Source organism: Gymnogyps californianus, chromosome Z (genome assembly GCF_018139145.2).
Source record: "Gymnogyps californianus isolate 813 chromosome Z, ASM1813914v2, whole genome shotgun sequence".
NCBI lineage: Eukaryota > Metazoa > Chordata > Aves > Accipitriformes > Cathartidae > Gymnogyps > Gymnogyps californianus.
In genome coordinates this window covers 54,072,725-54,143,619 of record NC_059500.1, presented here as the reverse complement: position 1 = coordinate 54,143,619, position 70,895 = coordinate 54,072,725, and the positions used below count along the sequence as shown (strand labels likewise).

General features: G+C 46.0%; 2 protein-coding genes across 2 annotated transcripts in view; one reads left to right on the top strand and one right to left on the bottom strand.

The window, feature by feature from the left end:
- LOC127027419 (sperm-associated antigen 4 protein-like) overlaps positions 1 to 8,697 on the bottom strand; it is a 19,013-nt gene extending 10,316 nt beyond the window's left edge. Inside the window, exons 1-2 of the mRNA XM_050913131.1 lie at positions 8,541 to 8,697; positions 7,975 to 8,056 (exon numbers count right to left, since the gene is read on the bottom strand). Of these exons, the coding sequence (XP_050769088.1) occupies positions 7,975 to 8,056; positions 8,541 to 8,664 (206 nt within the window). The 5' untranslated portion in view covers positions 8,665 to 8,697. The remainder of the gene's footprint in view (positions 1 to 7,974; positions 8,057 to 8,540) is intronic.
- Positions 8,698 to 20,524: 11,827 nt separating this feature from the next.
- RCL1 (RNA terminal phosphate cyclase like 1) lies at positions 20,525 to 49,849 on the top strand. The gene is made up of 9 exons (XM_050912990.1): positions 20,525 to 20,660; positions 23,333 to 23,404; positions 24,249 to 24,424; positions 30,281 to 30,355; positions 31,645 to 31,769; positions 34,305 to 34,430; positions 37,271 to 37,427; positions 43,233 to 43,336; positions 48,354 to 49,849. The coding sequence occupies exons 1-9, from the start codon at positions 20,525 to 20,527 to the stop codon at positions 48,502 to 48,504; spliced, it is 1,122 nt and encodes a 373-aa protein (XP_050768947.1). The 3' UTR covers positions 48,505 to 49,849.
- The last annotated feature ends 21,046 nt before the right edge of the window (positions 49,850 to 70,895 follow it).

Below are 70,895 nucleotides of genomic sequence, written 5' to 3'. Positions count from 1 at the left end.
GCTGCTGCCGGCTCTCCTCCTTGACAGGGCAGCGCCTTGCGCTCTTGGAGGAGCCTTTCTCCTCCTCATCTGGGGAGAAATGAAGCTCCCCTGCAAGCCTGTGTGTCCTCCTTCTGCCGCTTGAGTGTTGCCTGCCCAGGGGAGGCCACTCGGCGAGAGCCAAAAACCGATTGCCGGGAGGAGAATGCCTGCCACGGGCACACAGCCACCAGGGCACGGCAAGCTCCTTCCAGGCGGGAGGTTGTGGCCCACAGTGCCGTGGGCAGGGCGGCCAGCCTTGACTTCACAGAGGCCTGGCCCCGCACGGTGTGAGGTCATGGCTGTGACATCACAGATGGAGCTACCAGGGGGCGGGGGCAGGGAGAGACCCCGCCGCCCACTTGGCGCTGTGTTTTGCCTTTGTAACTAGACAGTGTTGAAAACACACCAGCGTTTGCGCTGGTGCGCAACGGCGCTTGCAGAGCGCCGAGGCTTCCTCTGTTTCTCTCTGCGTGTCCCCGAGTGAGCAGGCTGTGCGGGTGGGCAAGAGGTCGGGAGGGGACACAGCACCAAAGGGGACTCCATGCCACGTAACGTCACGCTCCGCAATAAAGCCTGGGCCTTTGGTCTTTCCAAAGGAGCCATTGCTTGGGGACTGGCTGGGCAGCGGTCTGCTGGGGTCAACCCACCACAGCCCGTTCAGAGAAGGGAGGCTGTTTGCTGTGTGCTTTGTAGGCTCCTGGGGGACCACGAAGGTCCCTGCAGGGGGGCACAGGGTGCCCCAAGGGCACTGGGCATCTGACATAGCAGCACAGGGTTAGGGAGGATCCTGAGCAGGGCCCCTGCCTTCCCGCTGCCTGGGCAGGGCCAACCCTGCTGGCCGGGGGGTCCCATGGGGCAAGGAGGGGGCGCTGGCTCTGGGTTGCACCGGGCTGGGGCTGGGGCTGCATGGGGCTTTGGCTTGCTCCGCCCCTCTGGCTCCACATCTGGCTGCGACGAGCCAGCTTGCAGGCCCTTGCCGGGTTGTGACGAGAGTCAGCACCTAGAGGAGGAAAAAGACAGAGTCCTGCTGCGCACTCTCTCCCCGCCATGCGAGCTCAGGCGGGCGGGAGCCCCCGACGTGGAGGCCCTGGCCAGAAGACAGACCTCGCAAAGCCTCTCGGCACATGTCCCCGCCACCGCTCCTCCACCGGCCGCAGTCCCTCTGCCTAGTCTTGCCGCCTCTCCTTGCCCAGGCACCCGCGCCGCTCCAGACGCCCTTGCCCGGTGTATTGGTGTATTGGGTGTCCCTGTCCAGGTGTTGGCAGTGGCGGGACTGCCGAGGGAGCCTCTGTGGGCAGAGGCCGGGCTGCCCCGTGCCAGACATGGCCAGTCCCAGCCAGCTCCAACGGGCCCATTGCAGGAGACAGCTGAGCACGTCCTACGCCTTCCTGGGGCGAGACGTATCCCAGGGCTCAGTAGTGGGTCCACTCCTGTTTAACATCTTCATTAATGATCTGGATGATGGGGCAGAGCGTGCCCTCAGCAAGTTTGCTGATGACACACAGCTGATGCACCAGAGGTCGTGCTGCCCTCCAGAGGGACCTCAACAGGCGGGAGAAATGGGCTGACAGAGGCCTCATGAAGTCCATCCAGGAGTGAAGGGCCAAGTCCTGCACCTGAGGGGGAACATGCTGGTGTTCTCGTTTATGTTCAACACCAAGCTGAACACGAGCCAGCAATGTGCCCTCGCGGCAAAGGCGGCGAATGGTATCCTGCACTGCGCTAGGAGGAGTGCTGCCAGCAGGTCGAGGGAGGTGATCCTTGCCCTCTCCTCAGCACTGGTGAGGCCACACCTGGAGTGCTGTGTCCAGTTCTGGGCTCCCCAGTACAAGAGACACATGCACATATGCCAGCGAAGGGCCAGTAAGACGGTGAAGGGACTGGAGCATCTCTCCTATGAGGAAAGGCTGAGAGAGCTGGGACGGTTCAGCCTAGGAAGGAGAAGGCACAGGGGAGACCTCATCCAGACATCTATAAATACCCAAAGGGAGGGTGCAACGAAGACAGAGCCAGGCTCTTCTCAGCGGTGCCCAGTGACAGGACCAGAGGCGATGGGCACAGACTGAAACACGGCAGGCGCCCTCTGAACATCAGGAAACACTTTGTTACCACGAGGGTGACTGAGCCCTGGTGCAGGCTGCCCAGAGAGGCTGTAGAGTCTCCTACCTTGGAGATAGTCAAAAGCCGTCTGGACACGGTCCTGGGCAACCGGCCGTAGGTGGCCCTGCTGGAGCAGGGCCGTTGGACAGATGACCTGCAGAGGTCTCTTCCAACCTCAGTCACTCTATGAGTCTAAGCTTACAGCCGTCCTCTTGCAGACCGTTGAGCAGAGGCTTTTCTTCCAAGCATTTCTGACAGCGACTTCCACGGGAAATGAAGCTTGCACCAATGTGGTCCCATTTCCCTGCCAACAGAGGACAGTGGCAGCGGAACTGTGGGCAGCAGCCCACCAACCTCCCCCACCCACTGACCTGTGAATTAGCTTGACGACAATGTAACTGTGCACCTGAACTTGCCTATTCCCCCATTCCCTTCAAAGGCAAATGAGGAAAGCAAGGTGGAAGGAGAGCAGAGGTGCCCAAGCTTTCCCCGCAAAGCTGCGCCCGCTGGAGTGAGAGGGACATTACACTGGCCTTCAGGCCTCCTAGTGCTATACTTAGCAGAGCAGCAGGGGTGACGGTGGAACCGTCAGCTTGAGGCTTCAGAGTTGACATCCACCTGAGATGAATGGGTGTAGGTGCATACCCTTGCGTACTGGCTGTTGAAGACGTAGAGCTGAACTGGGCAAATCTCCCCGTGACAAAGACAGATGTTTGTGTGTACAGCATTCAGCTGGGAGCTGGCTGTGCGTTGGAGTTTCAGGGCGGCAGAACGGTGGCTCTCTTGAAGAGAAGCAGAAGGCAGAAGGCAGAAGTGGAGGGCTGTGCCTGGGAGCGCACACGGGCACGGAGGAGCTGAGCCAGGATCCCCCCCCACCCCGGCGACAGGCTGCTCAGGCCTCCTCATCCATCTCAGACACCCCTCAAGGGTCGCAGACATGCCTGCACCCCATCTGGGCCCCCACCCCACCCAGTCCCCAGAGCCCAGGTGCCCCTAAATGGAATGGGCCAGTGCTTTGGGAACCATGACTCCCAAACGGGTTTTGTTTGCGTTTCTTTTCCTTCAATATGAGGAGCAGTAGTTAATAGGTTGCTCACGGGCAAGTCAGTTAGACGGGGAGAAATTCCCCGAATCAAGAAGTTGGTTTGGGTTTGTGACACACGCTGGTGGACAATATGGCCAAACCCTAGGCCCTACGTGGCCTGGGACTGGAGTAACCGCAGGGCCTGTGAAACTCTGGGAGGAGCCTCGGTGCTGGAGTTTCAGACCCCTCAAGGGTCCCAGCCATGGCTGCACCCCAGTCCCCAGAGCCAAGGTGCCCCCTGAATGGAATGGGCCAGTGCTTTGGGGATCATGACCCCCAAACGCTGCCAGGCTCCGACGACTCCTTCTTGGGGCGAGATGGGGGGGGCGGCCCTCGTGCCACAGGATTTCGTCAAGGACCTTAGGCACGGAAAGGCTACGGGAGCGTCGTCTCCTTTTGCTCCGTTAGGAAACATCCCCGTGCTGGAGAGAAAGCGGAGAGCCTGAGGAAGGCCTCAGCCTGCGAAAGGCAGAAGTTGGCAGCTTTGAGAGGGCCTCTGAAACAACATTGCTCTGCACCACACTAACAGCCGCATCCCTCCGGTCTCTTTCTCCATTCTCCTCTTTAATCGTTACTGAGGGAAGGTCTTCACATGCGTCTCGCCGACGGCATTCGTTCCCACAATCTTCCCATGCACCTGCACTCGATAAATGCAGGTGTATCCTGGTTTTCCCCAGTTGCTCCGTATGCCAAGTTTCAAAAACCGAAAGGCTCTGGGGATCCCATTCTGCAAAGAAACCACGGCAAAAAGCAGCGTCACTCCTGGGCTGTAAGGACTCAGAGCGGGCTCCGCGCATCTTCCTCCGCCAGCCCCGCCCCTGCTCCGGGACCAGCTCCCGCCCTGGCTGAGGCGGCAGCTTCTCCCTCCTTCCCTTCTCCCACCCCCGCGGCAAAGGACCCCTGGGCCCCTGCAGAGCAAACGCCCGGCCTCAGACAGTGTGGCCGGCAGCTCTGGAAACCTGAGGCTCGCTGCTGCCGGGGAAGCGGGGCCCAGGGAAAGTCCTGATGCCGGGGCAAGGTGCTGGGCGTCCTCCCTGCCACCGCCTGCCTGGCGGGTGCTGCCAGGCAGCTCCGGGGACCAGGACGGCTGTGGGGCCAGCGCGGCCTTTGTTCTGCTTTTGCCGCCCTGCCCGATGCCACTCTCCCTCCCGATCCCGCCAATGCTTCTCTCGGCCCGGGTCGGGCCCCTGCCCCGGCAGGGACCGTCCACGCGCCTTCTGCAGGCGACTTGCTGGCAAACCGGCGTCTCTGCCCTGGCCTCTTGCCTGCTCGCGCGCACTGTACCTGCAGAGGGAAGGTCTGGGTCAGCTCTTTCTGCACGGCGTAGGTGAACGTCCCCAGCAGAGTTTCCTCCTCGCCTTCCTCATCCAGCCCCTTGGAGATAAAGCACCGGGGAGCGGGTCAGGCTCGACTCGACCATGAGGAAACGCGCATGCCAGATCCGGGCCCGTGACCTGCGCCCCACTCCTGCGGCTCCAGTGCCGTCTGGCACAGGATGCGGTGGGGCTGAGTCCCCTCCTTGTGTGTTGCTCAGGGGCCCGGAGGTGCCGGGCCAAAACGCGCTGAGCAAGTCTTAGGAGGGGTGACAGCAGCCCGCGTGTCCCTTGAAATGTCCCCTCAGGGAACAGCAGTGCTTCGGAGCACACGAATCTCGGCAGATGCGCAGAGAGCAGCAAGTCCCCGTTACAGCTTTTCCCCGTGGCCAGGTCCCAGCCCCAGTGCCCGGCAGAGACTTACAGAGACAGTGAAATCTCGGGGGGCGCTACTGACAGTCCCCAGCGGTGAGGCTATCTTTGAGGCGTGCTGAATAATGACGGCCGTCGGTCGTGTTTGTGTGGGCAACCGGATTAGCACCTCGCTCCGAGACCCTTGGAAAGGCCAGCAGTATCCCGGGGAAGCATCCGGCTGAAAGCAGAGGGCAAGAGCAATGAACGCGAGGGCAGGATGGGGCCCGCTGCACTCCCCTGCAGCCAGAAGCACAGGCGGCACTGCGCCTGTGGGCTCTGCTTGTGCTCGAAATGCATGGCGTGTTGGGAAGCGGGCAGAAGCGCCCGGCCGTCTTCCCGGCCCAGGAAAGAGGAAAACAGCCAGCCAGTGGCAAACACCTGATACCCTGCACCGGAGTCAGGCCTTTCAAGAAACCTCTCTTCTTGGCCAGCAGCTCTGCAGCCTTCCCCCACCCTCCACTGCCCCATCGGCAGAGGGACAATCAGAGCTGTGGCAGGGAAACGGGCTCCCAAAGAAGAAGCCTCTTCACCCAGCAGTGACCAGCGATGGTGGGCAGGAAGCTCAGCTCAGCTCAGCTCAGCTCAGCTCAGCTCAGCTCAGCTCAGCCCCCTTCTGAGGGCAACTGCTCTTTTCGAGGGAGCCAAGCCCTGTGTGAGACCTCAGGTGTCAGGCACCAGACCGGACCAGTGCCGCGGCCTTCAGCAATACCACCGGCCTGAGGCGAGACGCCCCAGGGCTTGCCCCCAGCCTTCTGAGAGGCAAGAGAAGCAGCACTGATGGTTTCTGCTACTATACCTGCACAAAGGTATCCAGAACGGGTGGAGCACACAGGAACCAAAACACCCTGCAGAGCCGTGCCGAGCTGCTGAACGATCTCTGCAGGTCGATGGCAGCCCCTGAAGGGAGAAGAGAGCAGCTGACTGCAAGAGGCCCCAGGCGCGGAGGACCTGGTGGCTGCAGGCGACTTCTAAGGCTGCCTGCCAGCCCCGCACGCAGTACCGCACCCTCGGAAGTGCCCCAGGAAAGGAGGGGATCCCTGTGCCCGGTGGTGGCTTCTCTCCCGCAACCGCACAAAGAGAAGGTCTGCGGGCGCTGCGAGACAGCAAGCCCCCACGGGAAGGGCCGCAGACCCAAGCCAAGGCCCCGCTGCGTGGACAGCGGAGGATGACCTAGCCATACGCTTTCGTTCCCCAGGAAAGCTCAGCGGAGAGGGAGAGGGCAGAAATGCTGTCAGGGGCATGGCCGGGGCACCAGCGAGGCGTCTGACAGCAGGACTGGGGTGAGCCCAAGGGAGCCGCTCTGCCACAATCCTGCTCTTGGGCCCCGTGGTTTCGTCCCACCTCCCTCTGCCGCGGAGAGCAGAGTCTGCAGCGCAGCCTCCTTTTGGCAACCCCAAGCACGAGCCCAGTGCGACGAGCCCTGCCTGCCTGCACCTGAGGTCTCTCCGTACCTGCGCTTTTCAGAGCCCAGTCAGACATCCGCGTGGTTGCAGACATGGCCTCTCTCATTTGCTCAGCTTCCTGGGAAAGACACAAAGGAACAGGGGAAACGACCACGTCAGACCTGGCCAGGAGAAGGGGCTTTACAGCAGAGAAGCTCAACCAGCAGCCCCTGGCAAGGGACGGGTGTGTGGGCTGAGCAGGAAAAGCCCACCAACTGGCCCAGGAAGGGCCTTGGGCGGGGCCCTGCTCGCCCCAGCCCTCTTTCCCAAAGTGCAGCATCACCTTCTGCATAGCGCCGATCTCTGCAGCCAGGCGCGCCAGCTCATCCCTCAGCTGTTGCATTTCTTGGGATGGTTTCCCCCACACAGCCAGCGTGTTCCTGCAGACAGCGGGAAAGCAGATCTTGTCAGAGAGCTGCCCAGCCCCTCCCGCAGCCTCCAAGCTCGGGAGGAGCACAGACAGAGGTGCTCGAGCCCCCTTTTCTTTCCTTGGTTTGCAAGTGCTTCCCTCCCCCGCCAGGTTTAGCAAAAGGCCCAGGCAGGAGCGAAAGGCACGAGCCCTGGGCGCTGGGCAAGGGAGTGCAAATAGCATGGCCGCACCTGCCGCTCCCCCACCAAACCTGCTGCGGGTCTGGAGAGAGGAGAGGGCTCTTACCGCAGGGACTTCAGCTCGGCTGCAGGCTGCCCCAGCAGCACCTGAAAGAGAAAGGCTCTCCGTTTGAGTCCCAGAGCTGCCGGAGTTTTCTAGAGCCGGCGGCTCTAGGAAGGCACGGCAGAAGCTGCTGCCGCTTGTGTGGGTCGCTGCCTGGAACCGGAGGACAGGGCGATTTACCCACCCACCCACCGCCAGCAGTGCTCCTTTGCAGGACTTTCCTGTCCCACTGACCTGTGGCACATTCTTTGCCTGCAGCATCCACACGAGCAGCAAGGTCCCGCAGCAGGCACCAGCTGCAATTCACATCACCGAGAGAGAGTTACTTGACTAGAGTTTCTAACGATCCCTGTAGTCACGCGGTCTCCTCCCACACCAGGGTGGCAAGAGGTTGGCTGAGGACACGGGGAAGGGGTGCAGAGAGAGGTTGCAGCTCCAAGCAGGGACCCTCTCCCTGGGCCTCGGGGCTCTGCACAGCCCTGGTTCCCGGGCATGCTTTGCACCCCACAGCTACGCCCCATTTCCCCTGCATGCAGCCAGCATCTCGTCACCTCCCAGACCCGCAAAGGTGGGTGGCTGGAAGGGCCTCACGGGCGCTCCAGCGCCCCTCCCTCATGCTGAAGCTCGCACCCCACACCTCTGTGCCTCTGCTGACAGCGCGCGAATACTCACCGAGAGCAGCTAGGCTCATCAAGAAGAGGATCGTGAAGAACCTCTCCTTTTTCAGGCTGATGATCCCTTTCCTGAAAAAGAGTAAGTCCCGGTGTTAGCAGTGCCTAAGGGCAGAGCCCTGCACAGGGGGATTTTCTCTTACAAGCTGAGGAGCAGCAAGTTACAGGGGAGCCAGGGCATCTCCTGGTGGGGAGCACCTCCAGCCTCCCCCCTGCTCCCCCTTACCCACTGGCACCCCCCGTCTCCGTGTCCACACTGGACACGTGTTGTACTCACAGGGTGGAGACGCCTGTGCTGAGGCATCTCTGGAAGGAGAGCACGGACATTGCCAGGCTGTAAGCAATGCTGAAGACCAACCCTGGGCAAAGAAACCGGACAAAAGCCTGAGGACTCTTCTTGAGGACGCCCGTCAGGGCATGTGCCAGACCCCTGCGGGGAGGTGGGCGCTCGTCCTACGCACTCCCTCCCCGTGGGGCAGGGGCAGGGGCAGGGGCAGGGGCAGGGTTATGACCTGGAGAGGGGGGGTGCTGGTTGCACCCTGAGATCCGGGGTCAGAGGGCCAGGCAGGATCCCCTTGCAGGCAGGGCACTGACGGCGTGGCTGGGGAGGGAGGGTGCACGAGGCTTTGGCCTCTCGGCCTCTGCCGTCCTGGGGTACCCCGTGGTTACTTCAGTAGCCCACAAAGACATGGCCACGGTAGCCAGCTCCGTCATGGTCGCATAGGCGAGGTGGCCCCAGGCCTCCATCGGGGCAGGATGATGCTGGTTCTGCAGGGCCATCGGTCCCAGCTGAGCCAGGCAGGCTTGGTGCAAACACGGGGTGAAAGGCAGCGCTGAACTTACGCTCATTTTCTCCCGCACTGCAGCTGCAGCGCGCTGGCCCTCTCCAGCTGGTGCCCTCGTCCTCCTGAGAGGGGCTGCACCTATGGGAGGAAAAAGACGGAGCACTGTTTTGCACCATCTCCATGCCACCTGAGCCAAGGAGACAGGCTTTGGGAAGCCTCCCAGGAGACGTCCCCGCCGTGCTGAGACAGGGCAGAAGCAGCAGCAGAGCCGGGTGGCACAGCCGCTTCTTACCCCGACTGCCCCCCAGCCCCCACAGCACCAACCTGCCCCTGGGCAGGCATCCCGGAGGCCTGGCGGTCTATGGGGAGAGGGGAGCCGCTGCCCTCGTCCAAAGCCCCCACCTCTTCCCAAGGCCTCTGCAGCGCGAGGGCCAGAGTCCTCTCCGAAACACCCCCCAAGGCTTCTCTCCCTCAGCAGAGACCCACCAGGACCTTCCAGCCGCAGCAGCACGGCGCCAGGGAGGCCTGGCGGGGCAAGGGCTGAGCTCTCCCGCGGCTCTGCCAGAGCCTGCCCAGACACACCTGCACGGTGGTTGCAGCAGGTGCCCAGAAACGGCCTGTGCTGGAGAGCAGCAGGAACCTCCGAGTCTCCTGGTGGGACCCCGAGCAGCAGGCCCGGGGGGTTGGGCCCAGGGGGTCAGAGGGGCTTTCAGCTGAGCCTCTTCCCCACTCACGGCGGGTTTCCCAAGCCCTGGGACTGTTGCACCGCCCACAGCGCTCGCCGCCTTCTCTGCCGTGTCCCCCCAGGCCCTCTTTGGGCTCTGTGGGTCCTACCCGCCAGCTGATGTCCCCAGGAGGAACAAACCCTCGTACCTGTTCTTGAGGACCTGAGTGGGCCCAGCTGCACATCTGTCCATGCTGCTGCCGGCTCTCCTCCTTGACAGGGCAGCGCCTTGCGCTCTTGGAGGAGCCTTTCTCCTCCTCATCTGGGGGAGAAATGAAGCTCCCCTGCAAGCCTGTGTGTCCTCCTTCTGCCGCTTGAGTGTTGCCTGCCCAGGGGAGGCCACTCGGGCGAGAGCCAAAAACCGATTGCCGGGAGGAGAATGCCTGCCACGGGCACACAGCCACCAGGGCACGGCAAGCTCCTTCCAGGCGGGAGGTTGTGGCCCACAGTGCCGTGGGGCAGGGCGGCCAGCCTTGACTTCACAGAGGCCTGGCCCCGCACGGTGTGAGGTCATGGCTGTGACATCACAGATGGAGCTACCAGGGGGCGGGGGGCAGGGAGAGACCCCGCCGCCCACTTGGCGCTGTGTTTTGCCTTTGTAACTAGACAGTGTTGAAAACACACCAGCGTTTGCGCTGGTGCGCAACGGCGCTTGCAGAGCGCCGAGGCTTCCTCTGTTTCTCTCTGCGTGTCCCCGAGTGAGCAGGCTGTGCGGGTGGGCAAGAGGTCGGGAGGGGACACAGCACCAAAGGGGACTCCATGCCACGTAACGTCACGCTCCGCAATAAAGCCTGGGCCTTTGGTCTTTCCAAAGGAGCCATTGCTTGGGGACTGGCTGGGCAGCGGTCTGCTGGGGTCAACCCACCACAGCCCGTTCAGAGAAGGGAGGCTGTTTGCTGTGTGCTTTGTAGGCTCCTGGGGGACCACGAAGGTCCCTGCAGGGGGGCACAGGGTGCCCCAAGGGCACTGGGCATCTGACATAGCAGCACAGGGTTAGGGAGGATCCTGAGCAGGGCCCCCTGCCTTCCCGCTGCCTGGGCAGGGCCAACCCTGCTGGCCGGGGGGTCCCCATGGGGCAAGGAGGGGGCGCTGGCTCTGGGTTGCACCGGGCTGGGGCTGGGGCTGCATGGGGCTTTGGCTTGCTCCGCCCCTCTGGCTCCACATCTGGCTGCGACGAGCCAGCTTGCAGGCCCTTGCCGGGTTGTGACGAGAGTCAGCACCTAGAGGAGGAAAAAGACAGAGTCCTGCTGCGCACTCTCCCCGCCATGCGAGCTCAGGCGGGCGGGAGCCCCCGACGTGGAGGCCCTGGCCAGAAGACAGACCTCGCAAAGCCTCTCGGCACATGTCCCCGCCACCGCTCCTCCACCGGCCGCAGTCCCTCTGCCTAGTCTTGCCGCCTCTCCTTGCCCAGGCACCCGCGCCGCTCCAGACGCCCTTGCCCGGTGTATTGGTGTATTGGGTGTCCCTGTCCAGGTGTTGGCAGTGGCGGGACTGCCGAGGGAGCCTCTGTGGGCAGAGGCCGGGCTGCCCCGTGCCAGACATGGCCAGTCCCAGCCAGCTCCAACGGGCCCATTGCAGGAGACAGCTGAGCACGTCCTACACCTTCCTGGGGCGAGACGTACCCCAGGGCTCAGTAGTGGGTCCACTCCTGTTTAACATCTTCATTAATGATCTGGATGATGGGGCAGAGCGTGCCCTCAGCAAGTTTGCTGATGACACACAGCTGATGCACCAGAGGTCGTGCTGCCCTCCAGAGGGACCTCAACAGGCGGGAGAAATGGGCTGACAGAGGCCTCATGAAGTCCATCCAGGAGTGAAGGGCCAAGTCCTGCACCTGAGGGGGGGAACATGCTGGTGTTCTCGTTTATGTTCAACACCAAGCTGAACACGAGCCAGCAATGTGCCCTCGCGGCAAAGGCGGCGAATGGTATCCTGCACTGCGCTAGGAGGAGTGCTGCCAGCAGGTCGAGGGAGGTGATCCTTGCCCTCTCCTCAGCACTGGTGAGGCCACACCTGGAGTGCTGTGTCCAGTTCTGGGCTCCCCAGTACAAGAGACACATGCACATATGCCAGCGAAGGGCCAGTAAGACGGTGAAGGGACTGGAGCATCTCTCCTATGAGGAAAGGCTGAGAGAGCTGGGACGGTTCAGCCTAGGGAGGAGAAGGCACAGGGGAGACCTCATCCAGACATCTATAAATACCCAAAGGGAGGGTGCAACGAAGACAGAGCCAGGCTCTTCTCAGAGGTGCCCAGTGACACGACAAGAGGCCTCGGTGTCTCGGTCCTTTTGGATCTTTCAAATTTACAAGACCATGTACTCTGTAAAGTAAACCTTATATTATGAGCTGAATAGGAAATCAAACAAACACAACAAACAAGTGCTTATTCCCTTTGTACCGACTATTCTAGGATGTGAATTCACTACATCTTCACTGAAGTTATTGGGTTTCTAATTCACAAGTTCTCTAATTCATTACTCGCTACTCATAACTTGTAATTCATGCAGCTATGAGCAAAATAGTTACCTAGCCAATGGTGAGAGTGCTCATCCTTCCTCCTCCGTCATGGTGCGGTCATCCCCTGTATCACACCAGGAAGCACAAAAACCACAGCAGTCCAGCTGCTGTTGGGACTGCTTCAAAAACTTTTTGGGTAAACTGACGTATTAGTACCTTCCATCTTGGAAGTTTGGTCTATAACATTTCCATGAGTTAGCAGATCCTGAAGAAACTGTCAAATACGACAGGATTATGGCTGCAGGAGACAGCAAGTTGCAGATGATAATGGCTGCATAATGACCTTTAGCCCCTTCTGGCCACCGTGTCCTGCCTACATGTTGACCTCAATTTGACCTAATGGCGCGGCTCTCAGCATGCATCAGGCCTTAACATGAGCTGTATGTTAGCCAAAACCTGAGGTGGAGTTGAGTGAACAGTCGCACAATGAAACACAGGAGGTTCCTCCTGAACATCAGGCAAGACTTTTTTACTGTGAGGGTGACCAAGCCCAGGCACCAGTTGCCCAGCGAGGTTGTGAAGTCCCCCTTCTTGGTGATATTCAAAAGCTGTCTGGACATGGACCTGAGCAGCTGGCTCTGGGTGGCCCTGCTTGAGACAGGGGTTTGGACTAGATGACCTCCAGAGGTCCCTGCCAACTTCAACCATTCTGTGACTCTGTGATATACAGAGGGGATGGGGAAAAAAAAAGAAGAAAAAAAGGAAGGAAAAAAAGAAACAGGATAAAAAGAACACTGCACTAAAGTCATTCCAATCACTAGATTTGATTAATTCTCCTTCTTCCATGAGAAAAAAAGCAATGTTTACCCCTGAATAATATGGTGATATCAGGCTAACTAACCTCTATGTTTATATCATACATTCTCTAGCAACCAACCCGAATGCAGGCATATGACAGACAGCATGCTTAAAGAATGAGATATTTTATTAGAGTTTGGTTTATAGCATGGCTCCAAGTATTTAGAAAACCTCAAATGGCAGTCTTCCAAATGTTGCCCTGTCTGTTCTCAGTTGGTCCAAAAGATCACACCTGACAGTCTAGATTGCCTCTTAAGCTTACCAAAAGGAAGTGTATCACTTCGTATCTCCAGCCTGAAAAGACATTATTCATTGGGATAAGTATGCAATGCAAAACTAGACTCACATTTGAGCTGTAAGAATAGTTCTTTCTTCCTGTCAGTTGCTGTCATAGACTTCGCATCCCCATCCCCATATAATCTGTAATGCAGTCAGAAGGTGGTTTTGTTTTTTCCCCTTGGTGATACTAGAACAAGGAGCCTTGGCAAACAAACTTCGTGACTGTGAACACAACGTGTAAAACCTGGGACAGGTGTTTGGTCAAGTTGGCATTTATTATGCTGGTAGTTTGCAAAACATTTACCTTGAGGGTCAATACAGCAGTTAATGAAAGTAATTAACAGTGAAGAGAGGTATTTCAATTGTTCTAAACAGGAACTCATCAGAGATGAACTGCATTGCAGAGGAGGTAGGTGGTGTAGAGAGGATGTTGTCACTGAGAAGTCACATGTATAAAGACTCTTGAAGTGTCTTGAACTTACCAGATGGAACATTCCCATTTTTAAATGAAGTCACTATGTTTCCATTAGCCAGTTAAGCTGGCAAGACATTCTCCGTCAAGAACAGTTCTGTCAATTGTTTTCAGGCAGTTTTATGCGGTACATTTGAGGATTAACATTGCTTGAAGGCTAGATTTGCTTCCCTGTAAGTGTTCCTATTCCAAATCCATCATATTTATGTCTCAAACAAGCAACTGCTATAATACCCAGAAGACTGAACTCATAAATACCATATTGCTTGTTAACACTGTAGATAAGAAGTTCCCCGTCCAACCATGCCTGGGGTTATTACACTGGTTCTGCATTAGAGCACACTTGTTTCAGTAAATCCAAATGTCACCAAATGGCTCACCAATTACGTATGCATAGCATCATCCCGTTGTGGCAGGTGCACCTGCCCCATTAAAGGCCGAAACTTCTCAACCGCTGGAAGGAAAGAGTTAAACTAGAAGCCGCGGCTTGGGGGTCCAGCCAGCCAGCCGGCCAGCCGTGCAGCAACTGGAGTCACATACACAGAGTGCCCCAAGTCACTCACCCCAGCTACCCGAGCCTGCCAAAAACAGCTCAACCAGTGAAACCCCTCGGTTAAGAGAAGTTTCCAGACCACTGACCACATATGACCATGAGCCCTGATCTGACCTAGGGTATAAATGGAGCCCCGCCAGAGCGCACATTGAGCCAGTCCTCCTCAGAGCAGCGGGTCTGCAGTCGGGGGCTCTCCCCGGGGGTTGGGACACCGCCCACAGAAACTCCTCGCCTTATCGGTGAGTGAGTGCGCATTTTGAGTCATCATTCTAAGCTTAGATTTGGTTACAGTTTGTGTAGTACTAGCTCCCAACTGACATCCTGAACTTGTAAACAAGTGGTGTTCGTCGCAGTGTTATGACCTAACATTCCTGTTTAATCTGGCCATTATACCTCAATACAACATAACATTCCTGTTCAATTTGACCGTTACATTTTGCTATCATTAAAGAAAACTGACTTTCAAAATACATCGCTATCTGTCTAGTGTTTCTGCGACACCCGTGTCTGCACTGACAAGCAGCAGAGGTTTCCTCTAGGTTAGAGGCACACCAGGAAGGAGTCTTTCTGATGTTTTGACCAACGGCTACATCAGTCGCATCACTTCAGGTCTACTCATGCTCCCACAGATCTGAGACCTGGGAGTGTTACCAAAGACTTAGACAATTTGATGAAGGGCCCCTTTGTGTAAACTTTGTACAGACAGAGCAAGCAGGCTCGCATACCAGAGATGAGCAAGTCTGCATACCAAGGACAAGTAGGCCTACATACCAAAGTTTAGCAAGTAACAATATGTGATAAAAGGGCAAGATGTTCCTCAATATCGGTATTGTACCCCCTGGCTCTGCTGACTGAATTACAAAATAAGCCAAACCCAGAGAAGTCCTTCGTAACTAGGGGAAAGGTAAAAGCGACAGGGGGAAGCACGACCACTGACTCAATCCAAGACCGAAGAAACTCGCCCCCCCACACCCGTAAGGAGCATGCATGCTAATCTACATTGCAAGCAGAGTTAATTTAAATACGAGTGACCAGTAATGAATGAAATGTTTATCACTAGCCAATGAGTACAAACTTAGGTGTGTTTTTACTAATTGTTACTAATTAGATAACTGGATATAAACCCTGTAATTTTTGTATGTGGCATGCACGTTAGGTGGAGTGATCCCCCGTGCATCCAGCACTGTAATAAAGAGAATGCCTGCTTCTTAATGCTGCACTGGTGTAAGAGGTTTATTCCCGATTTTGGTGACAAGAGGAAATGAAAAGCCCTTTACCAGCTCCTCAAAGCATAGGTACAGTCATTCCCTTGCTTCCCAGCATTTACACCTCCAACAGCACTGTTAGCCTTTCACAACCTTGCGGACAGTGCACTGGGACAACACACCCTCTGAGGCTTCCATCTTTTGCCTCTTGCTTTTTGCCCAGCCAGCCTTTATTTACTGTGGGAACTTTCTGTTCTCCCTTCCTTGCTCCCAGCTAGGTAGTTACTCTTTCCTAAAGAAAACATAGAGTCTTTCCCTACATTGCTTAAACCCTGACCCAAATAGACAGCCAGGGACCTCTTAGGAACTTCACAAAGCCAGGCCACCAGCCCAGTTAAGGGAAAATGAACACATGACCCCTCTGCTGCTTTCCCCAATCCTCAGCCTGCCTCATCCTACTCTGGAAACACATCATGCCATTCCAAAACTGCTTTCCCAACTAATTCCTGGGAAGATCCACCTACCCTTCCCTCTGCTGCCTATTTCTTAATCTATCCCCATGCCACACACCCCACCCTCTTCTAAATAGATCCAGCTGGAGAATCAAGGACCTCACCTTGATCCTCCTTTGTTTGACTGGAAGGCCTGACAGCTGTAAGATTTGACCTGTAGCAGCTAAGCTACTGATGTTGGTTAAGTCTTTTCTCAAATTTCTTTCATCATGTCTCTCTGCTGGAATTCAAGGGAGAACACCTAGTCTCTCACTACGTGCATAGAGCACAGATCAAGATTAGATTTTATCTGAGGCCTTAAAAGTGCCAGTAATAGAAATAATAGCAGAAGACAAAAGACTCAACGCTCTGTAGTATTGTATTACTACCTTTGCTCAGCCAAGGAATTTCAGTTTGCTGCTTCCTTGCCTCAGCTAGCTAAAGAGGAAATGGAGCGGGATAGTGTGGGACAGCACTCCAGTTTATTTAAAACAAACAAACAAACAAAATGCAGCAACTTTCTTCACAGTCCTTGTGGAAATTAGTGTATTACAGGGGATATGAATAGCTTGTGAACGCCTCATGGGTTAGCACCAATTATCTGATGTGGACTCTCACTGCTAAAAAGCCTGCACAAATACAGTATTGATCTTATTTCAAAAAAGACCTTTGTGAAACAGGTAGACGTTCTCGCTGAGTGACTACTATGATGTCCTGGTGACTATCGCCTTGAAATGCTCCTTACTACAATAATAAATGTGTGACCAAGCAGGTGAAACGTGATTCAGGCTGCAGCCAACATAAAGGACAGAAGGAAACATTAACACCACAGAAATCTCATTTCAAACTTTTTCTGTGCTTTCATCTACCATAGCAGCTTACAGAAAGGCAAAACTGGCTTATTATGAGTCAGGTGTGATTCAAAGGCATATTTTTTGTGTAATCCAGAACAAAGCACAAAAAAATAAATGCAGATGTATGAAAAACATTTGTAAGTTTAAAAGTAGAATAAGGCATATAGCTGAATGTTAAAATACAGAAGTTATCCCTTTAAAATTACCACAGCATGTTCACTCAGGGACAAGTCCATGACTTGGGATACACGCTTACCACAAGATTCAGTAATAATCCAAGTCTAACTATATGAAATGGCCCATTTCACAACATGAAACTCTGCAGGAAGGTAACTGTCATGCAATTTCCATAGCTACAAATAAAGACAAAGTTTCTCTCTTGAGGACAATACTAGTCAAATTGTGACAGATATCACTACACTGAATTTGGCAAGAGATGCAAAGAAAAATAAGAATGGCTTTTACAGGTATATTGGCCAGAAAAGGAAGATTACAGAAAATGCACCCCCCATGGTAAATAAGAGCTGGTGACAAACGATATGGAGAAGACTGAGGTACTCAACAATTTTTTTGCCTCAGTTTTCAATGGTAATTTCTCTTCCCACATCTCTCAAGCCCCTGAACTTCAAGGCAGGGACTGGTGGAATGAAGTCCCTCCCACTGTAGGAGAAGATCAGGTTCAAGACCACCGGAGGAACCTGAACATACACACGTCCATGGGACCCAATGAGATGCACCCCAGGGTCCTGAGAGAATTGGCTGATGTAGTTGCCAAGCCACTCTCCATCACGTCTGAAAAGTCATGGCAGTCAAGGAAAGTCCCCAGTGACTGGAAAAAGGCAAACATCACGCCCATTTTTAAAAAGGGTAAAAAGGAGGATGCTGGGAACTACTGACCAGTCAGCTTCATGTCCGTGCCCGGTAAGATCATGGAGCAGATCCTCCTGGAAGACATGTTGAAACATATGGAAGACAGGGAGTTGACTGGAAACAGCCAACATGGCTTCACCAAGGGCAAACTGTGCCTCACTAATTTAGTGGCCTTCTATAATGGAGTAATTGCATCAGTGGACAAGGGAAGTGCTACAGATGTCATCTACCTGGACTTCTGTAAGGCCTTTGATACAGTCCCCCTTAACATTCTTGCCACTAAATTGGAGAGATATGGGTTTGTCAGATGGACAGTTAGATGGATAAGGAACTGGTTGGTTGGCCTTCTCCAACAAATTAAAGTAAATGGCTCAATGTCGAAGTGGAAGCCAGTAATGAGTGGTGTCCCACAAGGGTCTGTATTGGGACCGATAATATTTAATATCTTCATCAACAACATAGTGGGATTGAGTGCACCCTCAGCAAGTTTGCGGGTGACACCAAGCTGAGTGGTGCAGTTGATATGCTTGAGGGAAGGGATGCCATCCAGAGGGACCTTGACAGGCTTGAGAAGTGGGCCCATGTGAACCTCATGAAGTTCAACAAGGCCAAGTGCAAGGTCCTGCACCTGGGTCGGTGAAAGCCCCAGTATCAGTACAGACTGGAGGATGAAGGGATTGAGAGCCGCCCTGCAGAGAAGGACTTGGGGGTACTGGTGGATGAAAAATTGGATATGAGCTGGCAGTGTGCACTTGCATCCCAGAAAGCCAACTGTATCCTGGGCTGCACAAAAAGCGTGGCCAGCAGGTGGAGGGACATGATTATCCCCCTCTACTTCGCTCTTGTGAGACCCCACCTGGAGTAACACATCCAGCTCAGGCATCTCCAGCTCAAGAAAGACAAGGACCTGATAGAGCCAGTCCAGAGGAGGGCCACTAAAATGGTCAGAGGGCTTGAACACCTCTCCTGTGAAGAAAGGCTGGGGTTGTTCAGCCTGGAGAAGAGAAGACTCCGGGCAGACCTTATTGTGGCCTTTCAATATATAAAGGGGACTTATGAGAAAGATGCAGAGAGACTTTTTACCAGGTCCTGTAGTGACAGGACAAGGAGCAACAGTTTTAAACTGAAAGAGGATACGTTTAGATTGGCTATAAGGAAGAACTTTTTTACGATGACAGTGATGCAACACTGGAACAGATTGCCCAGAGAAGTTGTGGATGCCCCATCCCTGGAAGTGTACAACGTCAGGCTGGATGGGGCTTTGATCAACCTGATCTAGTGGAAGATGGCCCTGCCCATGGCACAGGGTTTGGACTAGATGATCTTTGAAGGTCCCTTCCAACCCAAACCATTCTATAATGCTATAATACCTAGCTTGCAGATTGGTTTATCAAAACAACAAATGATCCTTATGCACACGGATCAGAAAAGATGAGTCAGCAACCAGCTAACAAAAGGAGGTCTAGTTCCTGCAGAGTTCCTGTAAAGCATCCCTATCATGGATTTAAAAAAAAATGTTTTAGTCTCTGGAAAACAATTTATTGAGAAAAAAAGTGTTGCTATTATTTGTAAGGAAAATTATTTGACCTTTTCTGTTCGTGGCTGATGATACCAAACTGGGAGGTGCTGTTGACTCTCTTGAGGGATGGGAGGACTTGCAGAGGGACCTGGATTGGAGAACTGGACAATCATCAGTGACATCAAATTTGACAAGAACAAATGCCGGATTCTGCACCTGAGAAGTGCCAGGCACAAGTATAAATTGGGAGGGGAGTGGCTGGAGGGCAGCCCTGCAGAAAGGATCTGGGGGTGCTGGCTGACAGCAGGTTGACTCAGTATGAGTCAGCATCGTGCCCTGGCAGCCAAGAGGGCAAACCGCATCCTGGGGTGCATCAAACACAGCACAACCAGCTGGTCAAGAAAGGTGATTATCCCACTGTATTCAGCATTGGTGTGGCCTCACCTTGAGTGCTGTGTGCAGTTCTGGGCCCCGCAATTTAAGAAGGGTGTGAAGGTCCTTGAATGCATCCGGAGGAGGGCAACTAAGCTGGTGAAAGGGCTGGAAGGAATGCCCTATGAGGAGTGGCTAAGGACTTTGGGCTTGTCTAGTTTGGAGAAACGGAGGCTGAGGGGCGACCTCATTGCTCTCTGCAGCTTCCTGAGGAGGGGAAGTGGAGAGGGAGGTGCTGAGCTCTTCTCCCTGGTATCCAGTGATAGGACGCGTGGGAATGGTTCAAAGCTGTGGCAGGGGAGGTTCAGACTGGACATCAGGAAGCATTTCTTTACCGAGAGGGTGGTCAAACACTGGAACGGGCTTCCTAGAGAGGTGGTCGATGCCCCAAGTTTGTCAGTGTTTAAGAGGCGTTTGGATAACACCCTTAACAACATGCTTTAACTTTTAGTCAGCCCTGAAGTGGTCAGGCAGTTGGGCTAGATGATCGTTGTAGGTCCCTTCCAACTGAACTATTCTATTCTATAAGAAACTTCTTTCCCTGTACACATAAATGTAGCCTAGCAATTGACACTCTCACACCTCTACTGTAGTCCACGTTTCCCTTAAAATACAGACCGAAAGCTTCACTCAGTCTCTTTAGGGACAGCGGGGCTCTGCCACTATCAGTAAGCAAACAGGCTGGCCTGAAGACTGGAAATCAGACGCATTCCTCTGCGTAGTGTTCATTGAGACAGCCAGGGATAAATTACTGAAAAGGACGGTCTGAAGGAACGTGCGCCCAGAAACGAATCCGTTCCGACGCGGCGACAGCGCCCTGGGGCAGGCACCACGTTTCGTTCCGGGGTGCCCGCACTCACCCGCCACGGGAGGGGGGGAGAACGCGCACCTCCCGCAGGAGCGGGGCTGCTCCGAAGCGCCGCTGCCGGAACGCGCAGCCACGCAGCAGGCGGACCAGGCACCGAGCTGCGCTTAAAAAAAGTACACCGATGCTTTCGAACTTTTTAAGCTTAAATTAAGAACATGCAGGTGGGGAGAGCAGAGGCAGAAAGTACCGCTCACCTGTCACCCGACCCACGTCTCCGAGAACGGCCGGCCCCGCGCTCGCTGTCGCCACAAAGGCGGCCACCGGCAGCTCCGCCGCCCCGGCGGGGGCGAAGGACGGCGACGGGAGCGACCCCGCCCCCACCCGTGCCCGCCCCGCCCCGCCCAGCGCCCGCCCCCTCACGGCCGCCGCCGCGCCCGCCCCTTGCCCTTTGACCCCGCCGCTGTCCCAGCGCTTCCTGTTCCCAACCACGTGGGCGCGGCGGGCACGGCGGGGCGGCGGCATGGCGGGCGAGGCGCAGTGCCTCAGCTACGCGGGGTGCAACTTCCTGCGGCAGCGGCTGGTGCTGTCCACGCTCAGCGGGCGGCCGCTCAAAATCCGCAAGATCCGCGCCAAGGAGGAGGACCCCGGCCTCCGCGGTGAGCGGGGGCACCGGCACCGGCGGCCGCCGGGGGAAGGGGTCGGGGGGCAGGGGGCGGCGGAGCCCCGGCGCCGGCCGCGCCGGGGACTTGCTGCCGGGCAGGGGCGGCCCCGCACCGGGAGCTGGGGCAGCCCCGGCCCCTTCCCGGCGGGTCCCGCCGAGGGGGCGGGGGTGCCGAGGGTGGCGGCTGCCTGCCGGTGTCTCCCCGTGGAAGAGCTCTCCCCTGGGCGCCCCGCACACCCGGTGCGGGCGGCGGGTCGCCGGCGCCGTCTCGGATGGGGCTGGCACGCGGGGGTGGCGGGGCTTTGGGAGGGGGAGGCGTGGGAGCGAGGCGGGGCGGTGAAAGAGACCCAAGCGAGGAGGGTGCCGGCTGCCCGCCGCGTGTCGGTGGAAGCCGGTGTGCTGTGAGGAGACCTTGTGCCGGCGGCGGTGCGGCTTTCCGCGTGGCTCTGCCGCGGCGCCTTTCCGCGAGGTCACGCTTTTCCTCCGGCGTGGGCCCTCGTGGGCCGGTCCGAAACAGAGGGCACCGGGCGACGGGGCTTTGCGCCGCCCTGCCCGAGCCACCCCGGTGGGACGGGGCTGGCCCCGGCCCCCGCGCCGGGCAGCGCGGTGCGCTCTGCTGCTGGCGTGAGGCGTCGCGGGTGGGGGAGCGGGAGGAGATGCCAAGCGTGGATCTGACGCGCTCGCTCAGTTCTGCGCGAGCTTCGCTGACAGCCCCGGAGCTGGCTCGTGTCTCTGTAAGAGTGGGCTCTCCAGTCAAAAGCTGCAGGGTTTGCTGGCTCTCTGGCCGTCGTTTTCTGCTGTGTGCCCAGCATCATGTTCTCCGTCTCTTTGTGGGAGCCCAAGTTCCCACAGTTCTAATGGGTCCGGTTTTATGCTTTGATTTGGTTTTGCCCAAATAGTAGTAAAGGTGAAAGACATGAAATCTGTTTACTTCTCATTTCTGAAAGCTTCCGACACTGCGGACTGCTTTGAAGGAAACCTTGCTTAGGGAGTACCATTTTCATTCCTGTACAGGACCTTTGGCACCCCAAAGTAAATTTCCTCGTTGAACTGAAGTAAGAAGACAATCGGATAGAGACTGAGGAAGAAGCATTGTTGTGGTGTTCAGTTATTTTTTGGGCAGGGTGTGAACTTCAGAACAGGGGTAGGACCAGCATCAACGCTGCTCTGCCTCCTGAGGAGACTTCAGTTTATAGCTAGAAATTCTCCTCCGAAACTGTCAAAACATTCTTGTGTACTTAACATTCACCGTGATCCAAAGTATTTATTATTGCCATGGGATGTTTGGTGGTGGTGAAGTTTGTAGGTTTTGCCATGTTTTTCTTTTGAAAAGGTGTTTGAATTGCCTTTTTCAAGTATGGGTTAAAATGTAAACTGTGACTGTAACAGAAAAATAACAACAGCAAACCTTGATTTGTGTTGATGATTCAACGTGCAGTGTTCTCTGCTTTTCATGACTGGAACATTTGCAGTGAAAACTCTTCTGCAGATTTGTTCTCCAAGAGGGAAATGTGTATTCGCAAGGATGCACTCTTGCACTGGAAGAGGTCCTGGTGCTGTCATATAAACTTTGAATTTAGAAATTATCATAACAGAGAGCAGAACCAGCATTGTGTGACTGAGGCATCAACCGTATTATGCAAATATTAACGAACTGTAATTTCTGCAGGTAGTTTTTTGGTTTAAATGTTTATTGCATCCTAGAAGCTTATGTAGAAAGAAAAATCTGATTAGTGTTTAAGAAGTAACACAGCATTATTGCTAAGGAAGTTCTGCAACCTACCAACCGTCATGCAGGTGCTGTTGGTCCTTAAAACTACCTGGGTTTGAACTCTGCATATGTTCACATATTTTCCTTGATAATGAGTCTGTACTGGCTTGGGTTACTTAAATACTAGCATATTCTTCTTTTTGTTTGTTTGTTTGTTTAAATATGCTTGTCCTTTCCCGTGTCTCTGAGCGAGAGTCCACACAAACAGGAGAAGCTGAGGAATTAGTTCCACACGAACTGCTATAGCGTACACAGTAAGCAAGACAAGAGGCGATAGGGAGACTTGTGTTTCTCTAGCCTTTATTATGTCAATGACGGTTTTGGAAGTGGAAAATTGGAAAGTCTGCAGGTAGCCAGTTGTGTTTGTGGAAGAGCTGTGCAGCAGCAGCACTTCACATCTGAATGTCCCTTCTTTTAAACTAAGACTTTTACAGAGAATAATGGGAAGCTGTTATTAGCTTGTCGTGCTTAAATATAGGGGGCCCTCTTTGCTAGGATTTGTATGTTTTGCTTTGTACTGAGCAAAATGTAAGTTGTCAAAGGTTTTATCCTGGGCTTGAGTGATCCCTCAGGCCTCTGTGTTCAGAAGTGTCAGCTTGTATCCCTCGCCGTGTGCCGGGGAGAGGAGTGTGGCTAGTCCAGCGGTCACGTTTGGGGGCATCTCAATTGATTTGAGATGCCTATAAGCATGGAGACTCAAATTAACATCTCTGTTTTTGTAGTGAATTGCCTTTTCTAATGTGGTAGAATTATACCACAAGTTGAAGAGTGAGGGTAGCCTTACTGTCATGAAAGGCAGGAAAGGGAAAATGTACAAGTATGGTGTTGAAGTTTGTTATTTTTTCCAGGAATAAATTTAATAAACTTCAAAATTCTGTCTTTGTTCTACTCTTTAGATTTTGAAGCAAGTTTTATTCGCCTGATTGACAAAGTGACCAATGGCTCTCGGATTGAAATAAACCAAACAGGTGAGATTTGTTTTCTCCTCTTCCTCTGTTCTGGTGTTCTGGGCTCTATCAGTTGCTGCAGTGAAATCAAAGTTTTGGCTTGACAGAGGTAGGTGTTCAGATATCATTGACTGAGAAGATCAGAAATAACCAAGCTGAGAAATTTTGTAATAATTGATTGCATGCAAGAAGGCCAGCGCTCCACCATGATGCAGAGAGTTAAGGAAACTGTATTGCTCAAGAATTAAGATTAGTATTTTATTTGGTATGCAGGATTTTGTAGTGGGGGAGGGTCCCTCTGAAGCAGAACGGATTTTTGTAGAAGGCAAGGTTTGCCTTCTACAAAGGCAAACTTCTGAGCAAGACTGCTTGCCTAGTCATGCTCAGAAAAGGGGTTGGTTTGAGCAAGAAGCATCCCACATAAAAATTTCATCTGGTTCTCGTTCTTTTCTTTTTTTTTTTTTTTTTTTTTTTTAAACGGGTTATGGTTGGTCAGTAAAGCAGATGAACTACCACCAGATATGCCGAGACAGCGATGACCTGATGGTCTGGTGAAGATTTAGCTGCTGTGGAGGATAATAATCACTTGTGTCAGCATTTTGAGGATTGCTAAGAGATCCTTGATTTTTGGGGAGAAGGGGAAGGGAAGAGAAATGATATGCAAGACAAACAGACACTCGTGTGCGTTGGCCCGTTTATTAACTGCAGACATAGAAATAGCACTCTGGAAGTGCTACCATTTTTCATAAATTCTTCTGTCTCCAATTTGCTGGTATATATCATTGCAAAGTGTCTTTATGCTGTAGTAACGGCCGGTGTGCTGACAGCACTCTCATTTGGTTTGCTCCCCTGGCATCTTCCCCAGGTACTACCTTGTATTATCAGCCTGGTCTTCTGTACGGAGGCTCATTGGAACATGACTGCAGCCCTAGTCGTAGTATTGGCTACTATTTGGAAAGTCTGCTCTGCTTGGCCCCTTTCATGAAACATCCATTGAAGATTGTCCTGCGGGGAGTAACAAATGATCAAGTAGATCCTTCGGTAAGTAGTAAAATTTAAGTACCAGAGGAGGATTTCCCCCCCCCCCCCCCCCCAAAAAAGAAAAAGATTAGGAAGAAGTGTCTAAAATATGTTGCGTTTTTATCATCCCTCACATCCAGAAGTATCCAGTGTTACTGCATCTGCCAGCAAACTCTCTGAATCAAACAAGGATCTGCTAAACTGTTCTCTTTCTACATCACACTCCAAACTGCAGTTTGTAATCCACCTTCTGACTTTCAGTTCTGTACTGCTTCTGTCTTCTCCCCTGGAAACTCCCTTTAAATGCGATGTGAGGCCCTGCCGCTGGTTTGCTTCTCCTGTTCTCTTAGAAATTAGATGGATTGTTTCTCCTACCCTACACATGTATTGACTGTAAAAAGAGGAAATTGTCTTTAAAATTTGAGTGTGACAAGGAAGGAATCTTTCTCGTCTATTGGGTGCTGGACATAGTTATACCAGTGCTGCTGTGAAGCCTTCTTTCTGTTGGAAACAGAAGTCACATGACAATTATGAAGTTACAGTAGCAAAAATATGTAGTAACTCGCTGATTGTTCAGAAAGACGCTAGAAAGTATGGTAGATCAAACAACTATGAAATGCTTGGCTTGGGTTCCATTACTGCTGATTTACAGTCCTTTGTTTTAACAGTGTTGTTACAAAAATGAGCTATGGATAACGTGGGATTAAAACACTGAAGTAATGGTTAGTGGTTATGCTATTCCCCACCCCCCCACCCCAAATAAAAACCAAACATAATGACTTTTGGAGAACAGCACTGCTGTTTACCTTTTGAATGGTGACTGGAGACTGCCTGTTTTCCTCTGAGTAGATTAAGGAAACATTGTCATCTGAAAACTTAACCAGTTGAAATAAATACAAATACTATGAAGTATAATTGCAGATATTAGACGACCCTCTGAGTCCTGCTGGTATTCATGGCTTTTCAACTGTGCTTCTCTTGTCATTTAAAAAACTTGTTCTCTCACCTGTGGCTCTGTGAGACACCCACATTGAGTCAAAGGATGATTGAAGTGGGTTATACAAAGCACTGTTGGAAAAAAAAAAAAAGTAAAATGGGAAGCATGTTTTGCTAACCTTTCAGTCACCATGATTAAAAGTACTTAATAGAAATGTAAGTAGTAAGAATCGAAGTCTCTCTTGGTTGACTGTGTCTTTTTAATCACAACGGAGAGGTTCTTGAAGAATTTGGAGATGAAGAGCAATCTTAATGTTGCTTTGAGGTAAGTTTGGACACTCATCTAAGCAACTGAGTCTTGATTCTGGAAATTATCCCTTTTCAGGCATCAGCCACATGGGCCAATAGAGATCAAACAGTTTTAGTTGAAATGGATGTGAGAATTTGAGCCAGTTAGTTTGTGCTTGAAGGGGGCTTGCACTGGCCAAAGTTCAGACACAGACGGGTGTTGGCATACATCAGCTGAATCACAGTACCTGACACTAAATAAAATGCAGATGTGCATGCTGAGGAGTTATATCTTAAGTTCATTGTGCTGTAGAAGCACAACTGTAGTTACTGTGACTTATCTCATGTGTAGTAACTTTTAAAGTGGCGATAACTGAGTACCAGTTCCTAAAACTGGTTTAAACCTGGTTTATGTCTGTTTAACTTGCCTGAGTAAACATTAAACCTGGTGCACACCAATAAACTACTTCAAGGAGTTTTACAAGATGTTTTGTATAGCATATGGCTCTGCAGATTGCTGAGACTAAAAGCACAAGTTTAAGTGCTACCCTAAGTGATTTAAGTGCTTAAATAAATGGAAACTTCGTTTTAAATTGATGTGGACTTTTATTTTTCAGTAGGCGGAAGGTGTTTAGAAACTGGGTGAACGTTTATTACCTATGCTTGCCCAAAAAGGGATGCTTAAATTTGTCTATCCGTCTACACTTTCTGGCTTTCCGAGGAGAAGGGGGAAAGGTAAACCAATGTAAATACATTGTGGGTAGTTTAAAATGGGCAAGGAGTTTCTCCTGCTGCTATTCATGTAAGAACTTCTCCATCTCAACTTAGTAGGTACAGTAGGCCAGGCACCTGCTCATCTGCTTTGGAGAATTTTTAGTGGGTTTTTTTTGTTTTGGTTTGGTTTGGGTTTTTTTCCCCAAAAGGGATATCATGTTTTGTAAACATGTGTCTTTATTTTGGAGCTGGATGAATTCTGCCGGATGTATCCTTGCATGAGTATATTCAGCATCTGTCATTTGCAGATCAATGTACAAATTCACATATGTGCGTGTGAAAATATACATGTACATACACATATACACACGTATGATCCTATAGTACCCCCTTTGTGCTTAAAAGGAGAAAGTAGTCCTGCCCATCCTCCCTCCATATCTCCGGCTTCCAGCCACACAGTCCTGCAGACTCCAATACCCTGGATGCTTTTCAGAGCCTTCCCTAAGCCAGTTCAGCTAACTGGCAAAATGGCAGAGAGCTGTAGCCCTGCATTTTCTCATGGAGGCATCCATGAGGTAAGTAGCAGGAGTGTGTGTGCAGCCAGAGACGTGGGACCTTTCCCTCATGGTAGCAGTGAGCAAGTAGGCTGACCCACTGGGCTTTCTGAAATCTGCTCTCAGCACTGAGCTCTCAGCTTTTACACAGCCTCAAAAATACCTGTTGGATGTGATTGCTGTCTTGTGGGTTTGAGGTTGCTCTTTGCCAGAGACCCCTTGTCAGGAGGACAAAAGGGAGCATGGCAGATCTGCTGTGGGGAGAGCGGAAGTGGTCAAGGCGAGAGGAAGGGCGTTTCTAAAGGATGGCTTGTGGAAGGAAAGACTTCAGCCAAGTTCAGTGAGGCACAGGTCAGTCTGAGTTCCTGGAGTATAAATAGAGTGTGTGTTTATGTTAGCATTTGTTTATATACATTAATAGCCCTCCAGTGGGGTGCAGTGGAAAGCTCTTTGACAGCTGGCACCATTCCAAAAGAGTACTGTGGCCACTGAAATACAGGGTAATGTGCACTTGCCCCAAGTTGGCCCATGGTGATAATAGTGTGTGAGTAATACATCCTAAATGAGTGAGAGGGATACTACTTTGCTCCCTTTTGTCGGGAAGAGTCGTGTCTTTGGAATACCAGCCTGAACTGTTCAGTGGCAGCCTACATTTGTGTTATGGTTTTCTGCATGACCACTGATGAGACCTGGCCATTGATAGCTTCTGGGGCCAGCCATGTGGGACTGGTGTATAAAGTTGAGGTGGTTTCAAGTTTCTCTGTATATAGAGTATGTATGTGGGGGGTGTCTTTGTAAAGTGCCTTTTTGAAGGGAATGGATGTGGCATGCAAGTGATGGCTCTTATTTTTCTTTCGTTCTCTACGTGTTGTTATTCTGACAGATACGTAGTACTACAGTAACCTCATTTCAGAATAATAGTTCCTAATGTTTGGGTTTGCAAGTGTTGAAGTTCTTTTACAGCTATGCCATGGGACTTTCAACTGAAATTACTTTCATGCTGGCATGAGACTAGCATATGAAGTTTTGGCTTGGGAGCAATAATCTTCAGTGTTAATCAACGTTCAGCAGTTATCTGTAATCCCAAGAAAACAAGATGTTTTTCCTACTGACTTTTCTGTCTTTGGTGTTTTGGGTTTTTTTACTTGCTAAGCTCTGGTTTCGCTCTTCCCCCGCCCTGCCCTGGCGCTAGGTCCTTGTCCCCAAAACATGACACTGTATGTATGGCAGGGATAAATGTGCTTCTGTGCAGTGCTAATGGCTACGGAGGCCAGCTAATGCTTGCCCCTTTCCTAGGTAGCCACGTGCTGTAGGGTCTGTAGTTTTTTGCAGCTTTGCACTAGCTAAGGGATGCTGCAAACTACTAAAAGTTACTTTTCTTTTCTTTTTTTAATAGTTGTAGATTTCTTTAAAGGAAAAAGGATTGTATTTACACTAGTTTGTGAACAAGCAATGGCTATGGGACTTAGCAAGTTGTTGGCATTTGTGGTGAGGTATGCCCTTGGTTGTATGATGCATTTGCTTTTGTACAACTTGGTGTTGTGTTGTCTGCTCTGGAGATGGAATAATGGCCCTTCAGGGGGAGCTGAAGGATGGTTTTATGGCTGAGTATAGGCAAGAGACTCAAAAACACAGTTTTATGTCTCAGTTCTGCTACCGTCTTGTGATTTCCAGTGAAGTACTTAACCTCTCCTGCCTGAACTCCCACTCATCTGCTAAGCAGAACAGCCTTTTCCACTTCTTCAAATACTGCCAATTACCTTCTCTGTTTAGGCTGCAAATTTGGAACAGAGACAGTCTCTTATTATGTGACTGTCTGGTACCTGATAAGTATCATGCCTGGAGTTTGTCTGAGGACTTAAAACCATGAAAAGTCTTGAAATTTTTTGGAACAGACAAACCAGACTCAAAATTGATCCAGCTTCCTAATGCTGGCGTAACATGCTTTCTCCAGAGATACAGACTTCAGTCCAAAGAATTGCAAAAGTGGAAATGGAGGAGAGAAAGGGAGTACCTAACCTACACAGTGAAGCTTTTCTTTTTTTATTGGTATGTTTTCTTTCATAAGGAAGAGGGAGAAATACTGTGTAACTTTAATGTGAACCAGATCAGCTTTTGGAACTTCTGCCAGTAGTCACGTGTGTCTACGTGTGTGCACGTACATGTTAGTAAAAGTTTTTGCTCTAAAAGTCAAATTTGCGTGATTGATGAATACTACTGAGGGGCCAAATTAAGGTAGCCTGGCTGTAAAAAAAAAAAAAAAACAAAACAAAAAAAAACCAAAAAAACCAAGCCATAAATACAAAAAATTAATCATTGACTTAAGGGGTTTTTTTAATGAAGACATTCAAATATTGATACTACCATTAAAAATGACACCAAATGCCTCTCTGTAAGAAAGGAAGTATGTTGGCCAGCAGGATTTGAAGAATGAGAACTGCAGCGTACACTTGTAGGTACTCGGGTAGCTCTAACAGGTTGTTCACAGCTTTGTAGGTGAGGTATGTGCTACTACTTCATCAGTGGCTTGCGCTCTCTGCAACGCAGACAGAATGAAACTCAAGAATTGTGGATTCTGGCTGAAGGCATGGGAAGGAGGGTGCTTTTTTCCTGCCTTCTCAACTGCTGTCTACCACATACCTGTTTCCTTCACTTGAATTTAGTTCCTCTTTGGTCAAGCTGTCCTGGTCCTGTCTCTCCCAAGCTGCTTGCCTTGGGTAACTCCCTGTGCTGTTGCACTGTTAAATCATTTTTGTCACCTTCAGCAACGCTGCTGAAGTTTCAGCACAGGGAAGAAGACGACAGTCACTGTTGTCTTAGGTCAGCAATTAAGAGGAGCAATGGCAAGGAGTATCTTGCTCAGACCTGGATCCGGTGAGCATCTGGCTCAAAGGGAGTACATGGATGATATGTCATGCACTTCAGATTCTTCTACGTATTTCAACAGAAGTTACCTAGAAGCTTCTGTTTCTCAGAAATAGATGAAAAGAAGTTCCTGACAGAACGATGAGGTACTTCCTGCCAAATCAAGGGCCTGCTCCAAAATGCAAAGGTTCCTGATTTTTTCAATAACTGTGTTCAGAGAAACAAATGAGCTGTTTTAGCTGAACCATAACAGAAGTAAAAATCAGGCTGAGGAGGAAATCCAGAATGGGAAATTCCATCTCCCAGTAATTTGTTCTTACAAATTTTTTGAGTAATGAGATGCTGTGGTAGTCTAAGAGTAGCTGAAGCTCTCTGTGCTGTATTCCCATGTCTTCTCATAGACTACCTAGTATGGAGAAGCTTTGTTTTTGTTAGGCACCTCGTAATGCAATGATGTTTAAATTACTGACTTATGTAACTTCCAATAAAGAGTCTGCTTTTTCAATTCTCTGTTCTATAGGTTGATGTCCTTAAGGCAACAGCTCTACCCCTACTGAAGAAATTTGGAATTGATGGTGAAAGTCTGGAAATCAAGGTAAGACAATTTGTTCCCTTCTTTTCTAGCACACGTTGAAACGATACTTTTGCACTGCTTCACGGGGCCGTATGCTTGCTGCTGGTATCTGTCTCTAGCACATATCTAGTTGTAGCTGCACACATTTCTAAAATTGCCTCTTGTTCTTGGCATGTTTTAAATGGCATGTCAGCCACACAGTGATTGAAGATGTGGTAGAAGAGAGATGCAAAGGCTATGGGTAGAGAGGGTAAGGAGGAAATACTGACTTTCTTAGTCTCGGAGATCTCTGCAAGCTAAGAAACCTTTTTGCTTTCTTGTTCCTCTTCAGTTCATTTAATTTCTTTTTCCTTTCACTTGCTCTTCCTGCCCCGTTCTTAGGGCTAGGGAGTAATAGTAGAATCTTTTGCGTCCTTCACCAGTAGGAGAGCTGGATCGGTGATTGGGGTTTGCTTCCAGTTTGGAAAATACAGGAAAGAAACTTTTCTTTAAAGACTACACTCTTCACAGGCCCAATAAATCTGGATGTAGAACAGATTTTTTTTTTTTTTTTTTTTTTTTAGGTTGGAGAAATAAACTATAGCCTTTCAAAGTTAAGAATGCTCATTTAAAATGTGTGAAGGCCCTAGCTGCACTACTAGTCTTTGCTTGCTCTGCCAAGCCCCCCCAGGTGCCTCCCCCCTCCCTGCCCATGGCCCCATGTCATCACCCTGGGACTGTCAGCCCCTGCTCCAGCGACCCCGCAGCAGGGCCAGTCTCCAGCTCCCCACAGCCCTGCCCTGCCCAGCCATGGGCCCCCTGAGCCAGACCCACCCGCGGGCCCATGTCCCCTCCCCATCCTTCTGGACGTTGGCTGGGGCGGTGGGACAGGGTCAGGCTGGCCAGGCCTGTTTGTGGGAACGAGTTCATTCTGGTCCCCCATATACATACTAAGCATCAAACACTCTTAGACTTTCTTCAGCGGTGAGGTACAGATTTGCTATTAGAGACCAGTCTTAAGCCAAGGTTGCCTTCCTGGTAAAATGTTGGGGTTTTGTTTGGTTGGTTTTGTTTTGTTTTGTTTTCCACTGAGAAGCCATGCCCTACTGTACTCGAGAGAGAAGAGGAAAAAAAGCAATCAATTTTTGCTTATAGGTTTGGGGCAAAATCCATTTCCGCCTTCAGGATGTCTTTTTCTTGCCTGTGTTCACATAATGCCCCTACTGATAACATTTTATTATATGTGAAATAAAAGCTATCATTTTTGAGTGTGTAAGTACATTCTTTGTGCTCTTTACTAACCTGCTTTTTTCCTCCATTATTGTTTCTAGATCAACCGGAGAGGAATGCCTCCCAAAGGGGGTGGAGAGATACTGTTTGCTTGCCCAGTGAGAAAGGTCTTGCAGCCTATTCAGTTCACAGACCCTGGCAAAATCAAGCGCATCAGAGGAACTGCGTATCCTTTTTTGTTTGTTTATTTTTCTTCTTTTAAACGAGTCTGCCTTAAAAAAATAAGTCTCCTAACTTGAAGTCGCAGAGGTGCACCCATGTTGCTGAGTGTGTATCCAGATAAGAGCGTGACATTACACAGACAGATCACATAACTAGATTTCAGGACCATGTCTCAAAACTGCTGTGTTCAGAGCATTGCTGTTCAAAAAGCATCAGTAGACAAGTAAATAAATTTAAAACTGAACAGCACTATTTAAAATCTTTTCAATAGCAAGAAAAAGTTAAAATACTTTCCCATGTAGCAGCACTAAAAGGAATCTTACCTTGTCTGTAAATCCAGTAGTAACAAATGTGGTTTTGTTGTGTATTGAATAGGTAGCATCCTGGCTGTTAATGAGTCTAGCAGAATGTTAGATGGGAGCTTAAATCTTAGTTCAGTTTACACCTCACTGCACACATGTGAACTGAGCTTTTTGTTGTGTTATGAAAAGAAGTTTGTTAGCTCTTCACCTTCAGTAGTACCACTGGAGATGGAAGTGGAGGAGATTTTACTTCTGTGCAAAGATAAGGGCACAAAATATTGTTGTGGAGTACTCACTTTTGCAAACAGAACTGCACATCTAGTTAATGTTTTGGGGTTTTTTTCTTTATTTTTCTCTTGTGGTTTTTATATGGTATCTGTCATGAATCTGCTGTCACCATGGGAAGAAGGCAGAAATCCCTTACAGGCAAGGTACACTAAGGGTATTTCATAAGCTACCGCTCTCTCTTGAGCATTGGCCAACTCGTAGTTTAATTTGTGATTACGAGAGTCCCAAACATGATGTGGCTTTGATTACTCAAAAGGAAAGCAGGAATGGGGGCAGGTTTCTTGCCAGAGGTGCAGACTTGCAGCCTGTTCCTCCTTTTGCTTTATGGCATTCCATCATAATGGTGTGTGAGAACAGGATGCTTTGACCTCTGTTTCCAGCTGTGGCATTTGGATGAGTGCAGCACTGCCAAGTGAGAGCAATTTTACGGGGTGCATATGCTGTACAATAAAAAGGAGGCAGCTCATTATGCTTTTGGTGGTGTTTGTCATGGTCTTTCCATGAAGAAAGTAATTTCCTTCTGCCCCCGTCCACCTCTGTAGTAAGTAGTTCTATCCTGTTTCTGTGTGACAGAGGAAGCAATGATTATGACTTTAGTGCCATCTTTCTAAATTGATGTTAATACACAGCGCTATTCTGGGCCACTTTGACTGGATTTGGTCAATGTATGTGAACTACAGGTTTTTGAACTTCCACTTTCCTTTAGGTTTTCCTGGGCTTTTTCTCAGGAATAAAGGTTTGCCTTTAGTAAGCCTGGTGAGAGGCAGTCTCATTTTAGTTTAGCCATTAAGTGGTTCTTCAAGCCAGTAGAAAACAAAACATCAGGAAGAGTAGGTGCTTAGGTCTTTTATATGTGCATTTTTGTCCCTTCAAGATTCAACTGAGCAAATCTGCTTCCTCACAGCTGGGGAGCTTGTGTTGCAACAACCTTTTATAGTCATCCAAAATACTGAGTGCACCAACCACGCAGAACAATCAGTTTTCTGATTATTATTTACTGCTTTTGCCCTTAAGATCTTAAAGCTTTTGGTTTACCTACTTCACAAGAGAATGCAATAGAAATTTGTAGAAAAGGAAATTCCCTTGCTAGCTGGGAGATTTGGGAGTGTATTTCTGTGCATTGCGATGTGCATGTAGGTGCAGATGGGTGGTTAAATGCGCGGAGCATGTGTCTGCATTATAGTTGGGATGGAATTCGGAGCACAATGTGCTTTGTACATTTGAAGATCTGTTGGTCATATCACTGAAGCAGCGCCTGAATAAAAGGGCACAAAGGCAGTTCGTCTCTTGTGTACTGTGAGGAGGTGGGTTGGGGTGAGCAGGAAGGTGGTAATTTCTTCTTCCCTGGAACTGTTGCCTTCAGATGCTGCATGACTAGAGAACCAGTAAACTCGATAGCCTCACAGTACTGCAAAATAGTTGCAGAGAGCAAAGATTTTTTTTTTTAGACTTTTAAAATTAATTTTTTCTTTTGTTAAAACATTTGTCTTTAATTTCATCTACCCAATTTCTCCCTGATAGTAATAGAAAGACAGGATTTCTTGCTGCTAATTCAGAGAAACTTCACCCGTCACCATCTTTTAATAGTGTATGAAGAGCAGAGCATGCAGGACTTCCTCCATCATAAGAAAGCACAGGATGACAGAACAGCAATTTAAAATCATTGAAGGGCATTTTTAGGATAGATGTTTACCTAGTCATAATAAGCTGTTGTTCTGCACATGTTCTGTGTACCTCACTTCAAGGTATATTGGTGAAAAGACTGTAGAAAGCACTTACGCACATGCCCTTCTCTAAGTACCGGAAAATGGACCAGCGCTCATGAATGGATGTATAGGACAAAACCACATTTTATGAAATAATGCATTGGGACCTCTTGGCCACTTTTGTCAGTCTCTGGTTTAAATTTCTTTTGTGACCACAATGAATTCTTTAGCTCGGAAATGTAGATACTCTGTCAGAGTGTCGCCACAGATGGCAAACAGAATGGTGGAATCTGCAAGGAGCATCCTGAATAAATTCCTCCCGGACATTTATATCTACACGGATCATATGAAGGGGGTCAGCTCTGGAAAGTGAGTATCCAGTATTCACAGGGAACAGAAATGTAATTCTGCATTTGTTCATCTGCTAGGGTATTGATCTGTAATTTTATTGAGTTTTACACCATGATCTTCTGTTTTGCTGACTTAAAATAAATATCCGTCACAGAGAAGAAATGGAATGATTCACTAGATACGTTTGTTTTACCCGTGGTACCGGGACAGAAGTTGTGTGTTTTCTTAAACAAGGAATGTAATACATCATTACTGCTGCTAAAGGCAACTTGAGCTCTCTTCAGTTTTAAACCTGTTGCTTTGAAGTGAGATTAAGATCAGCGATGCCGTGGTATATTGTGAAAACCAACATTCAAACTTGACTGTACACCTTCTGATGGAAATGGTAGTGTTAAGGATGGGACCAAACTGTTTAAGAAAGTGTTTGAGCTGTATGGGTTGTCTTCTGCTTTACCAGTATATAAATGGCTGAAGGGAGTGTCCTTTGACCAGCAAGGACTGGAAAACTGAGACATTAATTTACTGTACTTCCACAGATTTTGTTTGCCAGCAGACCACAGAAGTGATGGATGTGATTCGGACAGTTTTACTGATATCTGTCAGCTTTGTTGCCCTCTTGTTACTTTTCGTTGAGGTTGAAGGAGTTCTGGATGACTAATTTGTCTTCTGTCTGTATGCTCAAATCCAAGCATGCACATTTTCTTTCACTGTTTCTGCTTTTTGAAATATTACCTTAAAGAAAACTTGTTAGGTTTGCAAGTTTACAAATCTAAAAATTGTTGACTCACTTTTAAGTATTTTTCCTCTTTTCCAATCCTTCATCATATTTAATATCCCAAGTTAGTAAGTCTTGTGGCTCCAGACTGTTAACAGTGATCAGAATTGCAAAAACTTTTCTGGGGGCTGTGTGGTTTTGGGGTCCTGTTTTGTTTTTATCTGTCTATAAAGTGAAAAAGTCAAATGAATCGGTGCAGAAGCATTACATTTACTACTTGCATGGCTAGCCCATGCAGAGGGGTAAATAATAGCATGGGAAGAGGAGCTGAATCCCTCTCCACCTTGCTGGTGCACGTGGCTTTCTGATACTGCTGTGCTGTCACATTCAGCATAAGTATGACGCCAGTACGATTGCAGTATACCTGATACTAACATTGTGCCACTTTGGCAAAGCTTTTTTTATTACCTGGTTCCCAGTTCTTGTGTGTGTGTCGTAGCAGGACATGGAAGGAAAGCGTTATGCCTTGTTGTTTCCAATGCTGCCTCTGGTGATGAGTAAGACCAGCAAGGACTAGTTCAGCCCATCAGTGCCCAGCCCAAACGAAACCCTGATTTCAGAATGTAAAGTGTTGAACTGTATCCCTTCCACAGTACCAAAAGCTTCAGGAAATACATTATTTGAGCATCTTCTGCCTGTAATGTATCTCTAAACAAAAACTTCCCGATTCTGTTTTGAGCGTTTGCAGCAAAAAGTTTGTCTGTGCAGATGCTTCCTAATACTGTCTGCACATACACGAGGCACTGGATTATTTTAATTTTTATTTAGGCGGATTGCCACATGCTGCTGAACACTAATAAAATCTGGCAGGCGGTATAGTTATTAAAGGATCCTTTAATATCCTTTATTATAGTCCAAAAAATAACATCTTTGATACTCTTCTTTTCTTGCTGTTTAGATTGCTTGCTCTCTTTCAGAGGAAGGAAAGGAGGAAAGAAACATCTTTAACATACCTTCTGTGTTGCTCAGCAAGTGCAGACAGTTAAATATGGGTGGGAACCACTGATATCTTTTTGTTCCCGCCCTACTGAAATGCCTCTGGAGGAACTGTTGTTTTTCTGGCACTGGGAGAGTTTGTGTGTGTTGGTGTTTGGGGTTTGTTTTTGTGGTTTGTTGATGTTGGTGACATTCCTTACAGTTTTGGGTCAGTGGGACTATTTTAATTAAAAAGTTTGGGTGGTGGAGGCAGCAGGAGTCCAGAACTGTGGGAAATCCTGTATGTGGAGTAAAGTTAAGTTAACCTTATTTTGAATGGCTAGTTCTTGGTGCTCTTCCAGAGCCTATAAATAAGAGGATCTTGTGACTTTTTTTTTTTCCTTCCTTAAAACTTTCTGATTTCTCAGCAAGCTGTACTCAGCCATGTGTGACTTTCTTGTAGCAAAAGTGTTTCTTAACTCTCACAACAGCATTTTGTAGGATCCTAAGCTCTAAGGAAAATAGGGGGGTTTGTTTCTTTCTTCAAATCATATGTTCAGAATTGTTACACGGTTGTAATGATTTGGATGGTATTGAACTGAAAGTGAAAAGAAGCGATTGGAAGTACAAGTAATGTGGATCAAACTTTTCTTTTAAATTCTCCTGCTTGATACCATGGCTATGGTCTAATCTTGCTAAATATTGACACTTTCAGGAAAAGAACTTGATCCCTAAAGAAAGTTAGTTTTGTTTTTGAATGTCTCAGAGAAGAAACTCCAGATACCTTTGAAATGTTCATCAAACATGAACTAAATAAATGCGAAAGGTACTATTTTTTTTTAATAGAGGAGGGTATTTCTGACATTTGGATGTTTTATTCTTTTTTTTTTTTTTTCCTTTCCTTTTTTCCTTTTTAAAGAGTTTGTACCAGGAATAGCCAGCACAGTGGGTTGGGGGCAAGTGGTACTGGGTTTAACTTTTAAATAATGTTTTTTCCAGGATGAATCAAATGTATAGAACAGGAAATTTGTCAACAAGTCCAGATTCCCAGTATTGTCCTATGAGAGGAGCTGTTTGTGACTTGAGGATGAGGTTGGCTGAGAGTAGTTCTTGGCTCATTACTCTATTTTTGTCCTTAAATCAAATGCACTTTTTCCCTTTCTTTCAGATCACCAGGTTTCGGCATGTGCCTTACTGCAGAAACCATCAATGGCACTATTCTCAGTGCTGAGCTAGCCTCAGACCCTCAGGGCCAGGGAGCAGCTGTGCTTCCCGAGGAACTTGGTCAGAATTGTGCTAAGCTGTTGCTTGAGGAGGTCTACAGGGTAAGTGGCCAATATATTTCGTGTGTATAGCTGTAGGGGAAGAAGGTGATGACATATTGGTAAAGGAAGAGGTGGTTTGGGGGCGCTCTCAGACAGGCTCAGATCCAAACAGAGAAATGATCTGATGCTGCCAGTGTCATCTTCACCCAGGTAAGGAGTGGGTTTGAATGGTTCCATTAACAGTGTAGTGACTTACTGGGCCATGTTATTTCCCATGTCCAGGAGATGTTACTATGAATCATAGTAGTGGCAAATTTTTCTTTTGTTGCTTTCTGTCTGCAACAGAATTCAGTTGGCTTCACATGGGCTGTTACTTTTTCTAATAATAAGTTGGAGGGGTAATAGAGTCAATCCTCTTAAAGTAGTGGTTGGAATTTAGCATTATGAGTGGGAGAACATATGAGGAAGAAGGGGGGAAAAAAAAAAAAAGCAGCTAGCCTTAATGCTGGCCACTTCATGGTGATGATGACGAAGTCAAATGTGCTGAGATCTATTGGTTGTATGAAGAATTGGCTGAATGGTTTTTTGGAAAGGAGCTAGGACAGTGTTTGCATAGGAATCCTAAGTGCATCATAGTCTTCTGCAGTGTAATTTTTTTTTTTTAATTAAAATGTTTTTCATTTGTGGTGAGACTTAGTGGATGAGCAGCTTTCAGTCTTACAAATGATTTGGCAATTGGCATCATAGTGAGTTTCTGGTATAATAAAGAACCTACCTGCTTTTGTTGTGTGTCTCCACAAACGTTAAAATAAGTCCCTGTTAGTATTGACAAAACGCATTTGGCCTTTAGGAGGCAGTCATCTACAAATTGTACTCACTGTTTTAAAAAAAGTAATTGCTCTGAACTGGAATAACCTCATAGGACTTTGCAAAGTGTTAAAAATGCCATTGATGAGATTCTGTATTAGGTAATGTAGTCAATTATAAAAACGCCCCTTAACCTCATAAATCACATCCGTGCCTGTAGTAGATTGTTCATCTGTGCCCATGTTATCTTTTCCTTTCCCTGCTGCAAACCCTTCATCTGTCTGAATTAGCAACTTGCCCACTTGTTCCAGTCTTCCATTAATATTTTGTAATATTTTGTCTTTGTTTATTCAGTACATGCACCACATTGCTAGAGGACCTTCCCTTTCTAGTCCAGGGTTCTTATCTCATAGAAACGCCACAAATAAATATTCTTCCTGGGTACAGTCCAGACCCCTTGCATTTGAAAGTCCAGCATGCGTGGAGAATGCAGTCACAACTAGTGACTGAAACATCTGTCTGTTTCTACAATTATGTAGTGACAGGTAGCTATTTTTCTTTGAGGGGTGAATTGTAAAATCTTTCAGCTTCCTCACCCCACCCACCCCCAAAAAAAAAACCCAACCTGAAATTTGGTACATTTGTTGCTTTGTGTAAACCTCTTGGAAAACATCTTCAGGTGGTCAGATGATTGGAAGCATCAAAAATCCAATTTCCACATACTTTTATCAGCAGCAATAGATATTTTTTTCCTTTGAAAACCATCCAGCACTTGACAGATTGAAACTAGTGAGGGAATTTGTCCAGATATTGTACGGTCTTCAGAGTCAGATGGCAGAGAACTTCTGAAATGAAGAGGGCTGGAAAGGCCTGAACCATGTAATTTTCTGCTTTAGTGTACTGCAGCCATTTGAATGTGAAGTCAAATTCTGGAAAGCACCAGGATAGTGACGATCTTGGGACAACAGAAAAAAAGCATTTGAGGAGGAAACAGGGGCAAGCAAGTCTTTGAATGATAAAGTGATAGGGCATGAGGTTTCAATGTCTTTGAAGATCAGATTCTGAGTGAGTGACGTTGTTAGCTGTGGCCTGCTATGGTACCGCTGGCACTCCTGGAAGGCTCTTTTATGTGTGGGCCGCTTCAGTCCAAGAGTGACTAAGAAGTGCTGAGCAGTGTACAGACTGCTTGTGGTCCTCCACTGCAGCAGCTCATGGTGGAAAAGTTCTTGTTTGTTAGCATTTTTGGCTGTTGTGCTGCTTATCCACTGGAGCGCTCAGTCCTTATTCACTGTTCATGAATTCCCTTCTCCCTCTGTCATAGGCAATATGGTGGGTTTTGTGCTGTAGTTTTCAGAATGCACACTTAAATTTATGTGTGACACACATGCTCACACAGTGCTAGCCAGGAATTTGGAAAGATGGGCTTTCTCATTGGTTTTTGTTTTGGTTTTTTTTTGAGCTTAGGTCAGTTTGATCTAGTGTTGACCCCAGAGAGGATATCAAAACATGTTGCAAAGCATGCAATGTTTGTTTAGTTTGAAGATACTATTTTTTTTTCTAAGTTTCTTTGCCTAGATAAGATGTCTAGTGAAACAGTAAAAATTTGGGAAAGCTGTGCATGGAGCAAGAATAGGTTGCTCTGAACAGGCACTCTTTGAGTCCCACTCTCCTTACACCAGCTACTCACTGAATACAGGGCTCAAGGGAGAATTTCTCTCCCTGTGTTTAGATCCTCTCTTTATGAGATTGTTTCTCCATCTGTGTCTTTGCCTGTAGGTACTGTACTGCAGGAGCCAGGGAGGGTTGACCAGAAAAGGGCATCCTGGGAGCATTGGAGATAATTCTGTGTAGAAGGGTTTTAGCTGTCGAGGTCACCCACAAATCTGCTTGAGTTCATTACTGTTTAAAGGGGCCCAGGGACATCTCTTAAAGTGCTTGCTTAATGCTTGCTATTATGTGAAGTTTACCACCTAGGAAATCTAAGGATTTGAGTCTTGCTATGTTAAGTGCTAAATGGTCCCTTTTACTAAGCCTTCAAAAAGAAGTGAAAGAGGTCGTATGATTCTTGGAATCAGTGGAGCTTTTTTATGTACATTTGTTGATGGAAAGATATCAGAGCTAATTGGCTAATAAGTAGCACAGTGCTAATTACAGTGGCCCTGAAAGAGGGGGCATGGAGTGACTGGCTAGCATTGTGTTTACAAATCTGTATGCAGTTCTTACCTAAGCTTAATTGTAGAAGGCCAATAAGGATTTTCCTCTTGTCTTCAAAAGGCATTGGTTATGGGACCTTTATATAGCAGGTGATTGGCAGAATGGAAAGGCCTGGAAGAACTGGAAAAGGATTGAATGTTTATATTCCTTGTGATCATGAAAAATAGGGGAGGATGCAATACCTATTTGAGGCTGAGTTCTTTAGTGAAGAAAGGCCAAGTTGTTAAGGGGGCTTGGAGGTGCAGGAGGGGTAAGGCTGTTTGTTTCATTCAACTAGAGCTAAAATAAGTGAAGCATTTCACTGAAGGCTTAATTTTCAAGATGGCCTTACTTCAGTGTGACAAGGCTCTGCTCCATTCTTCTGAAAAAAAAACCCAAACCCAAACCTCTGCACTTCACGTAACAAATTATTGAGGCGTGCAAGTATGTATCACACAGGTAAGGGAGGAAATTTTGTGTATGCCAAAATATAACCAAGACTAAATCAAAGCTGGGATCAAGCTCAGAAGAATAATCCTCTTTGAAACACTGTTGTCCAGTACCCAAAGTTGTGATATTTGTATGTGCCTGTCAACTGTGGTATTTGTATAACAACATTTCAAAATGGATGGGATTTTAAGTGATCTGTGTCTCTAATTGTCACATCCAGCTGGATCTGGCTCTGTTGTCAATGGAAACAATAATGGAGAAACTGCCATAACTGAATTAAGATGGACTAGAAGCTGCATCCTAGGTTGGTAAGGAGTGCCAGCTATTTTGGAACAAATGTCAGTACTTTGGCTCTGACTTTGCCCATCCCATTTCTCTTGGGAGGGTTGTTTTTGATTTTGGACTCTTGAGTAAGTGGCAGGTGGATTGAGAGAAAAAAGTTGTCCTCCTTAGAAGTGGTATTTCCTTCATTTGGCACAAGTTACTGTTCTGTCATTAGATTACAAGCAAATCACTTAATTTCCCTGTCTGGCAACTGCCTATGTGGGAATGGGCATAACAGTGCACTGCTAATGCACAACAATAGTGGGGATGACTGACTCACTGCAGCCAAGAGAGCTTATGTAAGCAGCTAGGATGTGATGAATGCATCATGTTTTGCTATATTGTTTAGGACATGGTTGCCTCCATGCTGACTGAAGCTTTTGTATAAATTTGGTCATAAAAATAGATGTTTTATAATGCTTTCAGCTTTAGAAAAACAAAAACAAGCTCAGAAAATGTGAAGTTTTCATCCAAGTGATAAAGAGCATTTTGAATTATTAACTGAACTACAGATACAGAAAGTCCTGCGTCAGGAATGCTCCTTACCAAACTCTCATCTGCTTCTTATACATATTTCAGATTGGCAAATACAACTGGTGAGAGCTGTGGCTCTAGATCGCACCAGCAAATTCTGCAGGTACCCTGTTCGCTCAAGATAAAGCACGATTTTTATCAGTCCTGTAGAGGGCATTAGGTTGAGTGCATGAACTTCACTTTGGTATGGCGGGTTCATGCAGTTAAAAGGGCAAGGGCTGCTCTAAGAGCATGTTGCTAGGAGTTAGGTGATGGTAGTGAACGTAATGAAGATGTTTCCCTCGTTGTGGTGTATCATTTGTTGCATGAAGTGCAGAGGCTCTTTTCAGAACAGAGCTGAGACTTGTCACACTGAAGCAACGCCACCTTGAAAATCAAACCTTCAGTAACCCTCCTTGGAAAGGTCCTCCTTTCTGCCCTCTCATTCAGTAAATGTGCTGAGGTTGTCACATCATTGTGTTTTCTTAATCTATGTAGTCCAAAGTTTATTTTGCTCCTCCCTTGCCTTTTTGGATGGTGTTGTCTCTTAAAATGATGACAGGTTACTCCTTGTCCACAAAGGTAACTGCCAGTTTACCTCATTAGATAATTTGGTTTTAAAAGGATGAATTTTTAATTTTGCTCTCTCCAGAGAGCCTATTCAGAGGGCTTAGCATTAGGCCTGATCCAGCAGGAAACTGTTCACAGATTTCATGTGGCTGTGGATCAGGATGAATATGAGGACAGTCTGAAATAATGTTATGCCAGATATTTTTTTCTATTTTCAATGTGTTTGCGTAGTAATAGTTGGTAAATTCTCTCTACAGCAGTCTTGACTGAAAGTATTCCTTTTAATTTACATTCAAGCTTTGGAAACAAAGAAAGCATTCCAATTCTAATTTACATATGCATCATAGTTAACAGCTTCCACATACAAAACAATTTACACATACAAAGTCATACATGCATGTATGACTTACTACAGTCAAATATGTACAAGAGTATGTGTAGTTCTACATAATTTTATGCATGGCTCTTTCACATAGCAATAAAAAAAAATCTTCCCATTTTAAATATGGGGGACAAAATGTTTTACAAGTGTAAAAACAAAAGATAACAGCAAGGGCTTAGGTGGATGTGTGTGAAACAACTTTTAACTTCCTGTTTTGCACCTGCTAATGCTGAACTATTTGTCTGAATGTAACTTTATAAAGTGCTGCAATTCATGGTATCTTCAAATGCACATGAACTGTAAGTAATACCTATTTTCAATTTACGGTGAAGAAATTCATCAGTGCTTACATTCTGTGATGTTAGAGGAGAACAGGTTGGGAGAGATGGGAGGGGTCTTTAATGTGACCTTGTTACTGGGTTTTCGTTTAGTTCTGTTTCTTTCCCAGCCTGCCATGTGAAATGAATTTGTCATTGTTACAAAATCTAGATTTTTATCTTTTTGGCCCTTGAAAATTGGGAGCGGTAATTCAGCCTTTTAAGTATATCTTTCTTGTTCATTACTCTCCTCCCATCCCAATTTCTGGTTTGTACAGAGTTTAATTATTAAAACACTTTGGTTTGCAGGGAGGCTGTGTAGATTCAACAAATCAGAGCCTTGCTCTGCTGCTCATGACCCTTGGACAACGGGATGTTTCCAAAGTCCTGTTAGGACCTCTGTCTCCATACACGTAAGTTGTTTGTTCAGTTTAATTACCCAGTCTTGTTTGATTCACTAGTTTTATTGCACAGCTATTTTTTGTATATGGAAGACTTTGCCTGGGGCTATGAATAGAAAAACTTGTACCCGTCATCAAATGAGACAGGTGGTGTAAGTTACCTAGTGTTTATTTCTACATGTTAGAAGATGATTCCCTTACTGTTCCATATTATTCCTGGTTCTGAGAATTACAGAGATGGGGTTTATTGTTGGTTCTTTGTCTTGGATTGTATGTGTACATCAGCTTGCTTTTTGTTACCTAGCGTACACTAACGTGTTTTCCTAGTGATCTCTCTGTAGCTGTGGCATTAAATGGCATGTTTCAAATGGCTAGCCAAATGCTAAAGCTGTGATTGTCCATAGGAAACAGCTTAAGAGTTCAATTCATGGAGCTATGTGCAACCCCAAAGATAGTCCTGTTGGGCAGCAGACTTCTATCTAGTTCTTCAGTCTCAATTTTTATTAAAGCTTTGTCTGTGGCTGGTAGTGGTTCAGAGGATAGAAAAAGACTAAATTTCTTACATTGCTAGTTGCAACACACAGGTTAGGGGAAGGGCATCCAGTATCAAAAATTTCATTTACTCTATCAGACTGACAAGTGATTGACTAGATCACAGTTATTCCTAGAGACTGAGCAGTTTTCCTTTAATCAAATGGAGGGAGGGTTGTTTATCTGACAATGGCATCAAATAATAAGACTATGAACTGTCCTTTTTCGGTTATCATGGTACCGGTGCTGTATACGTGAAAGGTACAGTACTGTGATAACTGAAGAATGGTGGTGCCATCACATGAGAGCTAGAAATTGCCTAACTGCTATTCTCAACCCCTGATATCTTGGAAACAATATTCATGAGATTTTGAGGGGAAGACAGGGAAGCCTTACATTGCTCTGGGGTAAAGTAATCCCCTGTAAAGTAAATATCCATATGAAAGGCTTACCAAGAGTAGATATCAATGTTTGAAGTGCGCAGTTAAGTATGTGAAATAAACCAATCACTTGTCATTGTCCAGTCTTTTTTTTTTTTTTTTTTGGATGCTATGAAAAATCACACAAGCGCACTCGTTTATTTTGTAAGCTGGCTGATTTCAAATGGGTGGGTTGTCACTTCTTCCAAGCTAGGAGTGTGTGGCAGGGATGAAGATCAGGAGCAGACATCCTGAAGCAGCATGTGTGACATGAGATCATAAAATCTGTGATTCTGTGAGAATCTGTGACTCATCAGTCCTATGACAATGTATTCAGAGATCACACAGCTCTGTAGAACCCCTGTGCCCTCACTAAGGCAGTTTATAAGGGGCTGGGAAATTTGGCTCCTGAGCAACTCATTGGATGCACAGGCTTTTGAAGTAAATTGCAGTACTGTCACGTTCCACGTCATTGTCCCTTCTTTTCTCTCTTGGGGCTGTGACATCTCTGCATTTAACACTTTCACCCTGTAGAATCTGGAGCTATTTATAAGCCGTGTTACGCTAGATTGGCCTCCCTGTCTAGTACAATGTGCAGGAATGTGACAGTTCAGCTGGCGGATGAGAGCACTGTGTGGGGACATGGTGCTTTGGGATACGTCCATCAGAATGAGGAAACGTCTCCCAGATTTGTGTATTTCCATGGGAGACATCCTTTGCCCCTGCTAATGGCAGGGGAGGGGGGGTGGCGGGCAGCACCATGAGTAGGGCTGTCCTGAGTGGCACTGGGGACACCAGTCCCAAAAAGACCACTTGGCCTGCGGCCATCTGCATTACCTCCTCTTGTCTTATGCTCCATATTTCACAGAAGTAAGTGCCTCTCTGTCAAGCTGAGCTTAAAATCAAATGCAGGGTGCTGGCTGTGTTGCCACCTCACAGAGATCAGTCTTGCAGGACAGGCTGGTCTGCATGCAGGTGAATTGGCATGAGGCAGGGGTATGTGAAGGAGAGCAACGGGAAAGCTTGAGTGCCCTGGCCCTTGGTTTCGCAAGGGTTTTAGGGGCTTCAAGCGGAGGGGATGGGGCCAGGCACAGCCCTTGAGGCGGGGCTGCCTCGGGCAGGGGCCTCTGCCCGGCTGGGCCGCCGCTTTCGCTTGTTCCCCGAGCCCTGCCCGGGGTCGGGGGTGTCCGTCCCCGCCCACACCCAGCCCCTCGGCCTGTCTCCCTCCTCCCCGCTGCCCGTCGGATCGGGGCCGGGGCCTCCCCGCAGCGCGGCGCCCCCTGGCGGCCTGCGCGTCCGGGCACCGGCCGCAGGCCGTGTCCAGCAGCTGCAGGTCAGGCCTGGCTCCCCTCGGTTCCCCCCCCGGGCAACGGCCGGGGAAGGCCCCCGGCGGGACGCTGGGGAGCGTTACCGGGGCCGCCGGCGCTGCCAGGCTGTGCCCTGCACTGTTCTCAGGGTAGGCGAACCAAGAAGGTGTTGCTGGTGCACAGGTCTTCTCTCGCACTGATTTGCAAGTTGGTCGCTTCGCCCTGACAGCGAGCTAAGACATGTGAAGTGGTTGTGTACCTTCTGGTGTTGCTTAGCAGGCTTCTGGGAAAAGGTAGCACTTCAGATAAACAGACTTTTTACTCATTGGGTTTTGGTTGGGTTTTTTTGGTAGTACTCTGGTTTTTTATTTGAAAGTGGCTGGCCCTGAGGAAAACCTCCAGTGGGGCTCACATAGGTCTCCCTGGGCCTAAGGAAAAGTGTTCAGCTCTGCCTCATTCTTGCCTGAACACACAGTCTAAATTTCCAGCAAAATAAAACTTCTCCATACCTTTCACCCCCTCCGTCAGTCCTCCAGTCTGTACGTGTATGTTCGGTGCAGCCTCCACTATTATTTGAGGTGCAAACCTTCCCACACGTGACCCATATCAGCCTCAGCTTTCTGCTGCACTTCTGTCAAATACCCCTGCCTTTCCCCCCTTTTTTTTTCCCTCCTGTTTCCAGGGCTCTTACCACTTGTGCTTCTACTGCTGCAAGACAGAGCTGGCCTGTTGCTGCTCCCAGATTCTCCCCTGACGTCCCCAGGCAGCCTCCCCTTTGCTCCCACTCCCATGAGCCTTTCCCATGTACCTGGGGGCTGTGGCAAAGCCCTCTTGCTTTTTCTCACTCTGCCTTTATTCAAAAGTGAGAAGAGGTAGAGAAGCACAGTAGTCCACATATGTGCAAAGAGAGGTATGGACTGAACTGATCCTGCCAACGTGTTGCAGAGTTTGCTGATCAGCTTTTAGGATTCTTCCCTGAGCCTCTGGCTCCACGCTGCCTCTGGCATTTGTACAGTTTATTCTGTGCCCTCCTTGCAGTTCAGCACGCTGCTCCTGCTGTTTTGGGCTTGACTGCTTTCTTGTCACACTGCCAGAGCTCTGGGAAAGGACCCAGCTAAGGAGGAGGCTGGTACAGAGCTTGTTGCCTGTCAGCTTTACTGAAGCATTTGTACCAATGTATGCCCATTTGCCTATTATAGCAGCAACCAGAAACCTTGCAGCTGGGGAGGCATGGAAGAAAAGGCACTTTTCAGTTCTTTGTTTCAAGTGTTAATCTATTGAGAGATGAGAGCGCTGGTGTCTGTGCTGAGGCCAGTTACCAGGTCAGGAAGGTAAGGTAGAAAGGTTGTACATAGCATGGGGAGCCATGTGCCCACATTCACCCTGCAGAGGTATTGAGCTGACTGCCCCAGAGGTAACTCTCAGATCTTGCTAAGCGCAGACCAGTGTAGGTAACAGCAGCCTCTCTTTGTCTGGCTCCTGCTGTTTCCCTCTTCTCCCCGTGCACGTACCCGAGTGCAGGAGCAGCACCATGCCCAACTGAAGTGGATAAGGCAATTCTTGCTCCTGCAGCTTTCAGTGTGCTTATTCACAATTTCTGTGAATAGGAGCTGCCAGGAGGCTTTCAGAGGCCTCATGATGTTGCAGTGGGGACAGTCCTATCCTCTTGGTCTCCTGCTTCCCATTTTGTGGGTACTTTCTCTTGATTTGGTGTAATGGTGTAAGTGTGATTAGCTTGCAATTATGCACTCAGTATGGACAGCAGAGGCTTTTTCCAGATTGCCAGCCAAACAAAGGTGTGGACTGGATGAGCACATTCCCTTTTTTCTAAAAGGTTAAACTTAACCTAAGAAGGGAACATACCAATTGCTGCAGGAGATTAAACCTTAGTTCAAGCCTGCAGACTTGCTTGTGGCCATGAGTGGAAGAGCCCAGACTTCTGTCACGAGCAATTATCAATTTTATATTTGTACCCTTTTGGTGTAATTGCTTGTTCCCTGTTTTGGGGAAGCCAGTAGGAATGTTTTCTTGGCTGTTTTTGGTCTTGTTCTTTTTTTTATACTTTTCAGTAGTTTTTCCTGTCACTCGCCCTCCGGTCAGTGTGCATTTAGGAGCACTGTGTCTGTTTAGTCTCTTCGTGCCTCTCATTCTGAAGTGATGAAAGGAAAATTACTTCCCCCCCCCCCGAAAATGAGGAGAGAAAACAGGAAGAATTCTGAGTCTGAATGTGATTGTAACAAAACTTTTAGCTAAGAAGTTGACAAGTTAGCAATACAAATCAAACACCTGCTTTAACAGCATCAGAGATCTGATGTCTCTCTTCTTAAAGTATGCACCCAAGGCCAACCTTTTGGCTATCACTGTTTATCTTTTATTTCTGCTTTAAACATTGCGGGGGGGGGGGGAGGAGTACCACAGGTTGGTACAGGGTTCGTATGGCCCTGATGGAGAGTCAGCATCATGAATAAGTGACCTTGGCTGGCTACATCTCTTCTTTCTCCTTCCTTTCTTCTTCTCTCACCTTTTGTCTTGCTGTTACCAGGCATTCCTTCTCTCTCTGCTCATACAGAGTGCAGTGGTTTCAGTAGGGGTCACTAGCAACTTCTACAACATGAGTGAGAACAATGTTTGGAGCCTGTAGGGTTGTTTCTCTGTACTAAGCAATATTTTCATGTTCTATTCACTGTGCTCATTGCTGGAATCAGCGTTAGTACATACTGCCAGTGGGCTTTCTGTTTTGTTTCTCAAACTCTGTTGTTTTCTCTCCCTCAGAATTGAGTTTCTGCGACACCTGAGAAGCTTCTTCCAGATCATGTTTAAAATTGAAACAAAGACCCCTGAGGAAGAGCACATGGGTGGGGAGAAAGTCTTAATGACGTGTGTTGGCATTGGATTTTCCAACCTTAGCAAAACTATAAGATAAGAAACATCTGCAGACTTCATGAAATGGGGTGACAGAAAACGCTGCAAAGATCTGATAAAACCTGCCTTTCCCTGTGCTTATGCTGGCACAGGGAAACCAGTGATGATTCCAGTGCAGAGGCACCCAAGCTTGCTGCATGTAAACAATAAAGCTGACTTTAGGCTATTTAGACCTGTGCTGTTTATAAATGCAATGCCAGTATTCTGTGCTGCATGGAGTGGCTGGCTGGAGTCTCAGCTGCCTTGGGACTCTTTGCACTGTATTCCACTGCATGGGACACAAGTGCCTCGTATGTCCCTGTGCCCTCAAGCCTTAATGCAGTGGGTGCTCTAGTTTTATGTATCTACAGACTTCACTCAGCATTTTCTGAAAGGTTTAGATAGAGAGGGAAAACAAGATTGACCAAAACGAGCTTTGCAGTGCAACACAAATGATCACAACAGAAACATTAGATTCTTGAGGTAATTGCAGAGACAATATTGGCATGGAAATAAAAGTAAAGGTGTGACAATTTTTTGTTTATACATTGCATGTGTATAGAATTTGTCAAATGCTTCACTCCGGCTTACGTTGACTAAATTACAGTTTCACAGGAAGAAAAAAAAATCTGTCTTTTAATTTTCCTTAATGTTAGAATACTGCAGAAGAGATCACAGCCTGTACTGACTTGTTTTAGCGTCCTCTGCAAAGATGGACATGGGAGGAGAAACCTCCTTGACAGTTTTTGACTTATTGCATATATTCTTTTTTAGGTTTGTTTGGCATGCCACACACTGCAGTTCACAATTCGTTGTGAAAGGTAGCAAAAAAAAGCTGTAGGCTTTGAGGGAGAAAAATATATTCAGTTATGCCATCACATTTTGTGCAGTTGCTCCCTTTTGAATGAGGGGATAATGGTGTATGGGCACTGCTTGGATTGACAGGTGCAGAAGGTTTCTACCGGGATATAAATACTTACCCAAGAAAGGCTTTTGGTAGATTCCAGGCAAACCTGCTGAAGTTAATGCTGAACTCCTGATACAAGGAAAGAAAATTATCCTTGACTTCAGACTCCACTCAGCGTGTCTGGAGTAAAATAAAACCATGTCAAAAGCTGGTATATATAGAGAGAGGAAATACTAGTGACTGTGTTATAATGGTCTTACAAACTTTATCTGATGCCACTGTAAAGTGGGCATTACCTCTGTAATATGAAAAATGTATATTGGACCCAAAAGGACTTTGACAAAAATTTAGGTATTTGATTAGTGTTTTATTAACTATTGCAGGCTGTGTGAGTCATTTTTGTACTGTACTTTGTTCTTGTTGCAATCTGTCTGAACGTGTTTTGGAAAAATAAAGTATTTTTTCCTAAATAAGGTTTTATTTCCCTTTAAAACAAGACAACAACAACAACAAAAAAAAACAAAACCTTTTCCCCAGCCCTATAAGATGGCACTTCAAAAGATAAATGGCTATTTTGAACTGATACACCAAAAGAACAGCTTTGGGAGTTGCCAGGGTGGGAGGAAGGGAGACGGCGAGGCCTTTCTTATAATTTACTAGCGTTCCAAAATTTGATTTGCAGCTAAGAAAATGCTAAATAAAACAGTAGAATGTGAAATAAAATTCTTTGACCATATTTTTTAGATTTCAAGTTACATTAGAAAAAACTATGTGGGCAAGGAAGAATTTACCTTGCTCCCCTCTGTCACCTATGCAATGAAAAATCTAGAAACTCTCCAAATTAGAATTACCCTAAATACAGGGAGCCACTGATCCAAAAGGTGAAATGTACAAGCTGAGATTAATAGCCACTAGAATAAAAATATAAGGCTTACTCTAATTAAAGATACAACTTTGTAGCACAGCTCAGATTACCCAAATTGGCCTAAGTAAAAATTTGGAAGTATTGTCACAACTTCAAAAGCTTTATTATCTTTAAACTTTTAAAGCTCTTAACTTCGAAGCTGTGACAGCTTTTCTAAATGTTCCAGTTGCACCGAACATAGCAAGGGCAATGTGTTGCCCAGGTAGCAGATTCTTTAGCAATAGAGTTATGTCATGAAACTACCCGTGCTTAATTAAACCTCAGTGTTAAAGTTACACTGCTAACCCTTAGCTCTGCTGCAAATTGCATAGCTCTACAGCACAACGCTTGCTATGACTCAGAATTGCTTGTTGCTTTACAGAGAAAAAGATATGTATATGAAAGGAGTATGTTTTTCCAGAACAGCCAGTGTCTGGAGAAACAGGAACAATTCCAGAGGAGGTTTTAGGTAAGAGCTTTCTTAAAATTGTTTGACCTTCACATTCTGTGAAAAGTACTTGTTAGGAGGAAATCCTGCAGATAAAAAGCTGTTTATCAGCAGAACAGCGATTAACACCTGTTTTGGTGGACTGATCCCACAAGCAGTAAGATAGTTCAATTTTAGAGCTGGACAGAAGAAATTAAATTTTGGTGAAGACAATTCATACTCTTTGTAGCCACAGACTTTATAGTAAGGATGCTAGTTACTAGGAGATGCATCTTTCATCTCAGTCCATCATGGCAGATTTAATACTCAGATGACTTTAATTTGAACTGATTAGCTGTACGTGAGTAATCCTGTACTCTTTGAGCTATCCATCAGCAATTTAGTTAATCCCTTTGGGTGAATAACTCTGATAATACCCTTCTGTGATTGGAAACTTTTCTGCTTACAGAAAGGTTTAAGGCTGGACCATAAGGAGGTACAGGTGTGGGAGGGGCCTAATTAACAGAAGTATTTTGTAATGTGCATTTTAATTGCAGTAATTTTAACATATGGGGAAAGGGTGAAGAATGCACAGAAAAATAGTTTGGGGGAGAACTAATCGGAATGCCTCATTAAATGGAGAATCTCTTCCTTTAAACTTGCCTAACAGGAAAGGCTGCTACAGTGGTGATGTGAAAAGTATTTGCAAAATGTGCCTTTACCTTGCAGCTGCTTCCACTTTTGTAATACCTGTTGTCAAACTCTCTTCCATTTCTAAGCTATGATGGTAACTTGACTGCACCTTCTGTGGTGACATCAGAAAATCCACGTTAACTTGCTGTAGGACAGGTTCTGGAGTAGCAGAGATCATGCTGAAGGTGAAACTGCTTCAGTCCAAGCCAGTGCACTTTACTGAAGGTGTATGACTAGAAGCCAGTGCAATAACTGTCTGGGGAAGCACGCAGTACGTAAGTTAGCTAGGCCAAAACAGTAAGTACATGGCTGTCTTGGGTAATGTGTTCAAAATGGCAATTATGTTACTGCCAGAGCATAGATACTTTCTCTCTTCTCCTTCCCCACAGGTGATATTATGAGTCAAATGGATTTTATTTCAAGCCAGTGAGGCATAATTCTGCTGCTTGCAAGCTCTGACATTCATTTCCCCGTTTTTCAATCATGCTCTTGAGACAGCAACAGGAGGAAAAAAAGCCGAAGAAAAGTACCAGCTTTCAGGAGGCATAATTTCGCCTATGAGTTTCTTTCTCATTTTTTGATATTGTACAGCCATCTCCACACTTTTATTTTGTATGTCTGACGAAAGCATTTCTATTTAGTCTAGATCCTAGGGGATACCAAGTGAGACATGCAACTGTGTCGGGGCAACTCTAAATAAAACAAAAAGGTGGAAGGGGCATCTTTTACAGTTACTGCTTAGGTCTTGGTAAGCTCTGTCTTCAAAGATCATTCTTGGTGGGATATGTACAGTTTTCCTTCTGTCTGATCTAGGAGCAGCACTGACAAGCTCTGAAAAACACCTACTACCTGTTGTCAGTGGGAGGGGTAAAACGACAGAAAGTTCTGCAGGTAGGAGACTGTGTGGGTTGAACTCTGCGGTGACAGCATTGTATGTGTAATGAAAGTCAGTCATGCACTGTGTGAGAGCATCACAATGTCCAAATAGCACTTGTGCTAAAGTTAAGTTGTGACATTGTTATATGACAGGTTTGTTAGGATGATTTGTGGTATATCTGTAGCAATAGATGTTAGGTGTGAGCGCTAATCTCTCTCCTGGAACAGTAAGATTATTATATATACACACCAAGAAGAGTGCCCAGGCCTATATTCTCTGTGTACTAGGGAGTATAGAAACAACTGTTTGTGGAGGTAGCAATAAGGAGACCCACGGAGAAAATGTTTTATTATGAACAGGTGTTGATCAAGGATATAACCACAAGAAGACAGTGGCCAAAAGCAACTCTTTACATCAGGGTGAACAGTGGTTGGAAGCCCACAGCAGTGAAGTGGCCAGGAGCCTGCCACTGCTGGCAACCCCTCTGCACAACTGTGCAGCTGTTGAGGGGGGCCCTTTGTGCACACCAGGGGTAGACTGGTGTCTTTGTACATTTGCCCTCATGCTGTATGTCTGCCAGATTGTCCACGCTCACCCCGCTCTTCTCTGTATCGGTTTGGCCACACTTCCCTGGCAGCCTCCGCTGTGTTATTCACCCAACAAACATCAATACTCCTTTAACAGTGAGTCCATGGTGAAAATCTGTAGGGTCCTTGTGGAGACTGATCCATGTGAGGTACCCGGTGCTTAACTATGGATGAGCTAGTAGGATTAAGGGCTTGATTCCAGTGATCATCACTACGTGTCAGTGACACATCCCATTATACTAAATGTGACAGGCTCAGTAGGGCACCCATGTTTGCAGGCTGCATCAAAAGTCACATCATTTGAGATCAAATGTCGTACTCCTCCTTACCTTGCTTCTAACCTGCAACCACTCTGCTCCTTGAAAGTCACACCTTCTCCAATCCTAAACTGCCTCCATGGATAAGAAAAAAAGTTGCTTTAGCCAGTGATGAATGTAGATATATTCTGTAAGGTAAGACTCTGGTTCTGAATGGTCATCCCTCAGCACCATCAAGGCAGACAATTCTCTTCCATGTGTCTGAAAATGCAGTTTTGATTAGGTATCAAATACTACGCATGTGCAAGCTGGGTCTAGATCAAAATATGCATGAGTTTTGATTATTTATTCTCTTTTTTTTTTTTTAACATCACCAAGGTGGGGAGGGGGGAGGCGCGTGTGGAACTTTATGGCTTGTTTGTGTGTCGGCATTCAGAAGGTGCCCGATTCAGTAAGGCTTCCTGAGAGATTTGTTTAAGTATGTGTGTTTAGAAACACAGCTACAGATTCAGAATGTGTCTGCGGGAAAGGGTTTCTACTGCAGAATGTTTCTGAGCACTGAATGTAAAAATCTACTTCATAGTTCATGCCACAAGTGTATTCCACTATTTTCACCTTGTTCTTTGTGACTTAAATAATGTATGTAATGTACTTTCAAAGAAAACATCCACAATAAATCAGGGCTAAGTAAGACAGCCTAGCTGTTATTCCCATTTCTTTTGGAAATGTGTTTGTTGGGTTGTTAATAAAATACTGTTTCCTCATCCTTCACTATTAATGTCAGTAGCAAGTTTTCCCTTGAAACAGTGTCAAGATCTTGTACTAGTCTTTTATAGAAGACTAGAAGAAGAGCTGATTTGAAAAGATGCGGCTTTTTCCACAGTTTGTAGAGCATCTTAGAAGAACGGGCTATTACACAACGCACAGGCTCCTTAACAGCTTCTTACTCAACAAGAGGATGATGGGGGGTGCGGAGGGCCAATCTAAAGCTACACCATCTGGGGCTGGCCTTGTCACAGGAAGAATGTGGCAGCTGCCTAAATAGTTTTTCTTCTTAATTTTCAGTTTCAAAGTACAAATAAGGAATGAACATCTGTTTCAGATTGCAGAGTTAAATAAGGATTGTAAGCAGATGGTTTTTAAGACTTGAAATTTACAGTAAGAAGTGTTCATGAAAAGAGGGTGTAACTAATAGCCAAGGAGATGGATATTACAGATTCCTATTACCCTTCTTTTCCCTCCCCAGCCCCACAGGTTTACACAGAAAAGAGCAGTTTGGTCAGAAATTGCTTAATAGCTGTTGAGACATTGTAAGGAAAATACAGGAAATTATTAAAATCCTCACTCACATGACTGAAACACAGAGTAAAAACTTAACCATGCTTATGTTTCATGGCATTTTCTTCACTGACCCAGCTTTCGAAGAAAGAACTGCTATGAGACAACTTGACTGAAACATCTGTTTTCACACCTTGTCAGATTTCAGTAAAATCTCTCATTGATTTCCTCTGCCTTATGTCTTCCCCAGGCAAGAATAATGCTATTAATTAATGAACTATTTGAATTGTTTTTGCCAAGTCATAGGCATATAAATATAAAAAGGTGCATTGTTTACATTCATGTAATGAAATTCCTGGCTTTATGGATTTTTATCCTCCATTCCAAAGTCTGTGTTTTGGAGAACTGCCTTTGTGCCTGTGGTACAGAAGAATGAAGTGACTCACTTGTATCCCACAGGGAGCTGGACTAGAAAATATCAAGATCCACAGATTCTCAGGTCTGTGCAAACATTTCCCTCACCTTATGAGGGTTATAAGCATGTTGTGGCTCTACAAGCCCAAATCTCCCTGGCTTATTTCTGCTCTTTTTTCTGCCATTTTTGTTTGTTTTGTTCATAGGATTTGTTTGGGTTATTTTGTCTACATTAGATTCTTGTAAAGACTAAACCCTGCCATTTTCACTTTATATATTTCTTTATACTTAATATTTCCTTTGTGGTACATCCCTTTCTCTGCTGATCTGTTCTCCCTCCTCCTGTTAGCTCCATGGCCTTTCCTCCATCATACGAACTGGAAGAACAGCCCCCACCATGCTGCTGGATCACTTCCCTTCCCTGGCACGTACATGGACTTCTCTGCAGCCTGTCTCCCTGGCCACTCACCCAGAAAACTTCCCTCTCTTTTGTCCAGTGGTCACTGATCTGCCTCACTGCAGGGACTTTCATCCAGGGTTTATAAAATGGAAAAGTGAATAGATACATTGGAGTTCTTCTAACTAAATGTGCCCTAGTAGTCCCTGCTATGGAAACAAAGCATTGTCCTCATCTCTTCCATCTCAGAGGTCTCCTTGAAGGCTTGCCATCTTGAAGTCAGAGAGTTTAGGACCAAGAGGCATTGCTAATTACACAGAGTCTGATCTCCTGTATATTAGTACGTTCTTCCTCCTTCAAGGGAAATTAAAATTTTCAGAAGGGCCTCCAGTCTTCACCAGGAAAACTGAGACGTATTTCCATTACACGGTTTTGTGAATTTGTTCTAGCATTTAATCACTTGCTGTTTAAAAACAAGTACTTATTTTACTTGGTCAGCTTTCAGCTCCTAGTTCTTACAGTGCTAGAGAGCCCTGTGGGATCCAATATGTTTCCACCCCATGAGTAACATATGAAGGACCTCAAAGGAAAAAGATTTCTGCTTTGGGATCTGAAAGCGTTATCTGACACACGGAGGAAAAGTAATGGTCTTCTAGCTGAATCCTCTGAGTTTTAAAGTGGAGCAAGAAAGCAAACTATTTACTAACAGTCAAAATCAAAGTTTCTTGCTGATTAGCATTAAAATGTATGGGCTGCTTTAAAACCAGTGGCACATCATGCTACTAAACAGACAATGGGCACGTTCTTATAAAGTCCTGGGGCTATGGGTTACACAAGAGAAAACCTTGACATACAGCTACGCTCTTATGAAGCTGAAAGACTGTATTCTTTTAGGACCTTCTGTTAAGGAAGCAGACCTAGTGTTGTGTTTACTCAGCAATATTGTGGGTTTTTCTCTCATTAAACTTCCACTAGTGAAAGCCCTGACTGTGTTTCATTATATATGGTGTCTACCACTGCTACTACAAAGACTATTTCCAACACAAAGACAGCGTTGGCTTAAGAGTAGGCATTTTGGGGACTAGACACTACTTTTTAGCTCCTTGCTTTTCAGAGAAGCAGGGCGGGGAATACAAATTAGAAAAGAAGTGGGAAAAAAGTTACAGAGATACAAAAGCACACAATGGAAGAAAATAATGTAACTGTGGTAGTGTTTCAATTATCTCCTTATATTTAAAATATTTAAAACTATTTTAAAATACTGTTCTTTATCCCACTAACATTTTATAGGGAATAAAAAAAAAAATTCACAACCCTTGCCAGAATATTTTTGCAGCACTAGCTCATATAACAAACCAAGAAATGCAGATGCTAAGGATTTCAGTAGCTCTATCTCACCCACCATTCTCATGACAATCCTCTCCTGGTGTTACTGCAGCTCCTAGCCAAATACTAAACTCGGCAAGCTGTGTGTGTGGCATGTTAGTTTCACTTTCGGTGGGGAAGCAGAAAAGTGGCGGTTCCAACTAAAAAGAGCCTCCTTTGCAATCTTTTCAGCTTGCTTCCTCTGCCATTTACTGAACAGTAGCCCAGCCATAGATCAGTATTTATTTCTGTTGCCTGCTGCAGCATCTCTTCTACACAAACTGGCTCCCATTTTCACGATTTCTGCTGACCAAAAATATCTCCAGCTGGGTTTGCTGGTAGCTCTCGGCTTTCCACCTATGGCTGACTCAATTGCGTAGAGGCAGAGGAAGCAGAAGAGAAGACATTCAAAACCGGGAGGGATGGACTGACACCGCTCATCTCAGAGAACCAGGTTTACCCCCCCAGGTCTAGCTGTGTCAAAGGCAGTGCCAGGGCTGCAGGGTATTCTTGTGGCTTCTCTGGCCCCGGGAATGCCAGATTCAACAGCGCTCAGCACTGGATAGGGCATTTAGCAAAAACAATGAAAACCAGCTTTCCTTCATTTCTGTGGATGAGAACTAGTTGTACTCTTTCAAGCAATTAGGTAAACACTTCTAATTGGTTTGGTCCTTCACATGAAATTTACCTTGGGAATGACATGTTTTGAAGCTACTCCCTGCGAGGATCAAACTGAGTTAACTATTGTTTCTGCCTTGCATACAACTACCTCAGCGATATCTTTTATAATCCCACAGAAGGCAGGTTAGGAAGCTCGATAGCTAGTGATACATAGCCCTTTGCTTAAGGGAGAACTTTCATGCTTTATTTTGCACGTTTGCCTCGGTGTGAGGGAACACTTGCTGGAACTGCTTATCTACAAATCTTCCTCCTCTAAGAAGAGGAGTTTGTGGAAGCTATTTCTAGATACTGAAATGCTCTCTCTGAGAGCTGCAATATGTAGTTTATTTCCATTATGCTACAAAAAGTGGAATGAGGAACAAATGTTTTTAAATGTAATAGTTGCTGGGTGCCATTTTTTTCAGAAATAGGAAGTGAAAACAGCTGAATTTTATTTATTGTTTTAATTACAAAGAAAAGACCTAACCAATATGACTGGAGTTCAAAAATAAAGGAGAAGAAAAAGAAGAGCAACTGACACAGGTCTGATGTTTTTTGTACCAATGTAGTTCCAGAGCAACAGTGAAAGTTACTAGTTAATTAGGATTATGTAGAGTCTGACCCCACAATGAATTAATTAAAGCAGTGTTACCCAAGTGGTGGCCTGTGGGACAGACCTCTCTCTTTGTAAGCAGTGCTTCTTAGCTGGTTTGCACAGGCACCTAGCAGGGTACCTTTCTGAATCCAGACAGGGAAATTTACTTCTTTGTGACACCCCTGTGCTTCCGCTAGTTTTAACTGAAATTGGCCAAAAGATTCAAAAGCAAAAGAGCTATGCTAAAGATACTTAATAATTTATTTTTAACCTAAAATATTCTGATGTTACAGTTTTGCCAGCGTGCACATTTAATACCAGCATTGATATCTAGATGCTTCCTGAAGTAACTTACTTTTTCAGAAATATTGATAAAGCAAAGCATCTCATACTGGCTCTCATTTGAGCAATAATTAGCTAGCATTTTTGAAAAATCAGCACAATGCCTATTTTTATAATTTTATTTCACACTGAAATATGTTTCTGATTTTAAATTAAACTCTGCTCATCCTTTTCCAGGACTGTGAATCAAAACACAACTTGCTATTACTCTGTACTATCAACCAGAAGTAAAACTGAGTAGAAACAAAAGTGAAATTCAGTATCTTTGCTTCACTGTCTAATGCTAAGATGAGAATGCCAAGTGGAAAAATTAACTACAAACAAATGAAATGTTTCACTTCGAATTTACTGTAAGCAATTTAAAGAGTTTTAGAAACAGTTCATAAAAGGTTCTTGTTTATATATTTGTGTGTGTATTAAAGGTTCTTGCTCTTTCAGGTCTCTGGTGATTGATGTGAACACAGTAGGCAGTTTGGAAAATGTACAAGATAAACTTGATTCAGTTTTATGACATTAACTTCCATATTGCATTCAAGTAGCCTAGTAATTGTATCTTAATCATACATAAAAATGCAAAAAAATAATTTAAAAATATCATTAAGGTTGAGCTCTCCAGTGAGGAAATTCCAATATTTCAACAGCTGACCTTAAAGGGATTTAGTTACCCTGTTCTGTTGTTGTCTTTTGTTCTTTTAGTTTCTAGCTGTATCACACTCACATCCTGTTGCACTGGCTAAGGCAGATTAAATTACACGAACAGATTAAATAATCATAAAAAAACCCAACAGGATAAGAAATTACTGACTGAAATGAATTCATATAAACATTAACTTTTGAAGCTTCCTGACCTTCACAGATAGATAAGTGCTGCCAAACAAGTTCAGGAAGGTTAACTTTCCATAACAATGCAAAGCAAAAGCACCTTGACAGAGCTACAGTTCATTGCATTTAAAATCAGATATCATTCATCAGTACATATTTAACACCTAGAAACCTTAATTTGAAAAATCCTTAACAGAGGTTTCAATCTAAATGTCCACAGATATCTTGAAACATAAGAAAAATTCCTAATATATGTACATGTGTGAAAATATCTATTTCAAGTAACAAACTTACTTGCCACAAACTGATGCCAGGTCATTATGCAGTCCTGAACACTGCACAGGATGAAGTCCTGGAGAACGTATTTTACATGAACCTGGGCTGGAAACTTTTAATTTTGCATTAGAGTACTTCCGGTCAATTTCTGAGTCCCTCTAAATGTTTGGAAACTCCAAGGCTGAAAGCAGAAATATTAGTTTGTGTATATGAGGGAAGTGGGCTGTTTCCCATGTTTGAGTAATGTACAAAAGGCTGACCTCATTTTGCTTAGATTTTTCAAAAGAAAAAAAACGAACCCCAGTCCCTCCAAAATCTGTTACAAGAGGTTTTCAAGTTAGTAGACTTCCCTACTCCCAAGGGATTTTCAAATACATTTTTGGAGGAGTTACAGTCTGTTTTCCTGGTGATAGGTAGGCCCAGGAAGGCACAACTTTAGCTCCTCTTTATTATGAATATAAATACATTCAATTTGTTTAACAGTATAACGAAAACCCATACGAAATCACCTATCATTGTGTTTAGGCACCAGTTAAACACGAAGGATATCCTGCTCTAAAGATGAAGTAGTCTTGGGGGAAAACACAACACAACAAAACAAAACCTATGCAAGCAAAATTTGATTAGGAAATAAAGTGTAACTCAATGGAGACCTATACTGATAGACTCCAGAAGCACCTGTGTTGCAGTCACTAGGAGTTTTGACTGCAGAGCCACTGGCAAACACTGCAAGCTGAGGTTTGCAGTGCCTACACTTCAAGGTTCTCCTTCAACTCAGGCTGCAGTTTTATTAATTTTGTTTCGTTTCATTCTGTTAGCAGATTTTGTTAAGGAAGGAGAACCTCAGACTCTTCTTACTCTTTTCCTCACTGGATGGTGCTCACATATGTATCTGTATACTCCGACACTAAGCAAAAAGCTCTGAAAGTCAGAGAGTGACAGCAAATTTGTGGTTCCCTGTAATGCCATTTATACCAAGCCATTTCCCATCAGTGGACTGTATTTCAAAATTTATTTTCAATAAGTTCTACAGTTAAGACAATTGCTTGCACTTACTTGCCTGCTTGCTTTTTCCAGCTACATAACTGTTGGCTGCATGCTAGGTTTTATCCTACAATAGGAGAAAGGCGCATGTTCCTTAAAAGGAAATCCCATGCTGCTGCTCAGTTGTGACTCAACTAACTTGGCAAGAAATTAATTTACTCCATCTCCAGATCAGATCCACACCAACCAGTGCTGAGCCACATGGATGAGAGGGTTCAAAGGCTTGGAACATTTAATAGAGGCATGGGCAGTGTGGAGATCGGTGCAGGCGTTGCTCTTCACATGAGGCAATCAGCTTCATTAAAGAGGAAATTAAAAAATTACTTAATCTATTTGCAGAAAACCTATCAGAAACTATTGAAACCAACAAAACCAGAATAACTCAATTTGAAAGATACAGATGAAAATCTTATGCGCTACATGGGGTTGATCTGTGTATATGCTACCAATATAGGTAAGCAATACAGCAATACCACTATGTCATCTTTTTTTAATCCAAGTTTTAGTGCCACTGCACAACCGGCACACCCCATCCCCACATCACACAAACCAAGAATCTGTCAGGTAGAGCACTATTCCTGATCACTGCAGACTATAAAGCGGACTTCTTCACTGTCTTCTCCTTGTACCGCTTGGAGGGAATCCCAGAGGGCTGTTGGAAAGCGGTAGCTTACCTAGCCCCTGGAGAATGCTATGGAAGGGAAACAGGGCAGTTACGGATACAGAGGAGGGGGGAGCATTATCTGATTTTATTTCTGTTTTATAGAAGTCCTCATACTGCGTTAGTCACCGTAGTGTCTGAGTGCTTTTCAACTGCTGAGCAATTGAACTGATGCCTGTTCTTGTGGGGGTTTTTTTGTTTTGTTTTGTTTTTTTCTTTTTACTCTGGGATTGTTTTAGGATACAGCATTTTGTACCTGGTCAAGAACACAGGGCGCTGTTAGAGAAGGTAGTGTCAAAGAAGTGCATCTTCCACCAGGAGCAGTGTTCAGGGTAGAATTTAGTGTCTGTGGAAGTACATTTTGCATTCTTAGGTACATGCTCCAAAAGCAGTCTTCGCAGAAATGCATTATGGCATTTTTTTAAGTGCTCTCTACAGTCTCTCAGAGGAATAGTTATCAAGTGAATGTCTAGAAGGGGACAAACTTATGCTTACCATTGGGATCCTCAAAGCCAACAGATGGCTTTTTTTCTTCCAGAGTGGATGAATTAGAAGCGTGTCCTTTCAGGAGCTGAATCATATGCAAACCTGTATTCACAGATGCTTGTTCCTCTTTTCTCCTCCAGGAAGGACATATTCACTCACATCATCAAGGAAATAGGTTTCTGAGAATGGCTAAAAATAATGAAAAAGTTTCCTTCAAGAGTGTTCTTTGTGCCATATATTTAAAGAAAAAGTGTGGGTTTTTAACCAAAATATGTTTTTTTCTAAGGCTGGGCCTACACAGAGAAGGAGAAAAACTATTACAACATATGTACTTATCTTTAAACATTAAGAATTTTACATCCTACTCCAGAAATAGGAGAAGTGAAATACATGCAGACAGTCTGACTTCATAGATTTGACTTAAATGAGTAACTTCCTTAGCCTTGTTCTAATTCGTGAAGGTTTTGCAAACAATCCCCCCCATCCTGAATACAGAATGTCCTTTGATTTTAATTTCAGCTGAAAATGATAGATCTAAATCGAACTATGAGAATTTTTGAAGTAACAACAACAAAACTGCTTCTATCATTTTTAGCAGTTTGAATATGAAAATGAAACAAAATCTGTTTCCTGGTCTGTATGCTAATCTCAGAATCTGGAACACAGAAGTCATCAAGAAAGTAAAACTAAGCCTTTTGCACAGATGGCAAGTTTTGTAACTTGCTTTGAAAAGCAAACTAACTCTGAAGGGAAGTTGTTACAACAGTTGTAAAAATCATGTTTCGTGTATAATTATTGGGGTTTTTATCCATTATTTGGGGGTATGTTTACTAAGTTTAGTGTTTTACATCCCTGTTTAATTTAGGATTCTGTGGTTATGCCTGTGTCACTACACCCTACACATATTTGTGTTTGACATGGTGTGAATATGTGAAATGAAATGTGTAAACAGGATGTAGATCAATCCTTTTAAGTTCCCACCTGTCACAGGCTGACACTTCTACCCAAGCGGATTAACATGCAAATGCATGGAGACTGTGCATGGTCATTTAGCAAATAAAAAGGAAAGAGGGATGCTTTAATGGTAATAAGATGAAAATCTTGAGATGCTAACAGTTTTTGGGTGCAGATGCCTTTGAAAGGACCTGTTAAAAATTAACAGAGTAGCAGGAACACTGTTGAAAGTAATCAACAACTCTGAACAGACTACTGAAAAAGGTTATTTCATAGGACAATAGTGTTTCTTGCTATACTATGCTAAAATGTGTTTAAACTAATTATAATAGAAGACAAACAAAAGTAAAAATGCCTGGTATCATTAGATAAGCTGTAATGTTTGGAGTCCTAACATAGATTGGACTTTCACAATCTTGTCAACTGATGGTGTGCTTTATCAGTAAGAGTTTGGCAAGTTTTGCAGGTCCAACTAAACCTGACACTGACAAAATGTTGAAACTTAATAATATAAGGATTTCCCATCTATTTCAGTAGAATTCTTTGCATTTGCAGGGTTCTGTCCACAGAGATCTTGATGAGCAGAGTCTTAGATATGCAGTGAGCACAACCAACATAATAAGCTACTCTCAGAGTCTTTTAAGCAGTCTGGATACCAGTGGTATATTAGGTGATCATATTTGGGAGGCATCAGAACATTTTTATTTTGCGGTTTGTTTCCTTTCCCTGTTTGCAAGAAGTTTTCAGTGTCACTGCAGTACATGCTTGTGTGAGTTTTCCACATTGCAGCCTGGACAGAGAGAGACATTAAAAATGAAAAGCAAATTATTAGAGGATGTAATACCACAGAAACTTTCAGTGAGATCAGGGACTAGATATACTAGAAGAAAACAAGCTGTAATTGACTTTATTTCAAAATCACCAGGTATCCTTTAAACAGCATGTTCAAGGAAACCAAATATGCAAAGCAATGTACACACCAAGTTAAATTCTAGTTCTGAATTGGCCTAGATTTTGGTTTCTGTAAGATGATGTTATATAACATAGGCATACTCTTTTCTTCTGCACAGAGTAAAAAACCACATATAACACTGTAGAAATGACAGTGAGAAGCTTGTCCTTAAAGAATGGTATTTTATTTGACAGTACCAAATTGTTAGCTGACAGTTAACAGCTTGCTTTGAAATCACTGGAAGTTCTGAGCATGAGTCCATTGGTAGTTTTGAGACGCATCATCTGTCAAACTTTTACATGGCTTTTTAGTTCTTCCCTGTCCCAACTTCTCTTCTTCCTTTGTCTCCCGGATAAAGACTGCACAGTATGTATTTGTAGATCAAGTCCGCTGACTCTGGTGTTCTTTCCTTAACTCGCCATCTCTTCAGGTCAGCAGTCAAGCTCGCTCTCTTTTTGCTCGTCTGTAAGAGACAACCTAGTTCCAGAGCTTTCAGATGAAGCATGTTTACTTGGCATGGACAAGAAAGTAAGGAACAAACTCACCACATAGTAAGTTACAGAAAAGTGTACATTTGCAAGGTCCAAACTGTGCAATAAATCCTGGGAGCTGGGACAGAACTAGCACATACTTCATTGCTTTAAAAAAAAAGTGCATTTTTCCTTTGGCCCAACTAACACACACACTACTGTGAAGCGAGACCACAGCAAAGATGCACTGCTTTTGTTTACCACGGCTGAACAAGGCAAGGTCTGTCCCTCAAACTTGTGCTTGCTGGTCCAACGCCCTTTGCCTCACTTCAGTTCAGCTTTTACCGCACAGCGGCTCCCACTGGTGAGGGCACACGGAAACTTGTGAGAGACAAGAAGCCCTTGTACCCACAGGGAACGGGGGCGGCGAGGGGGGCAGAAAGCAGCAACCGCCTGCACAGGAGAGGTTCCCCTTCCCGCCTTTACACACCCCTGGTGCCCTCTCCAGTGCCTACGAGGGAGGCTGCAGTCTCCATGGGCCAGCTGCTCTGTGCTTGCCCCGTGGTCGCTGCGCTGCCGGCAGCCGACGGGGCTGACAACCGGCCCCCGGGACGGTTTCCCTGAGGCGAGTGACACCCCGCCGCAGCGCCGGCCGCCTCGGAGGCCCACCGAGGGGCGGCTGTGTGCGGGGCCAGGCCGGGCCGGGCCGGGCCGGGGCGGGGGGAGATGGCCTCCCTCCTCAGCGCCGCGGCGCCTTTCCAGCAGTAGAACGGAGCGGGAGGCTGTGCTCTCCGCGGAGTCCAGGCCCCGGCCCGAGCCACGCCCCGCGCGTCTCCTAGCAGCTGCGTGATGACGCAGACGGCGGGAGCCTCGAGACTCGCGTCCCGCCCAGCGAGAGAGCGGCTGCCCCGCCCCTCCCCCCCCCCGCTCCCCCGCGTGGCAGGGCGGGGCGGCCGCGCGGAGGCAGCGGGCAGAGCGCGGCTCGGTACCTCGCAGCCGCCGCCGCCGCCGCGTCCCCCGGCGCCGTGCATGGAGAGAGAGCGGGCGCCGAGGGGGAAGCTGCCTGCGCGCGCCGGTCCGCCCAGCCGCCGCCGGGGTGAGTGGGGGCAGCGCCGCCCGGCGGCCGCTGGCCGCTGGCCGCAACGGCCGGGGGCGGGGGCGGGGGGGGGTGGTGAGTAGGCGGGGGAGGCGGGTGGCCGGGGTGGCGGTTACACCTCGGTGTATGCCGCGTCCGGTCCCGCCGACGGGGATCTCCGCCGGCCGGCCCGAGAGCCGCGTGTGGCGGCTGCCCCTGCCCGGACCCCGCGGCGTGTGAGTGCGGGGTGCCGAGAGGGCGGGGGTGCGCGGCGGGGCTGGCGCTAGGCAACGCGGCAGCGGGGCCCCGCGCGGGGCGGCGGGCAGCGCTCGGCGGGACAGCCGCCTCTCTGTAGGCCGTACCTGGGGAGGGAGAGGGGCAGAAGGGCTCTCGGTCGGCACGGAAAGCCCTTCTCCTCTGGCGGTGTGTGTACAGGTCACTGTTGCGTTCCCCCCCCCCCCCCGCGTAAATAGTGCTCGCAGGAGGCTGGCCGGGCCGGGTCGGACCTGGCCGGTAGAGGACCTGGAAGTCCGCCGTCCCTCCTCCGGCTGCCGCACCTCAGTGAAGGTGGGGTATTTGGCTGGAGAACTTCCTTGAGAATACTTACTTGTGCCGTTAAAAAAAAAAAAAAAATCATCTTATTGCAGAAGGAAGGCAAACAGTCACAGAAGCATCTGTAGTTTTTCCGTATATGTCTGTATTGAATTTGCTTCTGGGTAGGGAGATGTTCCCTTAGATGTGGGTTATGAATTAATGAATTTCATTTATTTTCACAAGATAATATTTTTTTTTTAAGAAAAGAATTGTGGATAAAACTACTTCAGATTTCCCCCCCCCCCCCGCAACTGAAGTCTAATTAGAACCTGATTGCCTCTGTCCTCAAATTTCCCCTTCTCACCTCTGCAGTCTGTGACAGGTGAGAAAATAACGCCTTGCTTTGGTTATTCATAAATTATTTGCTGCTGGAGAGACATAGACTGTATTCTTTTTGGTTGTTGGGCAGAGGGGAACATAATTGGGAAGATTGTGATGACTACTTACAGTTTCAAATGTGATTTTGCACTTGGGACTAGTTGCTTAATGGTCAGTGTTTCTGACATCTTAGCCCTGTACAGCTTTCCAGTTTATCATCTACTTCTCCATTGGTTCTATTGTTAGTCAAATTTAATATATATGTAGTTTAGGTGAGAGAGAAATATTTCTAAAGTTTGTATTTTATGGAAAATCAGTGTTGACAGGAGATTGTAGAGCGATTACGTGCACTGTTAAAAAGGGTAGTTTGGGTCAGTTGTATGGATTAACTTTTTTTTCTTCCCTCCAGCCCAGTCTTCCTAGTAATTGATATGGGAGTAATATTGTAGTGATGTTCCTTGGACATGCCCGTTTATCTTCCCTTCTTAGGGTTGGTGACAGTACTTTGAGGATTCAATAGGAACACAGTAGCCATCACTGTCTTCTGCTTGATAAGAATGAGTTCCAAGTGACTTCAGTGGTGTAAATGGAGAATTTTGTAGTAAACAATTTCAGTATTATAGTGTGAAATGATAGGGATTTTAAGCAGTGGTGCACTTTCCAGAGAAGCCTTAAATCTAAGCTGTTTACAGAGTTTTTCATTTTCATAAGTGCCAACGACAGCAGCATAGGGAAGTAGTATTTGCTGCTGGCAGGGGAAGTTTTAATGAGCAAGAAGTTCACAGAATGCAGAAAATGGTTCGATATTCTTGTTGATCAAATCAGATTGACTGGATCTGCAGAATGGAAGATGAAAGGAGGCTGCTGCTGCTTCTCACATGTAGCTGTTAAGAGTGGTGATTGGGCTAATAAGAAATGAAGTTGAAATCTCTGTAGAATACCCATTTCCAAACTATGTGGAGTTAATGTTATGCGTGACCACAGAATGCTACTAAAGTGAACGTCACTGCCATCTTGTACTAGCAATGACATCTTCTTGCTGAAGTCATAAGAAAAGCAGTTACTGAACGGGGTTGTCACTTTTGCCATTGTTCTCTTTATCTCAGCGCTGGGGCATTTTTACAGTATGACCTTATGTAAACAAAAAGCTAAGTAATGATGTTTGCAGTTACAGGGAATAATCTAGCATCTCATCTGAAAGAACCTTAAGAGGGAAATAAACAAGTCAAGATTCAGAAATACAGTAATATTAAACAGATACATGAATTAAATGGTGTTAGTTATGGATAAAAGGGAACTACTATGAAAAGTCACAAAACTTTCATTAAAAAGCAGATTAACATAATTAAACATGCAGTAATTAAAAAAATATTTGGTTTAATGGTGTTTTGAAAAAAACCCAACTGATATTGAAGAAGGCAACCAAAACCTCATGGCTTTTTAATAAAAATAACTGGAGCTTTGAGTAGGAGGTTGAACTAGATGACCTCCTGAGGTGCCTTTCAACCTGAATTATCCTGTCCTAGTGCTACTGTGCTATTATAGGCTAGCATTTCTGTTATAACACCCCCCCCTTCTTTTTACCTAGGCCTGTATGCAAATATTAACACTGTTATTAGGCAATACACAGTCATATTTTTTTTTCCATTTAACTTAATAGAGCTGCTGTTTCAAAGCCTCTGACCCTGGCTGTGCGCTGATTTTGGTGGGTTCCATATGAATTCATATGTCCACTCACAGGGTTCTCAGCATGAGCCCAGTAAGATGACTAATATCAGTAAGACTAGCAAGATCTGAGTCAACATTTGAGCTCATGCTTGCATTTGTATTTCTCTAACTTGTTTCAGATGTGATTTCTTTATCAGAAGGTAAATGAGGAGCTGTCTTGAATTTCTGGATATGAGATTTTGCAGATTATTCCATAAAGTAGATCTGTCTTTATGGAGACTTGAAAAACAAACCAAAAATGTGTATATACAATGAAGCTTCTTTATAGTAGTTCTGCTGGCAGAACTGTAATCAGTTTTATTTGCCGCATACAAATAGGTGCTTTTTGCTGCATGCTGTGTTGATCTGGAGAGTACATTATATCTCTCACTTAAATGGGTTATACAGCTTGTGATATAGTGAGAGCTACAAGGTGCAAGTGTAAGGTATCTTGTCGCTGTCAGCTGCAACCTGTGAGATGCTGGAAGAAAAAAGGTGATGCCTCATTTCAATGTTAAGCTCTCTGGGTTATGTAGTACTGAATGCAGAGAGATCTGATCCACATGGACAATGATATAATCCTCTTGTGTTACTGTAGATATTGAGGTACCGCTGATTTGATCTTTAAAAGTAATTCCTAGCTTGCTTTCTGTCCTATTGACCTGTACTAGAAAGCAGTTTTCTGTGGAGGAAAATCTAAGTACTTCTTGAGTAGACAAGTAGAATGACTTGCCTGGAAGATAATTGTCCATCTAATTTTGGTTATGCAGTCACTGTATCACACAGTAAACCATGAATATTTGGATCTGACTTGTAGGGAAAAAAAATCCAATGTGGTGCAGCCAACTATTGATTTAAAATCAGTACAAGCATTGTCCTCTTATGATGTGAGTTGTGTCTGCATCTATGTCTTTGACAGTGACTTCCACAGTAGTATTACACAGTTCCTTTTGTTGTTAGTAGATTGCTTTTTAATCGTGGTTGAACATTTCCTTGTATTAGGAGGAGAGGCACTAGCTCTTGATGTTTTGATTTTCTGTACCTCTGTCGCTTCTTCTGGGCTTTCTTCTGTTTTTTTTTTTCCTAGTATCTTTAGTATTTGTCCATAGCTCAGATAAATCAATGAATTGATTCTGGTTTTCTGTGTTTTCGGTGATGTCACAAAAGACAATATTCCAGGTGAAATGAGAATGTTTTCAATCTCATTCTTTGTTCATTGGAACGCTGTTTCTTCTCTTGCATGTGCCTGTATTAAGCAGAGATTCTGTTGAGCTGCACATCCTGTGCATGGTTATCTTGTTTATCTGCTGCCATTTGGCGTAAAATTCAGTGCCATGTGGGAATAGCTGCAAGTTATTCTTTCGGGAGTTTATTATTTTGTATTTGTTGACATCAAATGTTATCTGTCTTCTGTTTTTTCGCTTGGCTAGCTCTCAGTTTTGATCCTGCTCAAGTCTCATGTTAACCGGTTATCATTAAAGTTGTTTTTAGGTTGCTGTTCAATACTGACGAGAAAGCTGAAAAATATGTTCAATGCCAGGCCTAGGAAGTAGAGCTGGAGCATTTTATGGACTTACTAAACTGAAGATTGATTACTTAGGTGGGACTTCGAAAGTGCTTATATGCTTGCATAAGTATGTATAGTGTGGTATTTCTTGCTCTGTGTGCATCCCCATGTAGAAACTTTTCTGATCTTTACCTCAGTTCTTGAACTTTGTGTTGTTCATGATGTAAAATTTTTTATTGACAGTCTAGTGGAACTGTCTTAGCTGATAATCCCTTTATCATTTTGCTTATGTGCCCAAGCAGTTGCAGTAGATTTCAGGGTTTAACACAGTCTTTTACAAGTGTTTTAAATAAATGAATATATATGTTCAAAGTGATGTGATTAAAGTTATTTGCATGTATAAATAAGAATTAAAAAATGTTTATGTTACTTCATTGGTCTTAATGATTTCTTTTTTGTAGCCTTTAATAAGAGTAATTATCAAATCAGTTTAAATCAGTTTGTGAGACTTTTTTTACGCAAACTAAGTAATTCTGTTTCCCAAAAACAGAGTACGGGGGCAAGAACTTTGAGATTTTTTTGGTTTTTAATATTTTAGAGGAATACTGTTAACATTTCTTAGTCTAGCATTGACACTTTGCATATATAAAATGCATCTTTAAGAACATGTCTAGTATGCTTTAAATGAATATTTTCCATCTTTGTTCTCCATTAGTCTTGGTTGACTACTAAGATTTCGTAGTTATGAGCACAATGTTAATCATTCTTCAATGTGTTGTGCTACAGCCTGGGTTTCCAGCACTATGAGGTATTTTTCAAGTAAGAAAAACTTTTAACTTCTAAATATCTAATATTGATACATATAAATATGCAGTAAATTTGGTACCTGTATTTCTCAAACAATGTTTAGAGGCCTCAGTTGTTCAAGTGCATTTAGATTGGGAGCCCTGTTAACTTCAACATGAAATTATGGGATTGCTTCCATGGATTCAGTTATAGAGATAAGGCCACAGGTGGTGTCTGAGTTTTACTGAATATATTAGGTCAAACTTGACTATGAGACTAATGCAAGAGCATTTGAGGACAAAGGCTATTGGAAAACAACCATTAATTCCTAATAAAAGAGGAGAAAGGTGCTTTGGAAACCTATTAAGATAGTCAAATAACAGGAGGCTCTGAAGTTATAAAGACAAAGGTCTCTTAAAAATACAGCTTTCAAGTGAGGGTTCATCTTGGAGGATGACGTTCAGAAAAAAATATAAAGTGTGTTATGTGCGGTATAGTTGGTGTACTGCATACTACAGTAGGCAGTATAAGCCAGCAACAATCTTCTCTTTTGCAGCATTTCCCAGTTGTGGGGAATTCTGACATTCTTTAATGTTTGGTGCTGGTTCTGCAAAATGTAGCAATACTGTATTGTGTTTATTCGTAAGTTAACTATAATACAGTTGCAAGGGACAGCAATCCCCAGCTCTCTCTATACTTCTCTCTGAAGCAAAGGATCAAAAGGTTGCCAAAATGCAGAGGGGAAATAATGCCGCTTACGTGTTTGTTGCATCCCGTCTATATGAAGGAGTACTCCGGTGTGCTCGGAAGTCAGGAGCTGGGGCCAAATAGCAACTGGTCTGTATGAGGGGGCATCCCCTCAGAGACAAGCTGAATCAAAACCATTCTTATTCCACTCCTACAGCCTACAAAGGTAAAGAAGGCAAAATGTTTAGCCTCAGAAAATGGAGGGAGTAAAAGGAGTCAAATTAAGTGAAACCTTTAAAACCCTTTCCTTATAGTTGAAGGAGTCAAAATTGGACACAAAGCCAAACTATTTCCATTTTATAGGTTGTGTT

Coding starts and splice junctions, on each gene's coding strand:
- RCL1 (XM_050912990.1), top strand. CDS start 20,525: ATGGCGGGCGAGGCGCAGTGCCTCAGCTACGCGGGGTGCAACTTCCTG. Junction 24,425..30,280: donor ATGATCAAGTAGATCCTTCG/GTAAGTAGTAAA, acceptor TCTGTTCTATAG/GTTGATGTCCTTAAGGCAAC. Junction 34,431..37,270: donor AAGGGGGTCAGCTCTGGAAA/GTGAGTATCCAG, acceptor CCTTTCTTTCAG/ATCACCAGGTTTCGGCATGT.